This window comes from Oncorhynchus mykiss, chromosome 1 (assembly GCF_013265735.2).
Source record: "Oncorhynchus mykiss isolate Arlee chromosome 1, USDA_OmykA_1.1, whole genome shotgun sequence".
Classification (NCBI taxonomy): domain Eukaryota; kingdom Metazoa; phylum Chordata; class Actinopteri; order Salmoniformes; family Salmonidae; genus Oncorhynchus; species Oncorhynchus mykiss.
In genome coordinates, this window is record NC_048565.1 from 46,241,717 (window position 1) to 46,313,805 (window position 72,089).

The 72,089-nt window shown below is 41.4% G+C and overlaps 1 protein-coding gene across 22 annotated transcripts; it reads left to right on the top strand.

Moving 5' to 3' along the window:
- Positions 1-8,002: 8,002 nt before the first annotated feature.
- Positions 8,003-25,539, top strand: LOC110523948 (paired box protein Pax-6). Of its 22 annotated transcripts, none has more exons than XM_036978621.1 (15): positions 9,356-9,730; positions 11,845-11,993; positions 14,640-14,717; positions 14,975-15,028; positions 15,756-15,785; positions 18,232-18,362; positions 18,672-18,713; positions 18,803-19,033; positions 19,345-19,510; positions 22,918-23,076; positions 23,389-23,471; positions 23,588-23,744; positions 24,002-24,114; positions 24,434-24,581; positions 24,709-24,924. In XM_036978621.1, exons 4-15 carry the CDS (start codon positions 15,016-15,018, stop codon positions 24,792-24,794), a joined length of 1,359 nt encoding a protein of 452 aa, XP_036834516.1. In that variant the 5' UTR covers positions 9,356-9,730; positions 11,845-11,993; positions 14,640-14,717; positions 14,975-15,015; the 3' UTR covers positions 24,795-24,924. The 22 variants fall into 22 exon arrangements, with proteins under 22 accessions (XP_036834465.1, XP_036834516.1, XP_021458883.1 ...); XM_021603208.2 differs by having other exon boundaries at positions 15,762-15,785; XM_036978570.1 differs by lacking the exons at positions 9,356-9,730; positions 14,640-14,717 and adding an exon at positions 8,003-8,191.
- Positions 25,540-72,089: the final 46,550 nt, after the last annotated feature.

Consider the following 72,089-nt stretch of genomic DNA (forward strand, 5'->3'; position numbering starts at 1 on the left):
CTATGCTTGTTTTTGCTTAATACTTCGGCATACTGGTGCACAAGTATTCAGAAAGGCACATTTTGTCGTGTAGGCAACAGTTGGCCTACATAATTTTCTTCATAACACATTTCATATTTCTTGGAGCCTACATCACACAATTTTCTTCATCATGCATTTAACACAAGGCTCCACTTTTTTCGTGTACATTACACCATTTCTTTCATAATGCATTTTATACAAGGCTATGTCGAATTTTACGGGGATGGCCAGATTGGTTGTGGGTTAATGATGAAAGAGTGTATTATGTATTCTCTTTAACTGGTTAAACGTTTGTAGTTTGCATGTTTCAATAATGATTAACATGGTTAAAAAGTTGTACATCTCTGCTTGATTTAGCTTTTGGTATATTTAACATTTTAATACATATTCTGTATTTCCATTGAATAAAGCAGTAATTAATCAACACACTACTGTAAATAAATGGACACTACCTGTTATGAAATGGAAATAGCTCTCTGTAAATGAAATGGTGAGAAATGCTCATTCTGAAGCCATTTGGCTACGGGTTTCACAGCCCTATAATGATGATATAAGATATAGCATCTTAAAAGGGGTTTATTTACAACCTATGGGGTATACATGTTGGGAATAGCAGTATAGGAGTGTCTGAAATTAATTAAGTACTCTAACTGTAAGATATGTTCAGTGTCAGAATACATTTCCAGTGAGAAATGCCCAGTCTGAAGCCATTCGGCTATAGGTTTCACAGCCCTATACTAATGATACAAGTTATATCACCTTTAAAATGTTTATTTACAACCTTTGGGGTATTACATGTTGGGCAAAGTGGTATAGGAGAGTCTGACATTTAACCCCTAACTTCATTTCAGTCTATGCCAATGAGAACCAAGGGGGGCCTAGCTTCATCCTTCATGACTGGAAAAGGCCTCAATTCTAGGCCGTAGAAAATCCTACATCCATCTCATTAGATCAGAACGGGATGGATCAACAGTGATTCATATTACTGGTTTGTTTGCATCCTAAAAAAAAAGGAGTTGTGTTTTGCTGCATGACACACACTTACATTATTTGTCTACCCATATGATGTGAATTGTTGTCAGGTTTAGACTAAAAAAAATTATACTGTGTTATTGACTTGTTTATTGTTTACTCCATGTGTAACTCTGTGTTGCTGTCTGTACACACTGCTATGCTTTATCTTGGCCAGGTCGCAGTTGTAAATGAGAACTTGTTCTCAACTAGCCTACCTGGTTAAATAAAGGTGAAATAAAAAAATAAAAAGTAGACGTTTCATTAACAAAAGAACACCATGGTTGTAATAACACTTTAACCTTTTCACACACGAACCCAACAAACGGGGTGTGACCATTCTACAGCGGTTCCTGAAGTGTATGCTCAAACCGGTGTGATTAGAACGCTTATTTAGAACGTCCAGTTTCGAATGACGCAACAGTCAGCGTTTGAGCTGGCAACACTGTTTCTTCACGGAAATATTATGCACAAACGCAGTCCTTACAAAATTATGTCCTGAATGTGACGTTTACTGTTGGATGCAATGTTCAGACAATCACAGTAGTAGCTACAGCATAACACAATTATCCAAACCGGAAAATGTAGGCTACATTTGTCCTAGCGCTAACTGAGGAAAGATTGACGTAACACAAGCGGTCATATTTAGATAACTCTCGGTTGACAGGAACCACAATATGAATGAGCTAATAGCCATTACTATTTACAATGCATCACGTCACGGGTGAGCAAAACATTGATCGAAATAGTAGAGTAAAACACTTTCTAGAAATTGAAAGTAATCTGACGATGTGCGCCACCTTGTTTTTTTCTCTCAACCAAAGGCAATAAGAGGAGAGAAGATGAGTTTGATCTGGTTGCAGTATGCATGTTGAAGGGGGTGTGTCGTCGACGATCATTCACTTCCCTTCATTCACCTCCAGAAGTTTACTCGAAAGATAAGTGAACCATTCCATCACCAAATTATAACATCTTTGGTCTGACAGATGTTTACGTGACACCCAGAATGCATTGTATAATGTCAACATACATGGCGCCACACATAGCTGGCAAATAGCTTTGCATTAGCTCATTACTATCAGCACAACCTTCAACAAAAGTATTTTACACTCATCATAGGTGTCCACTACAATCTATGCAATAATCAGAATGCATTATTTGTCACCAGCACTTAAAAATATGTGAATAAAACTGTAAATACATTATGCTCTAAACATTTAGTATGTCAAAAGTTTGGACACACCTACTCATTCCAGGGTTTGTCTTTATTTTTACTATTTTCTACATTGCAGAATACTAGTGAAGACATCAAAACTATGAAATAACATATATAGAATCATGTAGTAACCAACAAAGTGTTAAACAAATATTTTATATTTGAGATTCTTCAAAGTTGCCACCCTTTGCCTTGATGACAGCTTTGCACACTCTTGGCATTCTCAACCAGCTTCATGAGGTAGTCACCTGGAATGCATTTCAATTAACAGGTGTGCTTTGTTAAATGTACATTTGTGGAATTTCTTTCCTTCTTAATGCGTTTGAGCCAATCAGTTGTGTTGTGACAAGGTAGGGGTGGTAATACAGAAGATATCCCTATTTGGTAAAATACCAAGTCCATATAATAGCAAGAACAGCTCAAATAAGCAAAGAGAAACGACAGTCCATCATTACTTTAAGATATGAAGGTCAGTCAATATGGAACATTTCAAGAACTTTGAAAGTTTTTTCAAGTGCAGTCGCAAAAACCTTCAAGCACTATGATGAAACTGGCTCTCATGAGGACTGCCACAGGAAAGGAAGACCCAGAGTTACCTCTGCTGCAGAGGATACGTTCATTAGAATATCTGCACCTCAGATTGCAGCCCAAATAAATATTTCACAGAGTTCAAGTAACAGACACATCTCAACATCAACTGTTCAGAGGAGACTGTGTGAATCAGGCCTTCATCGTCGAATTGCTGCAAAGGAAGGCCCTAGAAATTGTCGAGGACTCCAGCCACCCTAGTCATGGACTGTTCTCTCTGCTGCCACGGAGCGCCAAGTCTAGGTCCAATAGGCTTCTAAACAGCTTCTACCCCCAAGCCATAAGACTCCTGAACATCTAGTCAAATGGCTACTCAGACTATTCGCATTGCCCCCCACCCCCCTCCCCTCTCCATACCACTGCCACTCTCTGTTGTCATCTATGCACAGTCACTTTAATTAACTCTACCTACATGTACATTCTACCTCAACTAACCGGTGCCCCCACACATTGGTTCTGTACCGGCATCCCCCTGTATATATTATTATTTAATTTTTTACTGCTGCTCTTTAATTACTTATTACTTTTATCTCTTATTCCTATCCATATTTTTTTAAACTGCACTGTTGGTTAGGGGCTCGTAAGTAAACATTTCACTGTAAGGTCTACTACACCTGTTGTATTCGGCGCATGTGACTAATAAAATTTGATTTGATTTTGATTTGATTTGACTACTAAAGGACACCAATAAGAAGAAGAGACATGCTTGGGCCAAGAAGCACGAGCAATGGACATTAGACCGGTAGAAATCTGTCCTTTGGTAAGATGAGTCCAAATTTGAGATTTGTGGTTCCAAACGCTGGGTCTTTGTGTCTTTGTGGTTCCAACCGCTGTGTCTTTGTGAACCGCTGTGTCTTTGTGAACGGATGATCTCCCCATATGTGGTTCCCACCGTGAAGCATGGAGGAGGTGTGATGGTGTGGAGGTGCTTTGCTGGTGAACCTGGCAGTGATTTATTTAGAATTCAAGGCACACTTAACCAGCATGGCTACCACAGCATTCGGCAGCGATACACCATCCCATTTGGTTTGAGTTTAGCAGGACTATCATTTGTTTTTCAACAGGACAATAACACAACACACCTCCAGGCTGTGTAAGGGCTATTTGAAAGAAGGAGAGTGATGGAATCCTGCATCAGATGACCTGGCATCCACAATCAGCCGACCTCAACCCAATTGAGATGGCTTGGAATGAGTCGAACTGCAGAGTGAAGGAAAAGCAGCCAACAAGTGCTCAGCAAATGCGGGGACTCCTTCAAGACTGTTGGAAAAGCATTCCAGGTGAAGCTAGTTGAGAGAATGCCAAGAGTGTGCAAAACTGTCATCAAGGCAAAGGGTGGGTATTTTGAAGAATCTCAAATATAAAATATGTTTTGATTTAACACTTTTTTGGTTACTACATGATCTATGTGTTCTTTCATAGTTTTGATGTCTTCACTATTATTCTACAAATAAAGTAAAACCCTTGAATGATTTGGTGTATCCAAACTTTTGACTGGTACTTTACGGTACTGTATATACATACATACATACATACATACATACATACATACTGTATGCTACAGTATGAATGACAACATGATATACTGAAAATAAGGCACTTACTTTGATAGGAACGCACACATGTCCAAAACTATTATTTGTAAGGAAAACAACAATGAAGGCAATGCGAGCGCCAGCCAGAAAATGTGCCAGGTAGTGCAAGACTGCGCAAATGTCAGCAAACTTGATCTGCGGAAACAGTGTGGAAGTGCTTGGGCTCTCCTTGAAGAATGACGTTTGTCCGGCTCAGTAAACCCTCAAACATAAATTGTCCACAATACTGAAATGGGTTAGGGTTAGGGTTATGTAAATGAACTTCTATGTGAATTAATGAGGAGACAGAACACACCTCAATTCAATCTGTTGTTATATAATGAAAACTTGTTCGAAAATAATTTGAAACTGACAAGTTGAAACATAGCCTATAGATAATTAGCAGGCAGCGCAAATTAACTGTCCTGTTGCATAACAATCACATTGAGGAACAGTGAGTGCATTCTGACATCACGTGAAACTAAAAACTCACACTGGGGTGACCGTTAGAGATATTTGGAACTCACTTGTGAAAAGGTTAAATGGGTAGTTTGTAAATGTGTAGAATGTGTTTGTTTTGGGTCCACACTGCTAAGTTAACTGATGTAAATTAGACTGTCACAGAGGATTTTCTTCTGAATAACTGGTCAGGGCACTTTCCATTCAGCTTCAGGTAACTTTGATTTAAGGTTTTATCACACCTGTAGTGACTACTTCTATCCGTCACGCCCATTGTTGCTTATCCATAGTTCACTAGATATATCAATGGAATTACACCCACCACAATGTAGAAAAACAGAATGCTTGGACGTGATCCCAACGCTGCCACCAATGTAGCGGAAGAAAGTGTTGGCTGCAACAGGGTCTCTAACCAGGGCTCATACGTGACAAAGTCAGCTCTAACGGCTGTTTCCCCACATTTATTGACAAATTATGAAAATGTATCCCCATTCTCCAATCAAAGACCTTCATCAATTCCACAAAAAACAGACAAATACGTTTTTTTTACTCCAATCTGGCAACCCTCATAAAATCGGACATAGCACCAATATCCCAATGTATTAAGTGAAAACAAGCATAGAAAACAGCATTGGCATTAATTTTTAAAAAAAAGTAAAAACATAACGCCACTATTAAATATAAATAAATGTGGGATACAAAAAATACGGTGTAGAACACCATTGTCCAAAATGCATTGCTCCAATAACTTTCAAAAGATTGTTCCTGAAGTTTGCCCCATAAAAATATATTTTCCTATGAATGGTCACACGAAAATGTGTATTTTCCTACAAATCAAGTCGCACACGAATGTGTGTATTTTCACACGAATTAAAAACGCACGAAATCTGCTGAAATACTTTTTGTACATATTTGCACGAATTGAGTGTGAGATTGTGTTGGTCCTATAGCCTATGCCTTCACTAACTCCCCACTTTCGTGTCATGGAAATGACAAATATGTAACTTTTTTCCCATAGAATTTGGTTCAATATTGTAGCTAGCCTATTGCATCAAAATCAATGTGAATGAAGAGTAGTTGGCAGCTGTCAATCTCAGTATTTCGCTTCACCCACGTCTATTACAAGGGTCACGGAGTAAGACCAAATCCTTCTGTTATCCTTCTTCATGTTCTCTAGTGTAGAAAGCAGCAACATGGACGCTGGCGGGATGAACAACAAAAACATGTCCATGAATGTTATTAAGGGTTTTGTTGTAGGAATACCAACAACTGCATGTTCTGATAATGTTTTTGTGCGCATAAAGAATCGTGTTGTCCTGTGAGAGAAGAGGGACAGTTTAATGATGGAGGGTCTTTCTGCCGGGTGCGTTTTCAAACAGGCTACATTGTAGATCGAACTGAGCCTTGTCACGTCGAGACAAAACCATTTCTAACCTACAGGACGTGCCTGTCGACTTTGAACAAATTGGGTCCAGTCACCCCGAGGCCCGAGGGAATGCAGTTAATGTTTCAGTCAAGGCTGGACGACGCGCAGAACAACAAATGAAACACTACATTTATTAGAATATTTCACAGAGAAGAGAAACATAGAAAAGGAACAAATACACAAATTGCCTACAATTGGCCTTAAAATAACTATGAAATACTTTCTTTAGATTGTTATTTTTCCCAGACCAGTATTTCCTCAAATAAATTGCTTGCTATTTTATGATAAATGTCATAACTGAATGGTGGCATGTGCTATGTATGATCAACTCATGCAGACTGCACATTTCCAGTGTAGACTATTAGCTCAGGAGAGTTGATTGCCAGTGGACTCCCATGCTATATTGTATGCTACTTAGCCTACAGCAATCTGATCAAAAAACAAGTTTTGCAAGTGCATAGGCCTATAAATTAGCCCTCCCAAACCACATGGGCAGACTTCTTGATGCACATCTAACCTAGGTCTATAAAGAAGAAAATCCAAATTGAACACAATCATTTTCAAGTATACCTCATTCCATCAAAACATCCGACAGTTATTCCAGTTTTGTCATGAGGTAATCCTTTATCGACTCACAGCTGTAATGTGGTAACATGGTCAGTCCCTGGACTTTTACCACCAGCTTCGCTGCAAACAAATGCTTGGGGATGTAGGCCCCTAGTTATTGCCACCACCGATCTGCATGGCTAGAATCAAGGCTAATAGTAAATGTTGGCCTTTGTTTTTAATTTTCTCAGTTTGAGTGAGCACCAGACTGGATCCCTGTAAATTTATGGTGCACTGCATGAGCAAATGTTTTCCCAAACTTTTTAATTATATTTTTGACGGAAATATTTGGATTTTTTATTTTATTTTTTAAAACATTATTGTTATTATGTTAACATAATAATAGTAATAACAATACAAAAAAGCATTATAATTATTATGATGATGATTAGTAGTAATAGTAGTAGGCCTAATAGTAGTATTAATAATATTAATATTATTATTCATATTATTATTATTAAAGTGGGTCGTTCGTGAATGAACGGCTCTTTTTGAACGGCTCTTTTTGGTGAATGTCAGGAACCGAATCACATCTGTGAAAGAGACGTTCATTTGCTCCCTGATTTGCATACTGTTAGTACTGCCTTTTGAGCTCCAGACTACGATTAGGTCTATCTGTAGATAAATTATAAAAACGTTCTCTGAAGATTGTAATTCCTCACTGCAGGAAGAATAGATAGTGATGAAAGAGTAATTTTCTCGTCCACACACATTTTTGCAATGTGTTCATTTTCTCTCTCTTTTTTTGCAGACGTCGAATAATTTGGTAACGTAAAAACGTATTTCAACTGACATGTCACGATCTGACATAATGGCAGGCATATTGTAAGCTTTACATTAGATATTTGATATTGTTCCATGGTTTTAAGTACAGCCTACATTTTTAAGCGAAACTGAACGAAGAGCCGTTTGGAGCCAAATTAACGGCTCTTTTAGCTGTACCGAGACAAATGAGCCGCCTCACTGAAGAGACTCGGAATGCCCATCACTAATAAGTAGGTTTGGATATCTCCCGCTGCGATTTCCTAGTTAGCGGAGTGATAAGTGGTGTCCAAGGTGACGTGTAGCGGCACTACTGCCAATAACTGCCAAGTTGTGGATGATATTAGTCGAAAGTTTGTGGTAGAAGGGACATGGTCATTTCATATTCTCATCGACGTGGAAATAAATTGCAATTCACTAGGTTACAATGAAAACCATGGAGTCTAAACATCACAATCTATACATTATTATTTCTGTTTTATGATCAACACGGACTGGAAACGCAAGTGGATCTTTATTTTCTATCAGGTATGACTTTATACATCTTTATACGTCAACCAATACTCTTTATAGGCCTACGGCTTTCCAGGTGTGGTGGCTTGGATATATTTATCCTTGCTATTAAATAAAGCCGTTTACAAACACATTTCCCTATGCTTAATTGTTCCTACTGAGCTCCGAGGAAGCATGTTTATTGAACCCGAGGTAAGTCTTCACGTGATGCTAGAGTACGGAAAGTTGTCCAAAAAGATTGCTTAATTAAACAGGCTATAGGACATAAAGGACGTAAACGTAACCTTTTATGGATTTAATGCAACTACCGTTTTTTATGCAAACATGATTAAGTGTTAATAATATAAATAATAACAATTAATACAAATCATTTGTGTGTGTTATTAGGTTATATAGTTGATATAATCGCAGTATTTGCCTAGATAGGCTCTTGTAAATTAGTAAAATAATGTGAGTATAACAACACGGCAGTGAGTGCACACTGAAGCTTACCTCATGACTAAATTGAGAGCCACTTTCCACACCTCCCTAATTAGTGGCATTTATCGAGGAATATGTTAGTCCTGCTGTCAGGATTAACAAGTGTTTGAAGTAAAGAATCTGGCAATGAACCATGTCCTGAAAAATGACAAAATCTTTGGTTATACTTCAAATTCTGAATATGGGTCAGCATCACAATTAATAAACACATATTGCCTGACCAGGTATAGCCATGGCAAACATTGTGTTACCCCCCTCCTTCCACAAATTAGTTATTCATGGTTTTATTCCACAACTTTTATTCATTCGGTAGTAGATCATTTCTGTCAAGTATAGCTTAGATACAATTTATAATTTGTCACCGGTAATACTCCAAGATCAATTGCCATACTACTAGTTAGCTGTTGAATATAATATTCATGTTCATAATCTTACGTTTCCCAGAACCGATCCTCTCATTAACCTCTGGTAAATCAATGGGTATATCAACACACATTCGCTTTGGTTGATATTTTAAAGTCTCTTGCTCTCTCTCTCTCTCTCGCTCTCTCTCTCTCTCTCTCTCTCTCTCTCTCTCTCTCTCTCTCTCTCTCTCCTTTCCTCCCTCCCCACTCTGTCACTGTGTTCCCAAGGATGACGTCAGCCGTATTCAGTGCGACCTCCCCTTATGATTTTTTTTTGTTCAAAACTTTTTAGGCGGTCGTCAAAGACCACTTTGCCCGAGGGAAAAGGAGCGACAAGATTACAGTCTTCTCCCATGGCTTGAGAGAGTACTTTCTGCTTATCCGAAAGGCATTAGGCTAATTGATAGTCTTCAACATAGCAATTGCAACTCGTGAATGTCGGCTGAGTTGTTCCAATGAATGGATTTACATTGAGATTTTTTTATTTTTTTTTACACTTGTTGATTTCAACCAATTCAATCCGCAGTCAAGTAACAAGATAACTCAACCACAAGACAAGAACAAGGCGGATTACGTCTTTCCAAATAATTCAATTATCCATTGGTGCTATTGTTACAACAGGTTGATCTGGGATCTTCTCATTGAATTGAGTGAAGAGGAAGTAATTGGGGTTTGTACATTACAATATAGCAAACGTTGGTTCTTCAGTGGGTCTATGGACATGAAAGACGGCTTTTGTTGCAGCCAACTGCAGTTTCAGGGTAAACTTGTAACGATGCCTTTTCGTCCATAGATGTGCATCAAAGCAATTATAACTGTATTTTCAACATTCTTTGACATAGTCATGTTTTACTTATTTGCATACATAACATGTTTGACCTATGCGGTGCATGCTCGGAACGCTTCATGAAATATTCAAATAAAATACCCTATTCAAACGCCCACCTTTAACTACTAACACATATTTTACTACACACAAACCTTCAAATCAATGCAACATTGAACGAGTAGCCTATAATTCATGAAACCTACTGAAAGTAGCATCTTGCTCTGCTATCTATACAAACCTGTTTTGATGGGCCAACTTCTGAAAACAAACATTTCACTCAAATAATTGACTATTTTTTCACAGTGTGTGCCAAAGTGTTTAGGCAACAATAAGAATTCACAGCAAGGATTTTAGAGGAGTGGAATGGAAGTTATGTGAAAGTATTAAACGAAGTTTCAGAACTTCACCACAGGGCTAGAGATGACAGTGCATGACGGTCGCGGCAGCTCATTATCCCGCTCCCATTCATCCGCCCTTTCATTGCGATGCAAACTCTTTGGCAGAGTCGTTTGTCTCCGCATTGTACTTTAGTTGGGAATGCAATGGTTGTCAGGACTCTTATTCAGTTTCAAGATAGTTTATTGATGAGCTCTGACTTTTAGCACTTTTCACATTTCAAAGGAAGTCAAGTGTACGCATCCACGACCACGACTTAATTTTATGGTCTGCGCGTTGCGACACTTTCACCCCTCTTTTAGGTTACCCCACCACGCCACAACCCCCCTCGTTTCTTATTCCACGACACGGAATCTGTTCCATTTGAACAAATGATTGGAACACCCCTAGCCGAGACTGGTTCTCCAATTGTAACCTAAAATGCAGGCAAGGAGGGGTTGCTTTGGAGTGCCAGGCATTCTACAAATGTAGTTCGGGTGTGTGGTCATGACTGCAAAGACATTTGGTTATATTTACGTCCTGTGTTATCTATAATCTAGAAGCCTCGACGCTGCGTCCTGCCTATCATTTGATCCATAGAAAATTAAGAAAGATCATCAGCCTCGGTATTATATTTATTTAGTCGGTAGATATTGTTTGTCATTTAGGGGTAAACAACCAAATCTACAAGATGTGATGTCAGTCAACAGCAACACGTGCAGGTTTGCGCTTGCTTCAGTGACTGCACTCTGCCCTTTAGGCTGCTGCGTAAAGATTGTAGGCTATGCAAAGCTTTCAAAAGCTACCGCCTAATAAATCCCTTACTGGAATAATTCAGTAAGCGGAATCTTTCAATTCAGCCTTTAGATGTTTAAAATAAATAAACGTTAACGTATCACACTATGCAAATGGTTAAAGCGGTGTTCTATTGGTTTTTATCAGTGAATTATCAGTCGTAAACTATCAAAAAATGAAGATGGACTGCAAATGGTTCATGTTGATCCGTTTGAGGTCGGCACGCAGCATGTGTTCACTGCCCTTACGTCCATTTGCAACTTCAGGTTCATGGTTAGTGTAGGAAATATTGTATGCGTTCCACGATCGTGGAGCCCTGTGAGTTGCACTTGCCCTCCCTTGCCCTCATCCAATAGCATTTTTAAAGGATATATTCCGTGTATGTGTGTGCGTGTGTGTGTACGCGCGCGCGCGTGTGTGTGTGTGTTAGAGAAGGAGAAATTAATGTGCATGTGCAGAGTGATTAGTGGGTTTGAAAAGCAAGCTCTGGCTTTGCCCGGTTTCCCGCTCTGGCACCACGAAGTAGGAGGAAGTGTTTCGCTAGAAGATGATGACAGAGGTCAGGCACTGCTAATGGGCCACTGAAGAGGAGTGGAGGCGAGGCACAGACCAGGAACACATACATTAATACACTAGTACCATCACCAATCAGCATAGGTGCGCTACCCTCTCCCTCTCTCTCTCTCCCTCTCTCTCTCTTTCTCTCTCTCTCTCACGAGCGCACATTTTCAGTCTCGCGCAGTCCTGACATCCCATTTTATTGTCAATATCTGCTTCCTTCACAGGGATTTCCATCTCTATTCAAGATCACTTGGAAAATATATACAAGGACAATTATTCGACGGGGCTATCCAGCACTGTGGCTCCGTCTCTTTTGCGCTCAGACTTATCAACAAGGGCTTTGGCTGCAGTGTACACAGGATGCCTCAAAAAGGTAAACTCCGATTTCTTGGCACTTAGTACCTACATTTCAGACAGCACACATTATTCACCCAACCATGCGTACCCCAACCAAGCTCACACATTACACGATTTTAGAGTGAAACATAAAATAAGGCTACGTGTTGAAAAGGCAAATTACAATTAAGTTAATAACTTGCAAGTTCTTGTTGTAATTTAGAAAGAGAATCCGATTGGCTCAAGTTTTCAGTGATGGTTATGTCGGCTTTGATGAAGGAACTTCGGCACACAGACTAGTGGCAGCCTAATTGGAACATTTCAGTCCGCCTCTTTCTTACTCTGGTATTGCTTGTATGCCGTCGTTGGTTGCGGATAGCTTAATGCTTATTTATAACAGGAAAGAGTAAAACGTCACGTTATGCCAGTAATCAGTCCAGAGAATGGGGACGCAATGATCCGATGAGCAAGGGTGTCAAGTTGAATCATACAGTCAGACTCACCCGGGCACCATCACAAAAAAAATGCTCTGTGAACTTTAGGAAAAAGTTAACCCTAACCCTTTTTCATGTATTAAATTACAATTGAAATAGTCCTACTTACTCAACACAAATAGTAAAGTGGTTTTCACATTTGCAGGATATATAGGCCTATGTGAAAACAGTTCAGAAATCCACTCATAATAAATAATACATGATTAAGCTTAGCCTGTAGCTATTTTTCCATCCAAAATAATGATGATGATGATAATGATTAGAATGAGTGCGTATTAGGCTACTTTTTACATGCTCTAGATAAAACAAGTAGAAGAAAATACAGACAAAACTCAACATCAAAACTTTGTTTATATTAGAGGTTCATTTTGATTGGGCTATTTATAACATTGGGATATGCATTACGCTTTTGACTCTTCCAGTACAATAGGCCAATTGCTTTATTCTAATTGCAAAAAAATATGGTAGCTATTGGTCTAATGGTAGCTATGTTATTGTTGCTATATGGAGTTGTTCTGCATATAAATGAAGGGAATAATATAGGCCTTTACAAGTCTGAAGAAGCATGTTCAATTGAAATTCCAGTAGTTGTGGGTTAAAACGGGCAAAATACAGATGAGGCCCTTGTATTTTGCGGACTGCATCAAATAAATGATATAATTGTAGCTAGACCTGAACAAAAAGCAAATGATTGGGTTTTCATCATCTCATCTTAGTGTGAAGTAAGAAAAAATCAAATCAAATCCAAATCAAATGTATTTATACAGCCCTTCTTACATCAGCTGAAATCTCAAAGTGCTGTACAGAAATCCAGTCTAAAACCCCAAACAGCAAGCAATGCAGGTGTAGAGCACTAATAATTATATTTACAAGTAGGCTGCTTTCGGGTTAAGTTCATGCTTAAAACATTTTATTATTTTAGACATCAATATCAATATAAACTCAGAACCCTTTACTTTGCTTTTCCAACACTTTCCATTGCATCATTACATTTGAAAGCAATTAGCATGAGAAAAATGCAAAGAAATCTTTGTAGCTACACCTATCTACGTATAAACATCTACAATGACTGAACCAATAGCGCATGTAATTATTATTATTATTTTTTTAAATGATTATTAATTGTGAATTGTAATGATGTCTTAGTTGAATTTACACAGTTTCTTTCGAGTATTCTCCATTCATAGGAATAACACGTGCTGCACATCTTGGATGTATAGGCTATTTATTTGTGGATGTCCACTGTAAATACACATACAGTCCATCTCCTGTTTAAAAAGGAGGTGACAAAAAGGGAGAAAATCAAAGCTTGGACTATTTCCTTAGTGGCCTCCTTTTCGGCAAATGTTTTGAATGGGCTCTTTATGGCAATTGTCTTTTTCCAATTGAGCACCCGACTGAGCTGTTGAATATTATTATTTGTTTAAACCTTAACCAAACACCAGTAACACAATTATCTCCAGATATGTATAACAATAAATTGCGTTTCTAATTTATAAAAATTAAAAAACTAAAAAAAGCAGAGGGATACGGGCACCGGGTCACGGCAAGCAGCAGTGGAACTGTGGCGGTGTGAGGGGTTTGTTGTTGTGCTGGGCATGGCCACAGTGGGAGGGGGTTGCTCCCTTCAGCTCTTTGTATTCCTGAGTTATTGGTACGGTTAGTACGAGGCTGGGTATATAGTTAGGGAGCCTCAGTTATACTCTCTGGATTCTGGTGTAGAAGCAGAAAGGACGCCATTGTTGAAATTCTGCAGGCTTTGTTGGAGAGCCTTCACCCCCTTCCCGATTTCACTTTCCAGAGCAGCCAACCGAGGTAGACGGCGTATGTCACTAGTCGACTACATCTAAAGACATCTAAACGTATATTACTGAAGTTTTTAATTGTATGGAAAGGGGATGGACTGAAATGTTCATGGCCAATATAATAACAGTAATATTAACACGAAGAGCCCTGAACAATGTTGCACCTCTTAATATGCACATTTATTCAGAAATCCTTAATTGTATTTCTTTATTAAAGGTAGCCTACTCTCAATACACCTAAAATACAGTTAAAGCAGATAATATTGAACATTTTCTCAAATTACTGCAATGCTATTCATCTCATGAAATGAGTTGGAAAATACGTCTGACTTTATAAAAACGAAACTTAAGGTGTACTAATAAAATGTTTTGCTTTGTCCTTAGGGAGAATATATTAACTAGTGAGAAGCAGATGAGAGAGTCTTTAAATTGTTTTAAGCGGACAGTCCACACTGTTTCCAGGCAAGTTTAAACACTGAATATATATATTCCAAAACATATAGAACAACAGACGATATTGTGCTCTCGTATTATAAAATATGAATGGATAATAGCCTAATGCATCCTGAGTCATTCATGAGTAATAATAGTGCCCGCCGTAATTTTCTAATTGCACCAAATCAATGTCTGCGATGTGTATGTCTCCTTTGTATTGTATTAGTCTATTATTATCAGCATGCCAATACTGATCATTGTCATTCCTTTCCCATGACTAATAGAATACTATAACCGGGCCACGTGGGAATCTGGCGTTGCGTCCATGATGCAAAACAGTAAGTTGTGTTTTTTTCTGAGTAACTTATACTTTGAGCTGGAAAGAGGCAGGTGGCACATGACATTTATGCTGAAAGATGTTGGTTTGCATGTTTGTGTAGAATAAGGCCACTGCTTTTGGGCTTGTTTACATTTTATGAATTATAAATTATTTTCATATTTTGTTCCACACAGTGGTCATTCTGTCATTGGAATTTGACTAGTATGCTTCCACTAACCTGTACGTGTAAGAACTGAAATAGAGCCCAACATCTGCAACTGTACTGTCATATCAGAGAAGGGGCTAGCAGGAAGTAAAGGCCTAGATTATTTTATTTATTGGCCAATTGCACAACTTCCAATGCAGTTGTTTTGACACACACACACACACACACACACACACAGGAAGAAAGAAAGGTTATTCTTGATATGATAAAATAGCATTTCAGAAACGCCTGTTGGGGTATGCCAATTCACGTTGTTCATTATATGCTCTAACGGACATTGCATTCATCTCATGGAGAATGTGTAATGTTTATGAAGAGGTTATCCCTTCTATATTACCACAGTGTGGGCTACAATTGTATGCTTTGATGAGACGTTGAGTTTTTTTAACGAATGCATTGGACCTATAAACGTTAGAGCAGATTTGACATATTTGAGATGTTATTCAGTAATTCATAATGAATCATGTTGTGTGGTGGGCAGAGTGACAATAAAAAACATATATTTTCTTTCTTAATGCTGGACAAGAGGTGTATGACATCTGTAACGAAGGTGTGTGGAATAGCTTACCTCTCATTCTCTTAACTGAACGACACGTTTGTGCTGCAGTGTGCTTTCATATCTATGCCAATACATGATATTGCCTTGGCTTAGCCTTGAACCTCATGTATATTTCCATGTCAGGCCTAAAATGTATTACGTTATAGACGTAGGATCAGATGGAAGATGTGACGCTCTACACTTGAAAGACCTCCAACCAAACAAAGCATTTGAATCTAGGTCAGTTTAAGTAGGGCATATGAAATAATTGAGCAGTGAGATGAAGTCCCATATTCCCTCTCACATTTGAAAAAGAAATCTGAGGCCTTCAAATAAACGCAATAAACTGCACGAGTTTTTTCTTTGCTCATTAATTTTATTCGAGATTTTTTTCTAAAGACCAGACATATCGTGTCTGTTCCTCACCTTTTAAATGAGCCTACTGGCTACCAAAATATTAGGCCTAGGCTATATATTATAGCCTGTAATCAAGATTGTATAGGCGTATGCCATTATTCATGTCTTGTTACATATTTTAATGTGATGGTGATGTTATATGGGGTGGTCTTTTGAGCGAAATGCTGAGCAGATATGATTCCGGTGAGGCCTTTAGTTTGTCTGAAGGTCGCGGCTGGCTCTGCAGGCTTTGTGCTAATAACTCCTGGGTGTATATGAAACTGAGCGTCCAAATTGACGCCATATGTTTTCCTATTAATTGACTTGCAATAGAATACAAGGCGCATAATCATTGCCACCCGGCGAGATCGACAGCACTTACCGTTGGGAATTATATAATGATAAAGAATTAGGCCTAACCTTTCTAGTGAAACTTTTATATTATTATCTCTGTGTGGCAGTGATCAAGTGGATTTATTTGAGCACTATACGGGAGGCGTGTTCAAATCCAATAAATCTTCAATATGCTTTTCCCTGCTGACCTATCAAATGCACAAACACAATTGATTTAATCTAATCCTGGAATTAACCTAAAAAAATGACATAGCGATGGATTTTCTCTTACAGCAGTCTACCCCTAAGCAAATAGCCTATATTTCCACCCTGATTTTGGCTAGAATTTGTGACTTTAGCCCTATGGCAGTAGACAACAAATTCACAAACACATGTAGCCTAATGTTCTATTTGTAAGGCCTAATATAATATTATAATTGATGTAGGGCCTACCTATTTTTTAATTCGTATTTGAAAACAGTAACAAAACAGAAATAAAACAAGGGAGTCTAAAGTCTCCAGCAGACTCATAAAAACAGTGTAAATATAGGCTGTGTTGTTTTTTGTTGCTTGAAAAAAAAAGAATGTCACTTTTTATATATTAAGAGCGACGCGCGCTCCCATCCTCGTGCCCGCGCACAGCCCCCTGGCTACCATAAAATGAAGCTTCCCTTGAAGGGTAAATGAGTAGGGTCCAATTTAGTCTGAGTGATATCCAAATGCAGACAGCTAGGGTCGTTTTATCATGCTACTATTTGTCGTGATGATGCGATTTTCAAAAGCAGAGCAGTGTCATAAAGTGACATGCCTGCCACAAGTGCTCCAACTGATCTTTTCAATTAGCCTTCCATGCATGATCCAGGGCGACTTCCGCCTATTTCTAGAAATTAAGCTCAAACTTGACGTGCAGCTAGCTTTATTTTAAAGACAAATGTCAGCCAGGCTCATCATATTTTCCCACTCTTCTATATTTGGAGCTTATTTATTGCTAAGGAGCTTGTGCTCTTAGAGTCAATTTAACGTGAGGCTTCGAAGGGAAGGGAGCGGAGAACTAGAGCAGACGTAGGCGACTACAGGGAGGCTCCTTTTCCGTTTGACTTCAGGTTTGGTCTGGTTTTCTGGGCTATCCTAAGCTGGATATTGTTAATTGACTCGCATGAAAGTACTTGTTTACACGAGCGTTTGTGATGTTTTGGCTAGTGTAACAAACATCAAGTTGATATACATAGGATTAGGTGATGATTTGTTTGAAGTGTTGACATTATACTGTAATTACTACTTTATAATGCTGTGCAGCAAATAGCATTACGCTATTTGAGCTAAAGCTTTGCAAAGATGCTCAAATCTCGGCTCAGTGGGCTAGATATGTTTTGGTCCAGCTCATACAACACCGCTGAGGCTAATCAATGTTCTGCATGTGTGATTAGAACAATATTGTAGAAAATAATGATATTGCGTGCATATCCGGAAAGCATTTCAAACATCTGACAAATGAACAATGGCAATAATTACACACTATGCAAAGTCCAGGGTGATTTATTCTATGTTTGGTGCTGAACGTTCCGTTTAGTTTAGTCTCTTGTTTCTGCTTGATAACTTTTATTTGTGCATAGTTAACCACTAAACCGCTAGCATCGGAGACATCTGTAGTGAAGTGCCTAGCAGTTTGTAATCACAGCTCTTGATTCGTGGCTTAACTAAAGAGAGTGCAACCCCTGTCTCTGCCCAGGTCACAGCGGAGTGAATCAGCTTGGCGGAGTGTTCGTCAACGGCAGACCCCTGCCGGACTCAACCAGACAGAAAATAGTCGAGCTTGCTCACAGTGGCGCGCGGCCGTGCGATATATCCAGGATTCTGCAGGTGATAACACTGCATTCTTCTCTCTGTCTGCATAGTAAAACGCTTTAGAATAACATTTGCCTTGTGTAATTTGTATTTGGAACATACAACTAAATGCACAACCAACTATTGTTATTTCAAACCGTTTTAAGTTGCAGTTTTGATTTTGGATGGTGAATTACGAATTGTGGTTTGTGGTGATGCCAGGATATGTTAGGACACAACCTGCAAACATATCCATCCAAAGTAGAGATCCACTATCAGATGCATTTCAACAAAGTGCAAGTAAAATTACCGTATACCATTCAAGGTATATTTCTTGTGTTATAGACCCATGGTGATGCAAAAGTCCAAGTGCTGGACAATGAAAACGTAAGCGTAACAATGTTTGTAGTATACACATATATTACACATTAGTCTTGAATAATGTATGTGATTTGTGTCTATTGTTTTCTATTTAGGTGTCAAACGGCTGTGTGAGTAAGATTCTGGGCAGATACTATGAAACTGGCTCCATCAGACCAAGGGCGATCGGGGGTAGCAAACCAAGAGTAGCAACTCCCGAGGTGGTCGGAAAAATTGCCATATACAAGAGGGAGTGCCCGTCAATCTTCGCGTGGGAAATTCGTGACAGACTGCTTTCAGAGGGGGTCTGCACAAACGATAATATACCCAGTGTAAGTTCATTGAGTGTAAGTTACTACTCATACCATTTTATACTAATTAAAAATGAACTGAGTTAAATTACAATGAACAACTGACCTTAATATTGGTTATGATTATGCACCTGTTTCAGAACAATTACGCATTGCGATTGACGACATACATTTAGTTGATATTTTGTTTATTCCCCATTTTGATACCGAGTACATACCCAAATACATATTGTGAATGTGAGGGTATGCATGCAATTATGTGACAGATCACTTTACAAGCCAATGTGCCGTCACAACCAAGGGAAACGCTTTTAATTAATGTGAAGCATTTTGGGTTTGTCTTTCAGGTGTCATCGATAAACAGAGTACTGCGCAACCTGGCTAGCGAAAAGCAACAGATGGGCGCAGATGGCATGTATGAGAAGTTGAGAATGCTGAACGGTCAGACTGGGACGTGGGGAACCCGGCCGGGCTGGTACCCCGGAACCTCAGTGCCAGGACAGCCCAACACAGGTAGGAAAATCACTGGATTTGGCGTGAGGAGTGAGAATGTCTTTATTAGGTCATTTTATAACGAAAAGGTGTAATTATTAGCAATTTTGTATTATCATTATTATTATTGTTGTTGTTGTTGTCGTATATCATCATATCAGGCCTAATATTACCATCATTATTATTATTACAAAAAAATAAACAAAATAATATTTCCTTTTTATTTTATTGTTACAACCTTATTAGGCTACATTATTGAAAGTAGCAGGGAATATACTTTTTTTGTGGAAAATCTTAGAGGATATCAAAGTTCAGCTGATGTTGTTTGTCACTAATGCATCGGCTTTATTAGTCTTATTTGACCTATGCATGGAACTGTTAAATAGGCCTGTGCCATGCCCCGAAAATGATTCAAAGATTAGGCTACTTGCTATGATTCGACTAATTATTAACTTGCAAATTCTCGACATGTTTTTCGACAAAGTTTTTTTTTTACAATAAGGTTGTCATTTCACAATTTAGTCTGTACGATTTAGTCTGCACGATTGATGCATTTCTAGGCCCATACTCTAAGCCTATTTCTGGAGCAGTTTGTCAATGAGTCCATATTTTCCCCATCCAAACTGCTTTAAGATGAACAAATGTGAAGCAGTGTGCGGTAGGCCTATCTGTACAAAGGATGTTTCTGTCACACTCAAGAATTTGTTATGGGAACAGTTCTGTCGCTATGTAATTGCTCATTAGAGAACGTTTTGTTTCTCATTAAGGCGACATGAATAAGCGTCTAGTTTGAGGAGACAGCTGTAGAAATGTTCCACGGGAGACCCATGGACACGATATGGCACCACTTGCCAATTAGACACGTCAGTTTTAAGAGAACTAAACAATAAAGGATGGACACTATTGAAATACAAATAACCGTTTTTTTGTCCTTCATAATATCTGCGTTTTTTTGTTGTTGTTAACTACACCTGTCTCGAATGAGGAATCCCCAACAAATAAATAAATTAAGGTGAAAGGTGACCAAGTGCCAATAGTAACACATATATATTTTTATAGCAATTATTATTATTATTATTAAGTATTATTATTATTGATTTGGGGTGGTTAGAGCGTTAGGTCTGTAACCGAAAGGTTGCTGGATCGAATCCCAGAGCTGACCAGGTAAAAAGCCGTCGTTCTGCCCCTGAGCAAGGCAAATTAACCCACTGTTCCCCGTTAGGCCGTCATTGTAAATAAGAATTTGTTCTTAACTGAATTACCTAGTTAAATAAAGGTGAAATAAAAAAATAAGTATAATAGTATCATACTTATCTAATTATAGACTATCAAGGCTGTTATATAATAATAACGATGATAAGAAGTGCTTCTGCTGTTGTTGTTTGTACTTTGAATGTATCTCTGTTATCCTGTCTATTCAAAATATGCCCAAAATGTTTGTGTGAACACCTCAGCCAGCTATACCAACATCGTATGTTCACTTATGTTCTGCCATAAGTGTCTATACTTCCATGGAGTGCGATTTCAGGGAAATTAAGAATCCATTACTCCGGAAGCATACGGCAGGGTGAGGTCTCAGAGGGGGAGAAATATGGTCTCAATCTGATAAACGCCACGCAACAGTGAATAAAATAGTGGATTCATCAGAGTGACAGGGCCCAAAGAGAGACAACTCTTTCATAAGGAGAGGGTGAAAGCTCTCGTTTGCGATTTCGTGTTTTTAGAGATCAACGTGACAGTTTTTCTTATCTTTTTTTCTTTATAGAGGGCTAAAGCTGTCTATGGGTTTTAGACACTTTCTCTTTCAGGGGGTCCCAGAATGTTTTTGGTTTCTATTGCTGAAAGATGCCGCAGTTGGTTCTCTATCTTTTGGCTTGTTTTACGCCTGACTGATTGCGACACGTGATACTAAGGAATGGTTTTATTTCCCAGCGCCTTTTATTAATGAAAACAAATCCCAAAATCTAGCGACAGTTGGTCTGACTGAGGGATAATAGAACGCACATTCACTCCTTTTTTTTTGACGGATTAGCTCCAAAACCATAGCGCACCGGTCACTGATAATCTTTCTTTTTGGACACAACAGGGACATTTAAAAGGGATAACTTTAATCTTCGCGTATGTTTATAATAATGTAATAAAACACCTTGTTCTGAATAATGCATTTGGTTTTGAAACAACACATCTGTCAGACAAGCATCGGCATAACTTCAGAGCAGAGTGAACAAAGCTACCCACATATGATGATGGGTCTCTGCTGATATATAGTCGTTCAAACATATCCGCACCTATATTATTGAGCATACCAATACGGCTTAAGAATACGTATACTGAGCAACCTGCCCGTGCATGTAGAAAAAAAAACACGAACTGTGAAATGGTAATCAGTCACACAATAAACTGCCAAAGCAGATGTATCTAGGCCTACATAAATAGGTATAACGTTTGCTACGTAGGCATAATGTAATGGATAACAAGTATGCTGAATAAAGTGTCTAACAACGCCACTGACTGAGGCCCCTCAACTCACAGTTGGTTTCTCTGTCGCCTTTATGTAACAAACACTGTCTGAGCATAGAGATGTCTCATTCAATGTGTGCATTTTTTTTTCTTTTTTTTCTTCCATGGCCTAAAGAAGCCATAAATCTGAACTGGCGTTGAACAGGGCATCTTAGGAGACAGTGATTAATGATAGTAGTGCATAAAGGTTAACATACTGAGCTGAAAAGTCTGTTGACTGGAATCCTCCATACAATGAGGGGCACTGCGAGCCTGGAGAGAATCCTTTTGTGGCCTCCAATTGTGTCCTCAAAATTCTACCCATGAAAGTTTGCCAACACCCTTCACAGACCATGAATTTAATAGTTCCCCTTACTCTCCTGGTATCGCCTGGTCGTGAAAAACGGGTTTAATTCAAGTGTTGTGGTTTATTTCAACGGGTGTACAAACGCCCATGTGGACATTTTAAAAAGGAAAGTTTGGATTTTAAAGCATTTCCTGGAATCTAAATAGGTTCTACCATGTTGTCTTATATTTCATCACCAGAAGTATTGCTACATGGTCATTAAAGAACTAAGCCAAAAATAAGAATTTCCCACAACATTGTATCGCCATTTTATATAGCCTGATGTAACTAATAATATCTGGTCAAAATAACACAATGAATTGTCAAACCCAGTCAATATCAGTTGGAAGAAGCAGAGAACGCAACAAGTCTCAACATTTCATATATTATAAGATCATGTTTTAGGCACAGGCGGGGTTTGGGCATATCCTCACAGGCCTCATTAAACTCTATGCAACGCAAAATAAACTCCAATGCAAGAAAATGAAATAATTGCGCTAACAATAGGTGCACCTCTTGCTATGCATGAAAGCTGAACAAAGAGTGATAGTTTGAATTGATTGATTTATTATTTATTTTTCAGATGGTTGCCCACCGTCAGACGGCGGAGGTGAGAACACTAATTCAATAAGTTCGAATGGAGAAGACTCGGATGAGACCCAAATGAGACTTCAGCTGAAAAGAAAATTGCAAAGGAACCGCACTTCGTTCACACAAGAACAGATAGAAGCGCTTGAGAAAGGTAAATTATACCGCCACTGTCACATGTTCTCGTCCAACTGTCGGACAAAGTAATCTCATTAATGAGCTGGTGATACTAAATTAGTATATTTTAAGCATAATTAAGGCATCAAGACTGACTCATAACTAGGCCTATTCATTTGGACCATTACCACAGATTGCTGTTTTCATTGGCGTACTTTGAACGGTTTCACTGCAAATGAGATTTTTCCCCCCACAACTGTAATAGTCTGAATGCTTTTGGAGGCATATTTGATGTATATCACATTTAATTACTTCCATTCTAGTTCTAAATAATGTATTTCTTTTTCAGAGTTTGAAAGAACTCACTATCCAGATGTTTTCGCAAGGGAAAGACTTGCTGCAAAAATTGACCTCCCAGAGGCCAGAATACAAGTACAGTGACCTCTCCTTCTGCCTATTAATATCGCCTTGAATTTAGGGACATTGTAATCACATTCAAAGAAGTGACCCATCCAACACTAATCATGGAAACATGAATGTGGTTTCAGGTGTGGTTTTCAAATAGAAGGGCAAAGTGGAGGAGAGAGGAGAAACTCCGGAATCAAAGGCGGCAAGCCAGTAACTCCTCCAGTCACATCCCTATCAGCAGCAGTTTCAGCACCAGTGTCTACCAGCCCATCCCACAGCCCACGACACCAGGTTGGAGTCAGTGATCTTTATCTTTAACAAAACGTCTTATTACATCATGTGCATTCCACCTTAATCTATTGTTGTAGGATCCATTTATGGGATTTTTTTTAGAACTGTAGCCTAATCAGTATGTAAAACAAAAATGTGTACAAATGTGGGTGATAGTCAGGAGTGCCACACAATCCATTCTATGTTCCTGCAAATGAATGTTGCAAATGGCAATCAGGTGCTGACTGGTCTCTAAAATAAATGTATATATCCTACCCCTGCAGTATCGTTCTCGTCAGGATCCATGTTGGGAAGACCAGACACAGCCCTTACAAACACATACAGTGCCCTGCCACCTATGCCAAGCTTCACCATGGCCAACAACCTGCCTATGCAAGTAAGTACATCACCGTCAGATACAATAATAAATGTAGCATTTTGGTGTTTTTTTTCTAATGACTTTGCATAGCATCCAAGTTATTTACCACAATAAATGTAAACCTATACAAAGTATACATACACGTCACAAGTGAATGCTAAGAACTGGCAATGCTGTAGTAAATACTATGTTGAATTTGTAAACTAAATATGATAGTGCATTATTTACGTTCCCATGGCTTAGTGTGGCCCATCCCTTAGTTGTTGGGACTATAGATATGAGATGCTGCTAGGTGACAGGTGAATCTGACTGTCATGTGTGCTGTTTACCCCCCCAGGCTCCTGTGCCCAGCCAGACCTCCTACTCCTGCATGCTGCCCACCAGTCCCTCAGTCAACGGGCGGAGCTACGACACGTACACCCCTCCTCATATGCAGGCACATATGAACAGCCAGTCAATGGCAGGCTCAGGAGGCAACTCAACAGGTAAGCAGAGAAACGGGGTCATGACAAAATAAACAAAAATCCAAGACATTATGAATCACCATTTGCAAACATGAGTAGGCATACATGGTGCCTGAACTGATCCACCGCTCTGTGTTTGTTGTGTCAGGTCTCATCTCTCCTGGAGTATCTGTTCCTGTCCAAGTGCCAGGCAGTGAAGCAGACATGTCCCAGTACTGGCCCAGGCTACAGTAGAGACACGACTACCGTCAAGGTGTGACTCCTCGGATATTGTCTTGAACGAAGAGGCTGTCCAGCAGTATTTAATTACAGACAAGAGAAAATAGACTCTAAAAGACACTATTTTGTACTGGGATTGTGCCATTCTCTATCATTCTTTGGAGGCAAAGACTTGAAAAAGAAAAAAAGAGAAAGGACTTCTGTAAAGTGCCCGGTGTAACATCCTTAATGGGTGGAAAAAATATCTCTGTTCTCCGTTTCCAACTTATGTCATTTTTGGTGTATTTGTATATGGCCATTTGTATGTCATAATGAAAAAACAACAACGTGGATGGACTGTGAAACTGAGTTGTTCCTTGCTTCTGCTGAAAAGAAGATCATTTGTGAAGAATTTTCTGCCATTAATAGTTTTTGTCAACGTATATCAAGAAGCTCTCCCAGTCTGTGTACAGAATGTGGACTCTGGTGAAACAAGTTTGTATCATTCAAAGGCAGAGCTGGACCAGCAGGTACCAGCTGGGTACGAGAAGCCCATTTCTCTGTTCTTTTCTTTTCCAAAGCTTTCTGGCAGAATCATTGTAAATGGAAAGCATTAACCGCTAAAAAAAGAGGTGAAAAAAACAATTGGTAGCTAAAAACTGTAGATTGTGTCTTCGATATAATTCAGTTTGTTATGTCGAAATGTAAGTATTGGTCTTCCCTAGCAGTCTCCCGGACACAATTTCTATAATAAAGTTAATTTCATTTATATTTCTCTGAATATTCTATGTGTGTTTTATACACATCTTCAAGTAATTTCATTCAATTGGGTACAAGTTCTTTGTTATAGTTGTAGTTAAGAGTTTTACTTTATTCTGTCCCACTAAAACCTTTCACTGCAACAATGCATAGTAGCGCAAGGCCTCTATACATGTCTGAATTAACCATTCTTGATTGTACAAACAGACCAAAGCCTTTGTATATAATTTATGACACAACCTCCATTTCCTTTTGTAGTCTTCTGTTGCCAATTTTGTAAATATTTTGTTGACTTTTACGTAGAAGCAGAGTTTTAAATGTTAGTTTATCAGCTAGTCTTTAACTTATGAGCCAAAACCAGACATGTCCTTATAGCGGGTTGACCAGACCTTTGCTTGTCAGCGCTTTAATTTGTTTGACATGAGAGGATCCTGAAAAGTTACTTTTCACGAAAAGTTTTGCTCTATGACCCCCACAAGCTTCATGAGAGTCGCCTGAGGTCGGTGAGTTAGAATCTATTAGGACCCCACTACCGAAAGCTGAGATTCACACGAACACGGAAATGTTGTGCTCCATGACCCACACAAGCCCATTAATGGGTGGTGAAAATGAACAAAAGTGAATGAGGGGTAGAATGTGGCAAAAACAAAGGGGTAAATATGGGTCTAAAAATAGCTAAATGATCCATGGTATGACCATCTGAAAACAATTCCACATGTTAGCTTAGTAGAACATCCCCCCAAGGCACAGGCTCAAGAGGGTTAGCTAGTAATAAAACATTTATTAAAAAGATAGGTGTCCAAATTATTGGCACCCCTGTTTTGAATACTCCGGCACCCTCCCCTTGCGAAGATAATGGCACTGAGCCTTTTAAAATAAATATTTTATGAGATTGGAGAACACATTGGGAGGGATCTTAGACCATTCCTCCATACAGAATCTTTCCAGATCCTTGATATCCTTCTTTCTGTGCTTATGGAGTGCCCTCTTCAATTCAAACCACAGGTTTTCAATGGGGTTCAAGTCCGGAGACTGAGATGGCCATTGCAAAATATTGATTTTGTGTTCAATTAAGCATTTCTTTGTGGATTTTGATGTGTGCTTGCTTGGCGTTATTGTCTTGCTGGGTGATCGATCCACTTGCGGCCAAGTTTCAAACTCCTGGCAAAGCCAACCAGGTTTCTGGCTAAAATGTTTTGGTACTTGGTAAAGTTCATGATGCCGTTGACCTAATAAAGGCCCCAGGACCAGTGGAAGCAATACAGCGCCATAACAACAATGATCCACCACCATATTTTACAGTAGGTATGAGGTTCTTTTCCGCATATGCATCCTTCTTTCAATGCCAAACCCACCACTGGTGTGCGTGGCCAAAGAGCTCTATGTCATCTGACCATTGCACTGGTTCCAATCCAAGTGCCATTTAGCAAACTAAAGGCGTTTACACTTGTTGGTTTCACTCAATCAAACCTTTTTTCTGAGTCTCATTGTAGATTTTGAGACTTGTTGACCCGAAGATGCGACCAAGTTCTGTATTTCTACAACTTTGGCCCATGGATTTGTCTCTGCTTCCCATACAATCTTCCTCACTGTGAGTGGAAACAAGATACATTTGCGTCCAATACCGGGCAAGTTTACCACTGTTCCAGTGGTTTTTAATCTTCTTAATTGTTGCCCTAATAGTGGTAAGTGGTGGATATATATATATATATATATTATTTTTGGGTATTTTTTGGTACCCATTGCCTGGTACTCATTTCCTGATTTATGAAGGTCAACAACCATTTGTCTCTTTTCCTTTGTGAGTTCTCTGCCATTTCCCATGGTGATGGAGGACAAAGGGATTGTACATGTGTAAAGCCATAAACTGAGCTTAATTTAAAGTAACGAACGTATTAATGCAGATTACATTTAGTTTGATTTTATTTGTGATAATCTTTAGGGGTGGCAATAAATTTGACACATCTTTTTGAGAGAAAAAAATTGTATTACTTGTTAAATAAAATATATTTCTCGGAACAATTGTATTAGTATAAAAGAAGATAATTTCCCCAATTATTTTTAGCATAGAATATGCTGAGCATTTGTATTATTTATTTATACGGTCTTGTTTTGCTCATCTTTATGTGCCAATCATTTTGGAGGTGACTGTAGCAATTTAAGAGTTTATTTCCAAAAAGCTATATTCACCAATTTTTCACATTTGTGTTTTTTCATCAAAATTGACTGCTTATAGGTACCTTCATGTGTGTAAATGTTAGTGTTCTCAGATTTTTAATTAATAGATTTTAGATGTGTATGAAAATGTTTTTTTTTGCAAAACACTATATGTACATTGTTTAGCTGGAATGGAATTTTCAAATCCTGTATATTTGACTGTGATATGTAGTTGTCTCACCTAGCTATCTTAAGATGAATGCACAAACTTTAAGTCGTTCTGGATAAGAGCATCTGCTAAATTACTAAAATGTCAAATGTAAATGTTTTACATACAGATCTCATACTACTTACTGTATTGAATTATAATTTGTATTTTTTTTATATTGATGTCACAAATGTATCATTTGTACATTTCTTTATTAAAAATGTACGTATTTGTTACATTTGACTGTGTAAAACCAAGCAGTACTACTTATTTCTCTGAGTGTAACCAGTTTTCCATCCAAACTTTTTATGCGATAAAAATTGTCACGACAGGCCTGATGGAAACAGCTAATTTGTTGGTAAACCTTCCAAATGTCGACAAAGCAAAATACGCTAGACAAGATGATATCTTTAACCATCACGCTAAAGTATACTTGCAGTCATGCAGTGATACGTTGTGTGGTCCTCCCACTACAACTCAGGAAAGCATGCAATTTATTAGGCTACAAATGAAATAAATGACGCTGAACTGAAAGTGCACATAATGAGCTTGATGCTCTTTTCCAATACCTATTGAGGGTCTTATTCTGGTGACACGACGATCAATATTTGGCTGCCGTTTGACAAATAAAAATAATCTTGCTCTCATGGTTATAACAATCTGATCCTGTAGATAGCATATCTACATAACTGTTGGCTAGAGCGCACGTGCCAAGACAAGAGCCTATTCACTATACAATGCAAAAATATATATATATAATCTGTCAAAACCAACAATAGAGTTGACAATGGATGGAAAACCATTTAACTTGTATTTTTTATTCGGTACATGGGAATTTAACAGCAAAAGTTATTTTTTTATATGCACTACATCATCACCCGCAGCCTTTTATCTGAAACAAGTCTATTTGTTGGATACATCTTTGGTGGGAAAATGCAGATTTTGGAATATTTGCATGAAGATCTGGCGCTAATTGGATGGAAACCTAGCTTGTGAGGCGGATAAGGCATTTTTCATTTATATTATTTGTGTCTCTGAAATGAAACCATCAAGTGATAGATTTGAAACAAACACATCTGTCACTGAATCATGCCATGATTAGATAGTGAAAAAACACCAATCTCTTTCATAATTTCTAATAACAATAAAAGCTCATTTACAAACGTTTCTGAAACTGGATATTTAGCATTTTAGAATGAAACTTCAATTGTTATTCTCCTGCAAGGCTTCAGGCCATGTCAGCATGCTACCTGGCCTCAAGCCTCAGTTCTGATGCTGTACAGAAGGATGGTCAGCCATTGGTGTCTAACCTATCAGAAACATTGCACTTCACCCATTTGAATGGTTGAGTTAGTTCAGTCTCTGCTGAAGAATCTCTTCTGTAGTGTTCTATGTAGAGCAAACCTGTGGACACAGAGGGGCTAATGTGTCACCGATCGTGGTGCTACTGGACACTGACACCTGACATTTGTAAAAGTGAGTCAGTTTGCGGTCATGAAGAATAGAGACTGTTCCTTTGTGCTGTCTGATATATGAGACAGGGCAGAGGGGAGAGGAGACCCCAAAGGGACACAGGTAAAGCTCGGAAGCACAATGTCAACTGATTATTTGTTATTTTTTTACCATAGCAAGTGACATTGAAACACAAAACTGGATCCAATGAGACATCAACACACATCGATAGCCATCATTATAGAAACAACAACGCTGGGAACATTCAATGTTAAATGATCATGTTCACTTTCTGAGTAACAGAAAATAAATCTACTGCGATTTCCTAAGGCAGTTGGTGGTGGCGGTCAAATGATGCTTAAATTATTAGTATTATTAGTAAATTCTGATTGACAGCACTGGCATAATAATTATAATGCAATGTATTAGTATGTCATCAACAGTGGACCCGTGGACAAGTGACAACCAGCTGGAATGAGTAAAAGGTGTGAAACAATGGGCAACGCTGATCCCCCTCCTATCAACATGATAATAGTCTCACACCCACTAGACTTACATTGGTAGACTCTACATTTGTAGAGCCCACAATGTGACATATATCACCTAGCCGTGCGTGTGATTTGGTCAGGTTTGGCTCTGTCAGGACAGGAGCAATGTTTCTGCTCAATGGAACGTGGAGCTGTAAGAATTCTCTGACGACATGCATGTTGAGCCGGGTAGCACGGCCATCACAAAATATTCAAACGAAGCACAGAGATGCGGCTCTGCTGTGTACACGTCTGCCAGAGTTTGATCTGATTCGTTCCCGTGCTTTTTGTTGTTGTTGGCGAACAAGTCACCTGAAATAAGGCCTTTTCTTAATGCCCTGAATGGGTTTGTTTTTGTGCAGGTCAAAACCTCATAGAACTAACCCAAGATTTGGACGATGTGTTATAAGTGTTTCTGTAGCTCCACTGCTGTACTCTTGCAGAGAGCCATATTGATCGTGAGAGCATGGTATGGGAGTGAGGGGGTGTAGTTGGAAAGACTGATTAGCATGGTAGCAGAAGTGGTTTAAGAGAGTAGGCTGAGGTAATACAGGTGCGTCTTGCTTTTGGCTAAATAATGCCTATGGGCCTTTGACCTGTTGGATTCTGCCAAATTGAGTTTTCTGCTCATATGACTAACTGTACATGACAAGTTTGGAGGCAATGTATCTACAGAAAAGGAGGAAGATAGTGGAAAAGGGAGAGAGAGAGAAAGTGAGAGGAAAAGAGAGAAGAAAAGAGAAAGGCAGTTTGTCATGGATTTAAATATGACAGGACATGATTATCCTCGGCGATGTCGACCACTGCAGAAGAGCTCACTGAAATACAGAGCCTTCAGAAAGTATTCACACCCCTTGAATTTTCCAAATTTTGTTGTGTTACAGCCTGAATTTAGAATTTATTAAATTGAGATGTTTTATCACTGGCGTATCCACAATACCCCATAATGTCAAAGTGGAATTAGCTATTTCAAAATGTTTACCAATTTAAAAAATAATAAAAAAGCTGAAATGCCTTGAGTCAATAAGTATTCAATCACTTTGTTATGGCAAGACTTTGGCAAGAAGAAGAACTATGGCAAGAAGTTTAGCAGAAAAAATGTGCTTAATAAGTCACATAATAAGATGCATGGACAATAGTGTTTAACATGATTTTTGAATGACTACCCCCTATCTGTACCCCACACATACAATTATCTGGTCCCACAGCCGAGCAGTGAATTTAAAACAGAGAGTCAACCACAAAGACCAGGGAGTTTTTCCAATGCCTTCCAAATAAGGGCACCTGTTGGTAGATGGGTAAAAAAAAGCAGACATCGAATATCCTTTTGAGCATGGTGAAGTTATGAGTTACACTTTGGATGTTGTATCAATACACCCAGTCACTACAACGATACAGGCGTCCTTTCTAACTCAGTTGCCGGTGAGGACGAAAACCGCTCAGGGGTTTCATCATGAGGCCAATGGCGACTTTAAAACAGTAAGAGTTTAAAGGCTGTGATAGGAGAAAAGTGAGGATGGATCAACAACATTATAGTTACTCCACATAACTAACTTAATTGACAGAGTAAAAAGAAGGAAGCCTGTATAGAATAAAAATATTCCAAAACATGCATTCTGTTTGCAACAAGGCACTAAAGTAAAACTGCAAAAAAAGAAAATAAATTAACTTTATGTCCTGAATACAAACCATTATGTTTTGGGCAAATCCCACACAACACATCAATGAGTACCACTCTTCAGATTTTCAAGCATGGTGGTGGCTGCAACATGTTATGGGTATGCTTGTCATTGGCAAGAGGAAGAGGAAAACCTGGTTCAGTCTCCTTTCCAACTGACATTGGGAGACAAATGAACCTTTCAGCAGGACAATAACCCAAAACACAAGGCCAAATATACACTGGAGTTGCTAACCAAGATGACATTGAATGTTCCTGAGTGACCTAGTTAGAGTTGGACTTAAATCGTCTTGAAAATCTGTGGCAAGAATTGAAAAGGGCTGTCTAGCAATGATCAACAACCAACTTGAAGAATGTTGTACAATCCAGGTGTGCAAAGCTCTTAGAGACTTACCCAGAAAGACTCACAGCTGTAATCGCTGCCAAAGGTGATTCTAACATATATTGACTTAGGGGCATGAATACTTTGTACATTTTATTTTTCACTTTTATTTTCAATACATTTGCAAACATTTCTAAAAACATGTTTTCACTTTGTCATTATGTTTTTTTTAAAAATCCATTTTGAATTCAGGCTGTAATACAACTAAATGTGGAATAAGTCAAGGGGTATGAATAGTTTCCGAAGGCACTGTAATTGTCACGGCCTGACCTTAGAGATCCTTTTTATTCTCTATTTTGGTTAGGTCAGGGTGCGACTAGGGTGGGTACACTAGTTTTTGCATTTCTATGTTGGCCTGGTATGGTTCCCAATCAGAGACTATCGTTGTCTCTGATTGGGGATCATATTTAGGCAGCCTTTTTCCACCCGTTTTGTGCGGGATCTTGTTTTTGTAGAGTTGCCTTGAGCACTGCAATACTGCACGTTTTGTTATATTCTTTGTTGTTTTGGTTGTAAGTCTCACTATTAAATATAATGTGGAACTCTACGCACGCTGTGCCATGGCCCACTCATTTCAACAAACGTGACAGTAATTCCACGTTGTTAGCTCATCAGAGAAGCAAACCGTTCCATCATGTTGATGCAGATGTGTATAACATGTGTATAACATTATAAACTTAATACAGAGAGCAAAAAGCCTGGTTTTACTACAAACTAACATCCGGTAAAGGCAGGTAAAGAGCGTTCCAGTGTTTCGTTACCCTACTGTGTTTCTGCTAAACAAGTAATTCCCTAACCAGGATGACAATTAAAATACCAAATGGAAAGCAACCCATTCCCTGGAATTGGCAAAAGGAGGGTAACACACAACATTGCAAAGTTTGTGTGTGTGCGTGGACGTACAGACATTAGCCAAACGTTTACATTGATAATCCCAAATTGGAACCACAGTCAGATTGACAGTCATTGGAGTGTAGAGGTGGCTAACTCCACACCAGCGGCACTAAACTTCCCCCGAGCATGCCAGTGCCAACAATCATAACAACGCGAGAGTTTAGGACAACATGCAAAAAGACGATTTTTAGATATTTGGATTTACAGTTCCAAACTCTCATTGGTTTGAATGGTGTCAGCTATTTTTCATCTTGCATTCTTTTGAACTTAATATGAATTGCGGATATTTAGAGCACTGTGTAGGTACAGAACTTTGAACGGAACAAGGCTATGTCAATAACTCAATTTTGACAAAAAATGCAGAAAGAACCTTAAAGTCCCAAACTCTCAAAAGGGCAGTTTAAGCACTGCCCTGTGTGTAAATCCACATAAGGTAATGTAGAATGTGTTAAAAGGGGTTAAGAGTAGTTGTGTCTGAGTGGGGATTGGGTTGCTGGCCTGTGGCACTTCGTGAACAATGCTGCGAAGATGAGGAGGGGATGAGGAGGGTGCTTTTTCCCCTCCTGAGGGGTTTTTGGGTACTTGTAATTTGCGGTAAGAGCCACTTCATCCGTCCCCTTCCCCACCACCACCCCACCCCTCCAGTCGTGCAGATAAAGGACCACTCCTGTCCTGTCCACACGAGCATGCTTATCTCCTGGCTAATGAAACTGCCTGATGACCCTCCTTTGTGGGTGTTCACAGGGACACAAGTGAAGAGTGGAGCTCCGAATGGAACAGCAGCCACTGGAGTGGAACTGACGTGGCTCTTCAGTTCCTGATCCCTTTCTCCAAGGCTGCTCCAAAAACTACACTGTCTGTTTGAATGGTGGGTCTGGTTCACAGGTTTTGTTTACACAAGAACAAGTGGAGATTTGACTAATTGGATGACAAACCACTTCTGTATTGCTTAACTTACTCGAATTTGAGTACTATATGTTAACCCTCATAACATCAACTGTTTTACATACATGGATTACCAACTGGGGAACAAACTATCGGAAAAGCTATAACCATAGCAACATATCAACTTAATTTGTATCAAAACATCATTAGACATGTTAATATTTTTTATATGAAAAAAAAAACAAAAAAACCTAACAGACTGATTTACCAACATTTGATTGTTGTATAATTTAGTTTTTAGAACTTTGAAGTAAATACTAATTTTGTCATATTTATGTGGTAAAAATGACTGCCATTTAAAGGGCCGGCACACCAACATTTGAAATATACTGAATTTGATTGACAAAAAAGTGATTCATCCATTGATCCTATTTCTCTACCCCACAGGCAGCATTAGCATCGCTGCTAGTGAAACAATGGAAGTGGTAGGACGTACGGCAGGATGCTTCCAAAAGCATGCCCAAATCCTCAGTTACTTCAAACCAAAGTTATAGCAACCCAAATACCATAACAAGTTGCACGTATAGACTATTTGAGGATATTATAGGAATTCTGTATTTACATAACATTTCCCATAGAATAACTATGTTTCAAAGAATACACACCAATACAGCACTATGTGTATAATTTAGAGGGTAACTGGTTTCTGTATTACAGTTCTACCAAGTATTCATATCACTGATAGACTTTTATGAGCTGTTTTGACTGCCACTTCAGTGCCTTGCGAAAGTATTCACCCTCTTGGCATTCTTCCTATTTTGTTGACTTACAACCTGGAATTAGAATATGTTTTGGGGGGGTTTGCATCATTTTATTTACACAACATGCCTACCACTTTGATGATGCAATTTAAAAAAAATTGTGAAACAAACAAGAAATAAGACAAAATAATGGAAAACTTGAGTGTGCATAACTATTCACCCCCCCCCCCCCCCCCCCCCCCCCCCCCAAAGTCAATACTTTGTAGAGCCACCTTTTGCAGCAATTACAGCTGCAAGTCTCTTGGGAAATGTCTCTATAAGCTTGGCACATCTAGCCACTGGGAATTTTGCCCATTCTTCAAAGCAAAACTGCTCCAGCTCCTTCAAGTTGGATGGGTTCCTGCTGGTGTACAGCAATCTTTAAGTCACACCACAGATTCTCAATTGGATTGAGGTCTGGGCTTTTACTAGGCCTTTCCAAGACATTTAAATGTTTCCCCTTAAACCACTCGAATGTTGCTTTAGCAGTATGCTTAGGGTCATTGGAAGGTGAACCTCCATCCCAGTCTCAAATCACTGGAAGACTGAAACAGGTTTCCCTCAAGAATTTCCCTGTATTTAGCGCCATCCATCATTCCTTTAATTCTGACCAGTTTCTAAGTCTCTGCTGATGAAAAACATCCCTTCTGCCACCACCATGCTTCACTGTGGGGATGGTGTTCTCAGGGTGATGAGAGGTGTTGGGTTTGTGCCAGACATAGCGTTTTCCTTGATGGCCAAAAAGCTACATTTTTGTCTCATCTGACCATCATACCTTCTTCCATATATTTGGGGAGTCTCCCACATGCCTTTTAGCAAACACCAAACATGTTCACTTATTTTTTTCTTGAAGCAATGGCTTTTTTTCTGGCCACTCTTCTGTAAAGCCCAGCTCTTTGGAGTGTACGGCTTAAAGTGGTCCTATGGACAGATACTCCAATCTCCGCTGTGGAGCTTTGCAGCTCCTTCTTTGTTGCCTCTCTGATTAATGCCCTGGTCTGTGAGTTTTGGTGGACTGCCCACTCTTGTCAGGTTTGTTGTGGTGCCATATTCTTTCCATTATTTTATAATGGATTTAATGTTGCTCCGAGGATGTTCAAAGTTTCTGATATTTTTTTATAAACCCAACCCTGATCTGTACATATCCACAACTTTGTCCCTGACCTGTTTGTAGAGCTCCTTGGTCTTCATGGTGCCACTTGCTTGGTGGTGCCACTTGCTTGGTGGTGCCCCCTGCTTAGTGGTGTTGCAGACTCTGGAGCCTTTCAGAACAGGTGTATATATACTGAGATCATGTGACAGATCATGTGACACTTAGATTGCACGCAGGTTGACTTTATTTAATTAATTATGTGACTTCTGAAAGTAATTGTTTGCACCAGATCTTATTTCGGGGCTTCATAGCAAATATGCCTCAAAATGCCTCAAAATGACCCCAGTCGGTAGTTTGAGGGTTAACGATTAATTTAAGCGAAATAGTGGTCTAGGCTGTGTATTAGTCCAGCTAGGTAAGTGACAGTGGTGTACCAGTGAAGTGACAGCAGAGTGATGGTGGCCGGCTGGGGAGCAGGTCAGGGCCATCATGACCAGAGCAGAGGAGGGATGGAGGGAGAGACACAGAGAACAGGCACACTTGTAGCAGATGGAGAGGTGGGGGGGGGGGATGAATATCTTGAGGTCTCCAATCTTCGCCCACTCCTGCTTTCATGGGCCCTTTGACTTGGGGCCCAGAGAGACAGACAGAGAGCGGGGCATCTCTGGAGCCTGGCAGGGCCTGGCAGAGCTTGGCAGCAGTGGACAGGGGGAACTGAGGGAAGAGTCCCACTGTCACAGCCGTCACAGCCAAGGGGCCTCTGGGAGGTGGCGGGATGGCAGTTGCTCTCCTTTGTTCTGTTCTTCCCACCTGTGGATGGAGGAGGAGGCAGCAGGAAGACTGCACAGCTGGAGCCTGCTCCAGACACAATGCTAAATAAACAAAAAACAAATAAAACTCAGTAAAACTTGATTAAATACTTAAAGCAAATACATGTAGCTTTTTTTTTTTCATTTTTCCTTTTCATCCAATTTAATATTTTTTTCTGCAATACTTTAACACGTTGGTTTACAAAGGTAGTAATAGAGCATGTGTTCTCGGTCATGCTATTAGAAAATCCCCATCCACGTACAAGTGGGAGTGTGTGTAAGTGAAGCCAGGATCAGGAGGGATCCAATCTGAAGACTTTGTAGAGGTTTAACAGTGTTTATATCACTTATGTGAGTGAATAGTTTGTGACCTAAATGCCATAATTCCCCCAAATAGAGATTAGGAAAATACCCTCAACAGCATCAAAGGAATTCCATTGGCTGGGGTTTACGGCTAATGACATAAGTATTAGGTACTAATTCAACACAGTACTTTTTCCTGGGACTTTCACCTCCAATTCTCAGACCATACTAGAAATGTTTGAGGCAAATAAGCATATAAAATGTATATAATGAACACGTAAGTAATGTTTTATATAAAAGCACAGCTGATACGAAGGAAGTTTAGACAACTAAACTCAAACGTAATCCAAGCCCTTGGTGCAAACCGAACTCCTTTTCTCCAATTAAAACTTTGACTCCAGCTATAGACTTCTACCCTAACATGAGCCTGAATCTAAACCCCTAACCACTACCTTACTGTAAGCCAGGGGTAATATTGCCCTCAAAACTTGTTTCACAGCAATTCTGAGCCCACTTTCTCCTCAAAGACCTCTGGTTCTTAAATCAGCTTAAGATGAAACTCAACTCTACTACTGTTGGTCACATATATAGAATTGCAACGTGTTCTTCTGGGGCTGTTCCAGGGATTTTGCTCTTGTCCTTCTACTTACAAAAACTAGAGCACACAAGAGAGAGGTTTGATTTTAATGGTAATGTCAAGAACCAAAAATAAATGGGTAAAACGTGATTCTCTCAGGGGAAAAAATTTTTTGGTGAAAATGTTCAGAAAAACGTTGGGGATTTACTGTGCTAATTCTTAGAATTCCATAGAAGTCCAAAGAAGTAAATCTATGTACTGTTTACTGTCTATGTTCTACTTAGCTGATAGACCGCCTAGTCCAAAGTATTGTCTGTAGCTTGGGATGTAAGGCCTGGTACAGACTTGAGGCAAGCGTGGCCCGACAGGACTGTAAATATTTGATCATAGCGAGCACCTGCCCAGAGGCTTGGGGGAGGCATGAAGAGAGCACAATGTGAAGGGGGAAAATACATGTAAGTGCTCCCTTCACATTAAATACACCGTCCTGAAAAAGCAGCAGCCCCATGCATTATGACAAGCTACTATATCTAAGGGGTGATCACTCCCCTCCTCATCCTCATCTCGCTATTCCCTTTTATTCATCTCTACTGGTCATTTATTAGATTAGAATCACTCCATGTAATAGCGCTACAAACTCTCTCTTTGTTATATAATTTGTTATTTTCCATATCTACTATTTTTTCTATAGTATTAGCAGCAGCTCTGACCATTCTATCAGGTTAGAGAAAAGTCGAGATTTTATACATTTTACATTATTTTCTTTAAACAAAAATAAAACATTGGAATGTAGTGATGTCATCTACAATTTGGAGATAGGATTTGTGATCTACTAAAAAACTACAAATATTCTCAGGCCACTACTATCATTTGTCTAGCCAGATATCGCTGATAAACATTTCTCTGTGCTAAAATGTTCATGTTCCTGTTAGTAGAGAACATGCAGAGTCTTGTGCAGAACAGACCCTCTGATTGGTTGTCCGCTCTACATGTAGATCTAGCCTGGAGACATCAGATCTGGCTTAATAAGCTGTAAAAATGAGCAAAAGCAAATACTTAGCAGGTTTAAAGAGGAGCTGGGGCGAGTTGTCTGTGGTGATGGTCTTTGCTGTACCCCAGCGGGAGAAGAGGGACTGAGCCTACCACAATGACCTTTGTCCAATTTGAGTGTAGATTGTAGGCCACCACCAAGAACCGTTGGTGGTGGGGAACACCATGGATCTCACCACAGATATCCAACTGCAGGTGCTCCCATGGCTCAGCAGGCCAGGTGAGGGGTTGCATGAGTGGAGGGGCCTGATGGCCAGTTTTGCCACTCACCAGGCAGGCTGCACAGTCCTTGACCAGAGCTTCGATTTCCAGGTCGATGCCTGGCCCCCACACCAGCTCTCAGCATCTCTGTCTGAGCTTCACTATGCCCAAGTGGCCTTTGCGCGCCATCGACAAGAAACACGCGTGAAGGGCACTCGGGACAAAAGCCTGAGCAGGAGAGCTCGTCCTTGACTCTGGAGAATGCAGAATGTTCCTCAGACACCTTACGATGCCAGCCGTTCCTGAAGAAGGTACATAGCTGGGAGAGAACTGGATCCTGTTCAGATGCCTCCTTGAGCTCATAGGGAGAGACTTTGGTCCGGAGGGGTTCGTGCAGCATTTGGATGATGTCCTGTTCTATGTGTTCTGAGCCGGTGTGAACGGCCGATCTGAAGAGCAGATCTTGCGACCACATTGGCCGGGTGAACTTGTGGCTGACGTTGTATTGGGTGAAGCAGCCAGACCAGATGTGTACCCATACAGGTACAGATGCCATCGCTCACATGCCCAGATGAAGGCCAACGCCTTACGCTCGCACACAGAATACATCTGTTCAGTGGTGTTGAGGGCCCGGGAAGCAAAGGCGATGGGTTTCTCCACCGCCTTCTGTATCTAGGATAACACCGCCCCTACAGCTACAGCGGATGCATCACAGGTGACAAGGGTGGGCTAACACTGGGGAAGATGTGAGTTGCAACTTGAGGTGGCGCACTGCCTCACTGCCTCACTGCCTCACTGCCTCACTGCAGGCTTGTGACCACACAAAGGGCTCGTCCTTCCGTAGGAGTTGGCGCAGTGGGGCTGTGGTGGCTAAGTACTGGGGCAGAAACTTTAGATAGTCCCCTGTCATGCCAAGGAAGGAGGCAACTGGAAAGTTGAGCTGGGCTCTGGAATGCTGTGGATGGCGTCAACGTAGGACTGGTAAGGGGAGACGCCGTCAGCAGTTAAGTGTGAGCTTGAGTTTGGCCAGAGCGGTAAAAACCCTGTGTAGGCGCTAGTCATGAGTGAAGGTCGTGGGCCCATGCACAACAATGTTGTCCAGGTAGATGGCCACCCTGGAGATGCCTGCCAGCACTGAGATCATACTTTTTGAAAGCAGCTGGGCGCAGAACTCAGTCCAAATGGCATCTGCTTGTAGCAAAAGATGCCATCACGAGGTTCCTGCTGCTGGGTTGGAGGGGCACCTGGAGATAGCCCTACCGCAGGTCCAGTTTTGAGAACACATTAGAGCTGTAGAACAGGGCTGTGAGTTCCTCTGAATTGGGCAGTGGATATTTGTCAGGAATGACGGTCTTATTCACTGGTTGAAGGTCCATGCAGATGCGTAAAGCGCTAGATTTTTTCCTTGCTATCACTAGGTTTGAGATCGAAGTGGAGGCCTCAACTGGCTCAATTACGTCCTGTTCCAGTAGGTTCTTTAGATGAGCATCGACCTATTCACGAATAGTCATCTGAATGTGACGCAGTGGCTGAATGACAGGATAACGATGGGGTCGATCAGTGGCTGGTGGGTGTAGGATATCGATATAGCCCAGACCATTGAACAGCGGTGGCCATCTGTGCCACAGTTAGGTGACATGCAGAATCTCTGACCCACCGGTGTCCAAGAGGGTTAGCGCCACAGTGCACTACATGGAAACAGGAGTCGGGCAACACTTTTGTACCATAGCGAACAGTGAGTTGTAGTGGGCCCACTAGGTCGATTTCTGAATCACCTTATCCACAGAGGGAAGTGGAGAGCGTAGAGAGCGGTAGGGAGCAAAAAAGGTGATTGTACGTGTCCACATTCAGCAGTGACACACTGGTACCAGAATCCGACAGCAGGGGAATATATACATCACTAAGGTTGACTGCGTGATTTGTAAGCCACTGGCCCAGAGCTCACATTGTGGATCATAGTTGGAGCCTGAGAAAGATGTTCTGTGTTTTGAGGGCTACAGGGAAAGAGTGGCAGACATTGGCAAATGGTTTGGTCTTCCACCATTGCGCCAGGTTGGGCCGCACGCAGGGCAATTCTGAGCTCTAGTAGCATGGGAACGGGATCCACTGTTTCAAGGCTGTTTCCGTGGTTGTGATCGCTGCTGTCAAGTGAGCTGCACTGATTCGGTAGAGCTGACATCAGGGCCGAGAGAGCTGTCAGTCTCCAGTCCTCGGGGGCCGGATCACACTTTCTCCATCCCTAGCAAACACAGCTGATTAATCAAATTGCATTTTAAACTGAAGATCATGATTAGGTGATTATTGGAGTCAGGTGTGTTAGCTGGGGCTAGGGAAAAACTGACACCAATCAGGCCCCGAGGGAGGACTGGAGTTGTCCACCTCTGACCTAGCAGCACACTCGGCTGCTGACTCGACTTAGGAAGCAAGATCAATTGCTCGTGTCAATGTACAATCGGCTGGGTCGAGCAACAGTCTTTCCGATACTTTAGCATCAGTTGATCCCGAACCATCTCGTCTTCAAGTGTGCTAAACTTGCACGAGCTAGCTAAGACCCTCATGTTAGCTACTGTACATAGATTTGCACAGACTCACCAGGGAGTTGTTGACTCAGTCTAAAGATGAACTGCCGGAGGAGAGCACTTTGTGGGTTGGTGACCTGGGCATTTAAGAATGCCATACACGCAGTGTAGGTGTGTGCTGTTCCCAATGTTCCGAGCACACACTGGCCTACCGCTCCCAAGGAATGGAATAGAAGTGCCTTTTTCTGTGCAGCATTGACATCATGACGCCCAAGCGCTATTGTACGCGCCAAAGCACTCTAACCAGCGACCCCATGGGATCGGGGGCCTCACCCGATAATGCGAGGAAGGGAGGAAGTGGTGGGAGAGCTAAGCCATCCTTGTCGTCAATGTTATGTTGAGAATGATAACTCATTAACAGTGATTTCGACTCAGCGGTGTTGTTCTTGATCTCAAACCCAAGTGAAGTTACAAAACAAAGCAATCGATCATGTACCACAATACATCAGACATAACCCAACAAAAGCAGCACTGTCGAACTCTGTGCTAACGTAACTCTCAATATAGCACTGTAAAAGCAGTGTGCATATCCACTGATTGTACAAAACATTAAGGACACCTTCCTAACATTGAGTTGCACACCCCCCTTTGCTCTCAGGACAGCATCAATCCGTCGGGACATGGAGTCTACAAGGTGTCCAAAGCGTTCCACAGGGTCGCTGGCCCATGATGACTCCAAGGCTTCCCACAGTTGTGTCAAGTTGGCTGCATGTCTTTTGGGAAACTGTTGAGTGTGAAAAACCCAGCAGCGTTGCAGTTCTTGACACCGGTGCGCCTGGCACCTACTACCATGCCCTGTTCAAAGACACTTAAATATTTTGCCTTGCCCATTCACTCTCTGATTTCTCAATTGTCTCAAGGTTTAAGAATCATTATTTAACCTGTCTCCTCCTCTTCGTCTATACTGATTGAAGAGGATTTAACAAGTAACATCAATAAGGGATCCTAGCTTTCACTTGGATTCACCTGGTCAGTCCGTGTCATGGAAAGAGAAGGTGCTCTTAAAGTTTAATACACTCAGTGTAATACATAAACATCTAATTGCAATCTCCTAGATCATTTGTCACTATTACGATGTAATAGCATCAAATACATCAAGAATGTAAACATTTGTATACGTGGCACATCAGTTCTCTCATCTCCTTTAAACATGTGCTTTTCCATCCATCACGATCGAATGACCACAGCCACATGCAGCATACTATATAACAACTAGTGTTGTCACATACCAATATTTTACTAACGATACCAGGCCAAGTAGCACAATACCGAGTAGTATCGCAGTACCACGGGGTGGGGGGGGGATCAGTGGCCTAGCATCCTGTTCGCCCCGAACACTTATTCTAAACATTCTGCACATGTGCCATGCAAACACCTGTCACTGAAATTGAGACTTCTGCTCAATACAACACATTGAACCTAACTTCTCACTGTGCAGCGTATACTAGAATACTGCATAAAATGGCTGATTTGCTCATATTTGAAAAGGCCTACCTGTGATTTGGCTGGAGGAATAGGGGGAAGGAATATACTGTACATGCATAATGATCTGCATGTCATTGTGTCCGTAAGGTGAAAACACTGGATGAAACCTTCTTTACTCTGCAGTTAACACAGACATACACACCCTCCCTCCCTTCGTCAGACACTCTCTCTGGCTACCTCTCTCTCATAAACACACACACACACACACACACACACACACACACACACACACACACACACAGCTCCAAACTTTTAAAACATAAGGCACCAAACAGAATTTAAGGAGCACCAAAAATAAATTGATTTTTGACATAGTTCAGGCTGACATTAGGCCTGTATGATTCCTCACTTTGAAGCACATCTCATGACGAGTAGCAGACCCTTTTCCTTTCTTCCAGTCCCAATCGAATTTGCCTAGACCTACTGTCAAGTCACCAGGTTGGTAGCTAGCTAGGCAACGACTGAACAACGTTGTTTGTTATCAAACCATTCATTAGCGCCCCGGGATTCGTTTAAAACGGCCGTGACATGGTTTGTGAAATTAGGCTTCTCCGGTAATATGGGTCATATTTTTTTTTACCGTCTAGGCTACAGACAAGCCATGTTCCTTGCTGTAAAGCTGTGGGCATGCCTCTCTGGCACTCAGAGGCTGCATGACAGTGAACTTGCAAAGTCTACTCCAACTGGCCTTCGCTCTTGGTTATAGCAGGCGATGAAATTATACAATGCATTAACATTGATCGCTCTGCCCGCTGCTCCATTGTAACAAAACTACAAATCCAACAACAGAAGACTCATCCGGACCTGCATCCCTGCTCGCCACGGCGAAAATCGATTTTAGAAACTGATGGAGGAATAGATAAACATGAAGAGTGGTCGTAGAGAAGCAAGTGAGTGAGGCAATTGTGTGCAACTGCGGTCTGCAAATCGGGGTGTTCCTGCATGTTGGAACACTCTCCCCCCCAGAGCATCCCATTCATGAACCCTCGAGCACGACATATTCATGTTAGTGTGACACTTTTGAAAGTGGGTCAAAAGGGAAATAAATGTATTGTCTGAGGTAGACAGTGTCCTTCGCTCCCACCTGTCCGTACCGGTTGCTCCGTCCTCCCGCTAGCACAGCAGGCAGGAGGCTGTGGTCACGGTTTGTGCTAACCTGCTAGCTTGCATAGAACACTATACCAGTGTATACTAGCTCTTGTACCAGTGACCCTGCCTCATGCCTACGTACTGGAGTCATAGCTGAAAAATGGACCAATAGAAGTATAAAGAGGGTTTCCTGCAGTTGCAAGAATGCCCACATGCAGGAACGCCCTGAATTGCGGCTGCAGTTGCACCCAGCTGGAGTGTGGGCTGATAGGGGATTTATTTGATTTATTTCACCTTTATTTAACCAGGTAGGCTAGTTGAGAACAAACTCTCATATACAACTGTGACCTGGCCAAGATAAAGCAAAGCAGTGCAACACAAACAACAACACAGAGTTACACATGTAATAAACAAACATGCAGTCAATAATACAATAGAAAAAGTATATATACAGTGTGTGCAAATGAGGTAGGATAACGGAGGTAAGGCAATAAATAAACCATAGTGGCGAAATAATTACAATATAGCAATTAAACACTGGATTGATAGATGTGCAGAAGATGAGTGTGCAAGTAGAGATACTGGGGTGCAAAGGAGCAAAATAAATCAAATAAATAACAGTATGGGGGATGAAGTAATTGGATGGGCTAATTACAGATGGGCTATGTGCAGGTGCAGTGATCTGTGAGCTGCTCTGACAGCTGGTGCTTAAAGCTAGAGAGGGAGATATGAGTCTCTAGCGTAGGTGATTTTTGCAGTTCGTTCCAGTCATTGGCAGCAGAGAACTGGAAGGAAAGGCGGCCAAGGGAGGAATTGGCTTTGGGGGTGACCAGTGAGATATACCTGCTGGAGCGCGTGCTACAGGTAGGTGCTACTATGGTGACCAGTGAGCTGAGATAAGGCGGTACTTTATCTAGCAAAGACTTAGATGACCTGGAGCCAGTGGATTTGGCAACTAATATGAAGCGAGGGCCAGCCAATGAGAGCATACACGTCGCAGTGGTTGGTAGCATATGGGGCTTTGGTGACAAAACGGATGTCACTGTGATAGACTGCATCAAATTTGCTGAGTAGAGTTTTGGAGGCTATTTTGTAAATGACATCGCCAAAATCAAGGATTGGTAGAATAGTCAGTTTTACAAGGGTATGTTTAGCAGCATGAGTGAAGGATTTGTTGTGAAATAGGAAGCCGATTCTAGATTTAATTTTGGATTGGAGATGCTTAATGTGAGTCTGGAAGGAGAGTTTACAGTCTAACCAGACACCTAGGTACATATTCTAAGTCAGAACCGTCCAGAGTAGTGATGCTGGATGGGCAGGCAGGTGTAGGCAGCGATCGGTTGAAGAGCATGCATTTAGTTTTGCTTGCATTTAAGAGCAGATAGAGGCCATGGAAGGAGAGTTGTATGGCATTGAAGCTCGTCTGGAGGTTAGTTAACACAGTCTCCAAAGAAGGGCCAGAAGTATACAGAATGGTGTCGTCTGCGTAGAGGTGGATCAGAGAATCACAAGCAGCAAGAGCGACATCAGTGATGTATACAGAGAAAAGAGTCAGCCCGAGGATTGAACCCTGTGGCTCCCCCATAGAGACTGCCAGAGGTCCGGACAACAGGCCCTCCGATTTGACACACTGAACTCTGTCTGAGAAGTAGTTGATGAACCAGGCGAGGCAGTCATTTGAGAAACCAAGGCTGTTGAGTCTGCCGATAAGAATGTGGTGATTGACAGAGTCGAAAGCCTTGGCCAGGTCGATGAATACAGCTGCACAGTATTGTCTCTTATCGATGGCGGTTATAATTTCGTTTAGGACCTCGAGCGAGGAGCTTACCAGCTCGAAAACCAGATTGCATAGCGGAGAAGGTAGGGTGGGATTCGAAATGGTCAGTGATCTGTTCGTTAACTTGGCTTTCGAAGACCTTAGAAAGGCAGGGTAGGATAGATATAGGTCTGTAGCAGTTTGGGTCTAGAGTGTCTCCCCCTTTTTAGAGGGGGATGACCGCGACAGCTTTCCAATCTTTGGGGATCTAAGACTATACGAAAGAGAGGTTGAACAGGCTAGTAATAGGGGTTGCAACAATTTCGGCGGATCATTTTAGAAAGATACAGCTGGCTGATTACAGCTGCCAAACGTGATATGCGCATGAAAGTGAAGTGGATATAACTGTACCTGCGCATACAGGAGACTAGTGGCTGTTGCTTCAATTCAACAGAATTTATTAACAAAATTGACTCTGTAAACATTTTGTAACAGATGCCAGCAGGTTCATTCGATCGGAAGGGCTGAAAAATGTGTTAGTATCATATGAAACAATACTACGGTATTCTAAAATGTTGGTATAATGAAGTTTTTGGTACCGTGATATTACCATGGTACCGGTATACCTTGCAACACTACATTTTTCACATAAAGGAACAGGATATCCAGCTAAGAAGCGCAACAACATCCCAGGTCTGGAATTGGTCTTCCCTATTCATTCTGTCCCTGTCACAGTAGGCCCTGTACTGTATGTGAATACATGTGGCGCATTAGAGCAATATTTAATTCATGCAGGTTTCTCAGGCAGGGCCTTATTGGACCTGGATGTGACAGTATTTACAAACAGATCTCTGCACAGTGGTGACTCTGTCTTCTGACGAGGCATTTCCAAACACACAATGTGAGGTTCAGGCACAGTTTAAATTAGCTGCATTTCACAGCTGAAAGGTCACTCAGGGGTTATTGTGTCAGGCAGATCCAAAAAGAGGGGCCCTATCTGGCCATGTATGTGTGAATGTGTGAATGTGTGTGTGTGTGAATGTGTGTGTGTGTGTGTGTGTGTGTGTGTGTGTGTGTGTGTGTGTGTGTGTGTGTGTGTGTGTGTGTGTGTGTATGTGTGTGTGTGTGTATGTGTGTGTGTGTGTGTGTGTGTGTGTGTGTGTGTGTGTGTGTGTGTGTGTGTGTGTGTGTGTGTGTGTGTGTGTGTGTATATGTGTGTGTGTGTGTGTGTGTGTGTGTGTGTGTGTGTGTCGAGAAGAGGAGAGGATCTTTTTTATAAGACCCTCCAACATAAAGGAGCTGTAATGTTAACTAGGCCTTTTGGTGAGCACCAGTGAGGTGGAAGGACCCATGAATCAAGCTTAGAGAGGGCAGGTCGCGATGGAGGGAGTCGGGTCCGGGTGAGAGGGCCACTAGGATAGGGAATAATCCATCACAAGCTACTGGTGACCCTTCAAAAGAAAGCTTGTGCCAAGAGGACAGCACTCCTGAGAGCAAACCCCACCACACTAGGGGCCTTTGCAGGCCTGCGCTGAAAAGGTGTTGCCTATAGTAACCTCCCATACCCTAGCAGGCATGCTGGACACTGGTGCCTATTGTCCCCCTCACTCTAACCAGCCTGGGCTGGGCCTCACAATAGCACACAGCATCTTCATGGTTCAACTATCCCACCCATCTATCCTGTCTTATTCCTATCTTGACATTTAGCAGTGTTTACCGTGTTCTTGTTTCGTCTCTTAGAATACTTTACACTTTCCAGTACTGAAATTCATTGAGTATGTTGCAATCTATTACTTTCCCATCGCTATAAGCAGACTGAACTGACGTCACTCCATGGTGGGAGGCATTTGGCTTTTGCCTTAGCCTGAGTTAGTCCTTCCTGTGTTGCTGTCCCTGTGGTCTAGCTCTTCTATCTGTTAAGCCACCAGTAGGTGAATCCCGGGTGGACTCACTCAGCCACATTTAGGGTTTACAGGGTGTCGCAGCAAACGAGACATCACCACAACCAGCTTGTCAGAAATTCACAGCCTGCACTTTTTGCACATTCCTAAAGTCTACCCATTCCCATGGCTCTACCCTGTTGCATTGTCTTTTGTCATGCTGTTGTGGTTTGGAATCCATTGTGTTTGATGCATTTTACCGTGTGTGTTGTAGCCTTAGGTTGACTTTCTATATCCCAATACAATTACACTCAGACTTGATTGCCCCTAATGCTAAACTGAATCCTCAATAAAAGGTCCAAATCTGTCGTTCTGCCCCTGAGCAAGGCAGTTAACCCACTGTTCCTTGGGCACCGAAGACATGAATGTCGATTATGGCAGCCCCCTGCACCTCTCTGATTCAGAGGGGTTGGGTTAAATGCAGAAGACACATTTCAGTTGAATGCATTCAGTTGTACAACTGACTAGGTATCCCTCTTTCCCTTTCCCAATAAAGATATGGAGCACTGGGGGTTAATGGTGTGAAGGAGAACTGCTGCCCTGCATTAGTCCTGGGAGTATTACAAGGGAGATCGCTCTAGTTTGATGTGGAAGTTAGACGTCCATCCAAGTCCCAAGAAGGTCTACAATTGCCTTCAAAACCAGTGGTGTAAAGCACTTAAGTCAAAATACTTTAAAGTACTACTTAAGTCGTTTTTTTGTGGTTTCTGTACTTTACTTTAGTATTTATATTTTTGACTACTTTTACTTTTACTTCACTAGATTCCGAAAGAAAATTATGAAAATGGTGCCATCTGGTTTGCTTAATATAAGGAATTTGAAATGATGTATACTACTTTTGATGCTTAAGTATATTTTAAACCAAATACTTTTAGACTTTTACTCAAGTAGTATTTTACTGGGTGACTTTCACTTTTACTTCAGTCATTTTCTATTATGGTGCTGTATCTGTGCTTTTACTCAGGTATGAGTTAAGGTACTTTTTCCACCACTGTTCAAAACCGGCCACTAGTAGCAACGGTGAGCACTATTACCTTGAAATAGGCCAATGGCTAGCTAGGGTTTGGACAGGGCTTGTGGTTGGCTGTAAAAGCTGCTCTTTGGCACAGACGGTTGTGTATTCAATTCCAGTGCCAACAGTCATTTTTATTTTTTTCTATTTTAAGCCCTTCCCAAACTTTAACCCTTAACCTAACCACACAGGCTTAATTCCTAAATACCCAGCCCAATGCAAGCAAGTGTTTTTGGTTTCACTATTGCAGAGTTATGTAACAGTGTCTCAACTTAAATATCAAAAACCTGCGTTTACCTTGACTTCACCCATTGACGTTTGGAAAAACGTGACAATGGTCAAATTTCGAAGTCAAAATGTGACACCTTGTTGAGTATTACAGTATGTGCTATCCACACCAGGACTAGCCCTGAGACACCAAGCCAGGCCCCTGACAGACTGTAGGTACATTAGACATGCATGGAGTGTGACACAATATGCCTTAGTTATCAGTGGAGAGGTCCCTGGTGTTGGTGTGGTGGTGCTGGAGAGAGGGGCAGTGTTCAGGTGCTCTGTGCCTGTCAGAGGTGATCTCTCTCTGGATAAGGACTGCCAGAGCCGGGCACTGCTGATGGGATGGACAATGGCCAGTTTATTTTTAGAAATGACAGAATCATGGTCATCACACTGGACAGAAAACACTGCTCTGTATGTGTGTGTGTGTGTGTGCGTGTGTGTGTGTGTGTGTGTGTGTGTGTGTGTGTGTGTGGGGGGGGGGGGGGGGGGGGGGGGGGGGGGGGGGTACGCTTCTCTCCTCTGTCTGCTCTGTCTACCCCTAATTAAAACTCTGTTTATAACATAACCACTCTGGCCTCACCCAGGTCTCCAACTGAAACCTTTTTTAAAAAAGAGTACAGACTAGATCGACAAATTAATAGAAGATAAGAAAATAAGTATTTGATATATATTAGACAATTCCCCAACATCTACTAAATGCATTTGTGCTGCATATAACTGAATATGTCTGAACTTGATATTCTACATTCAGCAGTACAAGAAAACACGAGTCAGACTACTAAAGCATTCTCTTTTCTTTACAAAACCATCCCTGTGCTGTGGGGTCAGTTACACTAGTCCAATTCTCTCTGGAACATCGCCCTCTCTCTTCTTACTGAACTGATCTACCAACTCTGAAGCCTCTGATTCCTCATTGTCCAAGCAAGGCATATCCAGCACCATAAACACTTCTTCACAGCCCCGAATACCAACAGTTCTCTTTCTGGGAAACTGTTTCGGAATCGAATAATTATCCTCTTCATCCTCTTCATTCAGACTTTAGTGTGTTTGGCTGTGGACTGGGCTGACTGGGCTGTCTGCCAGGCTTGGGCAGAGTTGGCGTTGTCAGGAGGATTACAGTCATACGCAGCGCTCAGCAGGAGGCCGAGTAGCCCGCAATTACCCAGCCCTGCACGGCGCCTTTGATTTAGAGGAAACTTTCGGAAAATGGCTAAAACATTGAAGTCCAGTACAGAAAAGAGCCCCCCTTCCCCTCTCGGTATACACACCAAACTGCTTGTTGCAGACTGCCCTACAATTACCGGCTGTCAACAACAAGACAAACTAACAATGTACAAATGTATCCACCTACTAGGCTAAACACCTGGGAGTAGAGCAAACACTTTAATTTCTCTTTCCAAATCAGTGGAAGTTATTAAAAAAAAACTCCTTGGAAGTTGTTAAGTGTTAATCACTTTCCCCCACCCCAAAAAATATATCACTATATTCTATTGTGACAAAGCTCTGAATGAAATCTTTTCAAACGTAATCTTTTATATGATGGCCTGGATTTTTAAATGAAAATGGGGGTCAACTTCTCTCATTTTCCTCACAAAGGAGTGAAAAGGGGGACTGAGCGGACTTGATGGCTGCAGCAGAAGGTGATGTGATAAAAAGGAGACTGCGAGCGCCGCTCAGCTCACATCAATGCCGCATTGTGAGCTCTGCCTGAGACAAACGAGCACTGGCCACAATCTGAACGCTGTAATGAAATTTCACACAATATGAGGCAGCAAATGACATGTAAATTATGAATGGCGGATTCCTTGCTTTCCATGACAGTGTTAAATAAGGGAGGTGTAAGTGAAATCATTAGATTATGCCAGTTGGGGTGGAGGGATGCTTTTCAAAGGTTGTCTTCGAGGGCCCACAGCCAGCGCAGCTATAAACGATGTAGTCGGAGACCATTTCAAACAGCACTGGGAGAATGAGGAACCAGACCTTGATTGTGTTTGTCCACCAAGGTATAAAATAGACATTATGGGCATATTGTCCTGCCCACCAAGATGCTCCAGCTTGCTCTAAAGGGAAGTGAGATAAGTGGATGCACTTCACTAGCTCCTTGTTTCTCTCACCAATTAACCCTAAATAAATAGACACAGCCCACTGGCACCAACAATGAAATATGTCTTGAAAGGGAAGAAAAGGACATTTTAAAACCATAGGCATGCATATAAAAGTACTGTTGGGTAATTGCAGGGAGAGAGGGACACAGCAGAGGAGATGGAGCTTTTCATTCACTGTTTCCTTCAGAAGGAAAGAGAAGGCCAAACAAGAAAAGAACTGACCTCAGTTCAGAAAAGTTGCTGCTTCATCCACACTCAGTTCCAAAGAGTGACCGTTTTATCCATGCTACATAGAATATCAGACTGACAAAACGCGGCATGATACTGGACAATATCTTCACGTAAACTCTTCAAACCAAATCTTGCTCACTAACAAAATAAATGTAAAGAAAGATATAGAACGATCTTGTGACTACACAAGAAAATTAACTTTGAAACGTAGAAGTGCCAGTAATGTTACATAGGTCATCGAGATCACACGTTTGATCTTACAAAGTAAAACTCCCAAAAAGCGATTAAAAAGTAATGTGTGAGTGGCACTGTGGGCTATCATATACAGCCCTAGCCTATTTAATTAGGACAAGTCTCTTTTGAGCCTGCTCCGAGGAGAGAAGAGAGAATAGGCTAGCCCACAGTGTCTGTAAGGAAGCTCATTAAAAATGTGGAATGCTGCAGAGAGAGAGGTGAAGGGAGGGGGGAGAGAGAAAGAGCAAGAAAGAGAGAGAGAGAGACCCTCTCCCAGCACAGCATCTTTCTGCTTGAGTAGCTACAAGAGGCCTGCAGGATAAATGTCCCTCTCTCGTCTCAAGTAGTTGTCTTGCACCCACCGCCGAAGGAGAAAAGAGCCACAACTTGTTAGTCAACAGCAGCTCTGAGGGGATGGGGAGGGATGTAGAGGGAGAGGAAAAAGCCACTGTGGGTCCACATACTGCACACGGTATTCCAGAGTGAAAGAGGCCTACTCCTCCCCCCTCTCCTCTCTATATCATAACCATCAGTGAGAAAACATCCCAGGAGATTTGGTAAATTTATGGGAAAATCACGATTGAGATGGAGATTTACAGCAAAAGTTTTGAAATCATCATTCATTTAGCAGAAATAGCAATAAACCATATAAAACGGAGTCAGCAAATATATACTGAACAAAAATATAAATGCAACATATAACAATTTCAAAGATTTTACTGCGTTCATACAAGGAAAACAGTCAATTGAAATAAATTAATTTGACCCTAGTTTATGGATTTCAAATGACTGGGAATACAGATATGCATCTGTTGGTCACATATACATTAAAAATAAGGTAGGGGCGTGGATCAGAAAACCAGTCAGCGTCTGGTGTGACCACAATTTGCCTCATACAGTGCAAAACATCTCCTCCGCATAGAGTTGATCAGGCTGTTGATTGTGGCCTGTGGGATTTTGTCCAAGTCCTCGTCAACGGCTGTGCGAAGTTGCAGAATTTTGGTGGGAACTGGACCACGCTGTCGTACACGTTGATCCAGAGCAACCCAAACATGCTCAACGGGTGACATGTCTGGTGAGTATGCAGGCTATGGAAGAACTGGGACATTTTCAGCTTCCAGGAATTGTGTACAGATCCTTCTGACATGGCACCATGTATTATCATGCTGAATCATGAGGTGATTGCAGCGAATTAATGGCACAAAATGGGCCTCAGGATCTCATCAATGTATCTCTGTGCATTCAAATTGCCATCAACAAAATGCAAGTGCGTTCGTTGTAACTGGGATTTATCCATGAAGAGTACACTTCTCCGGTGTGCCAGTGGCCATCAAAAGTGAGCATTTGCCCACTGAAGTCAGTTATGACGCCGAACTACAGTCAGGTCAAGACCCCTGGTGAGGACGATGAGCATGCAGATTAGCTTCCCTGAAAAATCGGACCAACTTTTATTTCTGCTCATGAAACATCCGACCAACACTTTACATGTTGCATTTATATTTTTGTTCAGTGCATTCGGTTAGTATTCAGTTGAAACCGGGATTTATTGGTTACCTACACATATTTAGAAGATGTTAATGCGAGTGTAGTGAAATGCATTGTGTTCCTAGCTCCAACAGTGTAGTAATATCTAACAATTCACAACAATATACACAAATCTAAAAGTAATATAATGGAATTTATTGTAGCTGGGGATTTTATCAAAGCACATTTGAGGAAAATGCTACTGAAGTTCTATCAACACTTTGACTGCAGTACTCGCGCTGGGAAAACACTCGACCTGTCACGACTTCCGCCGAAGTTGGCTCCCCTGCCTGTTCGGGCGGTGCTCGGCGCTCGTCGTCACCGTCCTACTAGCCGCTACCGATCCCTTTTTCGTTTGTCTGTTGGTTTTGTCTGATTAGTTTCACCTGTGTGTATTTTAGATTAATTAGCTTCCCTATATGTAGTAGTTTGACCCGCCCTTGTTTTGTGCGGGATTGTTTTTTGTTACTCTGTTGGTTGTGGTTTTCATGTGTGTATTCTCCGGACTGTTTGGTCCTGGTTTTGGGCTGGTCTGTTTTATGCGCCCTGTATGTTGGCGTGACCGTTTTTTGACCGTTTTTTGGCCGGAGAATAAATCCAGATTTACTGACCCTGCTCTCTGCGCCTGATTCCAACCCACCACTCCTAGTATCCCGTGACACGACCACTGCTATTCTCTTTTCTGGGATGCCTACAAGTCCCCCCCCCCTTTGGGAAATCAGATCATGAGGTACCCGTGCTAAGGTCTATTCAACGCTGGTCTGACCAATCGGAATCCATGCTTCAAGATTATTTTGATCACCCGGACTTGGATATGTTCCCAGTCCGTGTGTCACCGCGTCCATGATGTACACACGGACACGGTGACTGAGTTTATCAGGGAGTGTATAGCGGATGTTGTTCCCACTATGACTATTAAAACCTACCCAAACCAGAAACCGTGGAAAGATGGCAACATTCACGTTAAACTGAAAATGCGAACCACAGCATTTAACCATGGCAAGGTGACTGGGAATATGGTTGAACACAAACAGTGTAGTTATTCCCTCCGTAAGACAATCAAGCAGACAAAACGTCAGTACAGAGACAAAGTGGAGTCGCAATTCAACGGCTCAGACACGAGACGTATGTGGCAGGGTCTACAGACAATCATGGACTACAAAGAGAAAACCAGCCACGATGAGGACACATAAGTCTTGCTCCCAGACAGGCTAAACACCTTCTTCGCCTGCTTTGAGGATAACACAGTGCCATCGACGCGACCCGCTCCCTAGGACTGTGGGCAATTGTTCTCCGTCTTACGTGAATAAGACATTTAACTTATTGGATATAGGGGGCGCTATTTTAATTTTTGGATGAAAAACGTTCCCATTTTAAACAAGATATTTTGTCACGAAAAGATGCTCGACTATGCATATAATTGACAGCTTTGGAAAGAAAACACTCTGACGTTTCCAAAACTGCAAAGATATTGATACTTCGGCGGAAATCGTGACAGGTCGTGTGTTTTCCCAGCTCGAGTACTGCAGTCAAAGTGTTGATAGAACTTCAGTAGCATTTTCCTCAAATGTGCTTTGATAAAATCCCCAGCTACAATAAATGCAGCCTCAGAATATGTGGTTTCCAGTTTGCATAAAGTCCGGTGTAGTTCCTTGAGGGTCGTCATGGCATCGGCTAGAGGGGAAATATACACGGCTGTGACTATAACCCAAAGGAAATTTTCTTGGGTGGTAATGCGTTCTGCATTTGATTGTGGGGTATTCTAGGTCGGGTGAACAAAAGGAAATGAGTTTCTGTACGTTGTCACAATCACACCATGTGTCGATTGATGAGAGTAAAAAAACAATTTAATACATTTTAGAAGGCTGTAACGTAATTAAATGTGGAAAAAGTCAAGGGGTCTGAATAACTTCCGAATGCACTGTAGGTATTACTTTCTAAAAACAGAAAACTAAGGACACATAAACTATAATCCAGACTGTTGAACATACACAACACTAATAAAACACTGTAAAATCTACAACAATGTATCAACATGACTGTATGAAAAGAACAACGGGGAAACTTCTACTGCACTTCAGATAAACCAATGTGACTTTCCATTTAACCCTCAGTATCCCCACTTCTCCTCTCATCTCTGTGTGTGTGAGGAGAGTTGAGGGCTGAGACTCTGGCCCCGGCACTGTCAGCTCGTACTGCTCTAGGGTTGGCGTGTACATGGATTAACTCTGATAGAGCCCTGGTCCCCAGGCCACATGGCTGGCCTGAAGCAACTTCAGCTAAAGTTCACCCTTATAGACTCAACACTAACTCTCCTCTCCTCACCGGGCAGGCCCACAACCATTCATATACACTCTTAGACTTGCACCAATGAGGCTTGCTGTGTGGCTAATGGCTACGTCTCCACAGAGGTGGGTTCCCTCTCCCTTTGAATAGAAAACAGAGACAGCCGTATATGATTCAAAGGCAATATTAAAGAAATGCCTGATTATCTTTCCCCCAGTAGAGTTTGAAAACATTAAAAAACAATGTCAACCGCTCATTCGCCGGCTTTCAAGAGAGGAAAATTAATTATTTTGAATACATGCGCTCCTTTTATAAACGCTGACTTATTTGCATTGAGGAAAATTCAGCAGAAGTAATTGATGCACACTGAATTAACAACATTTTCATTCCACATTTCCTACAAATCCCCAGGCACAAGTGTGTTGGCTGCAAGCGGCCAAATAAACAGAGGTAATATGAAAAGGGAACACGAGGAGGGAATACTGCAACAATCGGTGGACAAAAGGAGCGCAAAACCGTTTGAACACCGTAAATGAACGATGAAGCCTTCATTCAGCCAGTGGATTAAAAAAACAGATATCATATGGCAAGTTGACAGTTGACGTCTTCATATAAATGTAAGAATTTACATTCTAATTAAAAGGATCTTCTTAATCACTGGCGGTACTCATTGTTCGTTGTTTTCCAACAGTAATGAGCAACAACACTGTTCGGCTTTTTCAGACAGAAATTTAGCAGGCTATTCACTTCTGGGAATTGTTCGAATATTGTTTGGCCATATTTAAATGTATGCAGATGAATTTCAAGATGGAAAAAATATCTTACACAGTTTGGACAGAGATATTGAGACCCGTTATAAAACATAGGCTGCGTATAAAATGCAATGAGTTGGTAAATGATTGAATGATGTATTTTGTGATGGCAATGTGCTGGAAATTCAAAAGGTAAAGTCATGAAAACAGTATACTTTCCCTAAACAGTTTACCCTACAAACAAACGAGCAGGACATGTTCTGTTATGTTACTTATGTGACCCCGTGCCCTGAAGATACTGTCACACCTCAACTCTGACTATTGGGATTCAAAGGCCAAAACAGAGCATTGCAGCGCTGCGTCTCATGGCCTTTCTGCCCTGGCCTGGAGAGAGAGGCCCCTCATGCAACCACAAAAGCAATGATGGAATACACATGGACCGTAAAGCGGAGATGGGGTACACTACAGACAAGCTGTACTGTGTGGCCTGGTGTGCAGGCCTGTGTCGTTGATGAACTACAGCGAGACAGGAGAGAAAAGAGGGCCACTCCCAGCCTTATCTCCTCTAATAAGAACCCGGAGATAAAGAGCCGCAGCAGACTCCTTTAGTACGGCTGAAATAATGTAACCATCAGTCCCAAAACGCTAAATCAATTTAATACACTTTAACACCATTTCCGCTTGACTTTAAAAGTCATCCTCCAAACATTAAGCCCACACAAAGACCAGCGGGTAAATGAGGCATGATTCATGAATCAGATACCTTTTATCATCCCTTCGAGCCAAAAAGGTTATTTAGTATATTATATCTAAGTGAGCAGCTTATCCCTGCTTCATTACTGATAATTAAGACACGTCGTATCTTCTCCACAACGTGTCTATGGTGAGCCATGGCATCTGGCATAAAATAAGCATCAATTTCCTCGGCGGAACGAGGTAATTAAAGCCAGGAGAGAGACCACAGTGTCATAGAGTGGTGAGGGGAGCCAGACAAAGTCTCGCACATGTAGAGTAGAAGGCCTGAGTTTTATTGGCCAGCGTTACAGAGGAATCTGGATTCAGGCAAGACATGAGTTGACACAAACAAACGTGACTTAAAGAGTCACTGCCTATGTGGCATCGATATGAGTTTGAAAAATGTATTCCAGGGTCAAAACTGACTCCAAAAGTGTAAATAGGATCATTTTCTCTTGTCTAAAACCGAATTTGGAACCTCAGTGTGTCAGAACAAGTAAATGGAGGTTGGGTTTGGATTATAATTAGGTCAACAAATCATGCCCCCTTTTGCCAATCTCCATGTGCATATCGCTCCTCCGCCCACTTCGCTTCCCTTCATTGAATGGGGCTCCGTTGTTTCATCGCCCCCCCCCCCAACGCATTCAAATCATCTTTGAAAAGCCTTATATACATTAACATTGCAATGCATGCTTCTAGGAGAGGACGCACAGCCAACAACAATGGTTTGCATGTCCTGCACGAAGGACCCTATCATGCGGAATATGCTGATGGAGTTCGTTGGTCCCCAGTGGTGGTGAGCATACCGGTGGCTAAACCATAGACTGCTGGTTATGTCACTGGTTATGTATATTTTGATAATCATTATTAGGAAAAACCTTTTGCCATAATTGTGATGTTGCCAGGTTGACTTTAGATACAGTGTAACTTTAGCCATCTAACTAAGATTGAGGGGACCACTATATTTTAGCTAGCTAACATTAGCATTGCTAGACATTTTTGACAAACGTTGCTAGTAACAGTAATGGCAACATTGCCTTCTCTCTAAAGTAAAATTGACGACATCATAATATGGCAAAGTTGCTTCCTGCAAATATTTTCCTACTTTAGCAATGCCATTTAGCAATGACATGGGTGCAACCCATGTCTAGGGCACAAATTAATATTGGCTGCGGCTATGTTGGTACTAGCTAACTCATGTCTGACTACAACTCAGGGCAATAGCAAAACATGCCACAGTTGGTTGTGTTGTAACAGTGTCACCGGCCTGAATATAATCCAATCTGGAGCCAGCGAGTCTACCTCTGTAAATTATAGAATTAGCTTCCAAACGAGATTACTTTACTTCTTGAGCTATGTTTCCAATTCAGGGATGATGACAAAGTGCACAGTTGGGTGCCAGACAGATTCCCTGGTTATGAATGGATGCCTGCACCTATCAGAAAGAGCAAAGGTGGCTATCATAGCATGCCCAGCAATGTGATTGCAATGGTTTAGCGACCTCCAAAAATCATTTCATTCACTGTTCACTTGCTATTTTCACAGCTTGTCAGGCAAGACCTCAGAATAAAAGTGTGTCATGCGAGACAATGACCCTTGTGACACCTCTGTTGTTGCCAGAGTCTCCCTCGGCTCCTATGAAAAGGACACGCCATCACGAGGCCTCTGATAGTGACCCGAGATACTGCCCTGATGACACAGGCAGTTTGCAGCCGAACATGCAGCATACAGATGACCAGCAAGGGGGCCCTCATCAGCATCATGCAGACATGTCCTCGCTGTGATCATTCCTATGAATGCAACAGTCAGCCGCATGTTGGCAAGTGTCCGGCAGCAACCTTCACCTGTCAGCGGCAACGGCTTCCAACAGGCCCATCATTTTTTACAAACACAGAAGATAACCCACTTCGTTACTTCGATACATTTGATAACCCAATTGTGAAACATCATTTATGTAAACGGACATTATTTGTTGCTTATATTCTACTTCTTAGAAGCATATAATGTGCAGGGAATAACCGAGCCTGGTGGAACCTGCCTGATCGCTGTGTTCACCATTCTGTTTCATTTGATGATATCTGGAGTGAAATAGAAAGGTGAACGCAGCGATCAGGTTGGTTCCACCAGGCTAACCATAACCACCACTGATAATGTAATCAGTGCTCTGTGTGTGTGTCTGACCAATATCTTTGATGAGGGGCCAGGAGCTGATCTACCCTTTTATGCCCATCAATGAGAGTCGAGCAAAGACCTTACCTCCAGCCTCACCTCTTGCCTGGTCACCAACGGTCGTCGATGGGGAGAACAGAATTAGGTAGGTTCAGTCTGACTTTTTCAACCTTCAACATAGCACCTGTTTGTGTGTCAAACATCACCTATCCCTAACTGCTGTTGGTGATAGAACAGTGGCTGTGTGTATGCGTACACAGATGCATGAGACGCAGAGAGACCTGGCACTCAACACAACCACAAAGAGGTGATTCCTAACCATACAGCACAGCAGTAATATCAACACCCTTTTCATTCCATGTGTCTGATCAATTCTGCCTCAACTCTGCCTATTACTAGAGATGGACTGGAGATGCTTTTGCCAGACGGCAGCCTCGGTTGTTTGATGAGGAGACCATAATTGGGTAGGTTTTTAGCTTAGCTGTTCAAACTTCAACATAGTACCTGTTTGTGTGTCAGATGTGACCTATCCTAACTGCCATTGGCAATAGAACAGTCGCTATGTGTGTATGTGTGCACAGACATGTATGGAGCCAGCACATGGAGACTTGCAAGATGATGTGATGAAGTCCAGACTGACATACGGGCTTGATACGGATGTCTCTGAATGGAGAGAGACCTTGCACTTCTACTTTGACTTTAAAAAAATATATATATTGAATTGAATGGTATCAGTCAATATGGGGAGGGACAAACCCTCCTGTTTTCTGCAACAGAATCAGGGAACTCGTGTTGTATACGGGACACCACACAAAAGTATGACCACTCTGACATGTTTGCCAAGGCAGCCCCATTACCACCAGACAAAATACTGATAGGAACAGTATCTGTATCGGCTGGGAAGGACAATGAAAGATGAACGGTGCACATTGTTATATTAGCAGAACACCACTCTATGGTATTCAGTAAAGGGTTGTTTATTTCACATGGACCTGTTACTACATCTGAAAGTTATCGAAACACTTAGTTAAGAATATCTACATAAATTCAGCAATTGCATTCTTACCCCTAGGCCAACTCACATTTGGCTTCTGTCAGCATTTCTTGGGGAGTAAGCCAAAAAACAAGGCCAAATCAGCAGGTGCAGTTCCCTTTTAACAACATTATCAATAATATCGTAAACATTGTTGATACAGTGCATTCGGGAAAGTATTCAGACCCCTTTACTTTCTCCACATTTGGTTACATTACAGCCTTATTTTAAAATGGATTCATATACTTTTTTCCTCATCAGTCTACACATAGTACCCCATAATGACGAAGTGAAAACAGGTTTTTAGGCATTTTTGCAAATGTATAAAACATTTTTAAAAAAACAGTAATACCTTATTTACATAAGTATTCAGTCCCTTTGCTATGAGACTTGAAATTGAGCTCAGGTGCATCCTGCTTCCATTGATCATCCTTGAGATGTTTCTACAACTTCATTGGACTCCATCTGCGGTAAATTACAATTGATTGGATATGGCACACATCTGTTTATGCAAGGTCTTACAGTCGTCAGAGTAAAAACCAAGCCATGAGGTTGAAGGAATTATCCTTAGTGCTCCGAGACATGATTATGTCGAGGCACAGATCTGGGGAAAGATACCAAAACAATTATGCAGCATTGAAGGTCCCCAAGAACACAGTGGCCTCCATCACTCTTAAATTGAAGAAGTTTGGAACCACCAAGACACTTCCTAGAGTTGACCACCCGGCCAAACTGAGCAATCGGGGAAGAAGGGCCTTGGTCAGAGAGGTTACCAAGAACCCTACAGCCACTCTGAAAGAGCTCCATCTCTGCATCACTCCACCAATCAGGCCTTTATGGTAGAGTGGCCAGACGGAAGCCACTTCTCAGTAAAAGGCACATCACAGCCCGCTTGGAGTTTGCCAAAAGGCACCTAAAGGTCTCTCAGACCATGAGAAACAAGATTCTCTGATCTGATGAAACCAAGATTGAACTCTTTGGCTTGAATGCCAAGCGTCATGTCTGGAAGAAACCTGGCACCATCCCTACGGTGAAGCATGGTGGTGGCAACATAATGCTGTGGGTATGTTTTTCAGTGGCAGGGATTTGGAAAGATGAACGGAGGAAAGTACTGAGAGATCCTTGAAGAAAACCAGCCCCAGAGTGCTCAGACTGGGGCAATGGTTCACCTTCCATCAACCCTAAGCACACAGACAAGACAACACTGTAGTGGCTTCGAAACAAGTCTCTGAATGTCCTTGAGTGGCCCAGTCATAGCCCGGACTTGAACCGGATCAATTAACTCTGGAGACAACTGAAAATAGCTGTGCAGCGACTCTCCCCATCCAATCTGACAGAGCTTGAGAGGATCTGCAGAGAACAATGAGAGAAACTCCCCAAATACAGGTGTCCCAAGCTTGTAGCGTCATACCCAAGAAGAATCCAGGATGTAATTGCTGCCAAACGAGATTCAACAAAGTACTGAGTAAAGGGTCTGAATACTTATGTAAATGTGATATTTCAGTTTTTTTTAAATACTTAAAACAAATAATTTCTAAAATCCTGTCTTTGCTTTGTCAATATGGGGCATGGTGTGTAGATTGCTGAGGGTAAAAAACGATTTAATCCATTTTAGAACAAGGCTGTAACACTAACAAAATGTGGGAATATGTAGGGGTCTGAACAATTTTCGAATGCACTGCAAACCAGCATGATATTACACCACAGCCTATGACCAATGCTTCACCAACACACAAAGTCGCACAAACGGCAACGACAATTGTCATTTAAAAATGAGTCGGTTTATTCTGCGGAGAGCTAGGGGGGAGTGTGGAGAGTGTGTTGGACGAGACAGAGGCAGACTCGGAGGGACACAGTGGCCTGTAAATTAGCATCTGTTTAGGTTCAACATTCACTTAGGCTCAACTGTGGAGCTGTGGCAGAGGCGTCACCAGGAGCATTGTGCCTGTAGCAGGGTGGGGACGAAAAGAAGAAGTGGGTTAAGAACATGGGGGATGATAGAAAGCGACAGACAAGCAGGATGGAGAAGAAAAAAACAAGTGTGGGTGAGACTGCTTGGCCAAAATATATATTTTTTTAAGTAAAGAGGGAGAACGAGGGGACATGAGCTTCGGAATGTGAATTCAAGATTAGAGGAGTGTGTGTGAGTGTGAGTGTGTGTGTGTGTGTGTGTGCGTGTGCGTGTGCGTGTGCGTGTGGATACAGTATGTGTGCTTGAAGGATGTCTTAGTAGGGCAGTTCCATTAAAAGCTGTAGAGAGTGAGTTGGGTTCTCACGTCTGAGGAGGCTTTCTTATTCACTGCTACACATGCTCAGTGCAGTGCGTTTCAGGGGCTCCAGCACGCAATCTTTGCTATTCCCTGAATATGCAAACGCACCAGCCAAATGTATTCAAGGGCTACATCCGGCCACAGTGCATGAACAAATGTGCCACTGAGGAGTCTCTCCCATAGACGTTGACACGAGAATTGACAAGAGCTTCCTTGCTGTGGGCTGAGCCGAGATGGTATTGCCCCAGAAAGGAGTCACGTTAAAAATAACACGGATGATTCGTTGAGCTAAATGTGAGCACTTGATATCATGTGATACGTGGTATGCGGCGTCATTTATGTGGGTTCCGTATGTTTCTGTGTTGCATGAGATGACACTTCACTATTCAGTCCCGTAATTAAAATTTGATGACAGCTGCAGGGACCTAAAGAGGGGTTGTCAAGTCATCACCTGCAGGCACGCCATCATTACATTTGTCCATTATAGATCATAACAGAGGTAATTATCAGGCTGGAGATGGTTAAGACAATGACTTCTCTCAACGGGCCTAGTAATAGTAATTTAAATGAAGGAATATGGTTTTTCATTTCAGTCGGGAATTGATGTAAAATACATCATTTCTATAGCTTTGATGCTTACGTACATTTAGATACAGGCCCTATTAGATCCCTATTATACAGTCATGTCCAAAATTATTGATACCCTTGATAAAGATGAGGAAAAATGACTGTATAAAATAAATCATTCAAATACTGAGCTATACTGTATGTTAAAAAAAGGGAAATTCTATTATTTTATACAATTGATCAGAGTAAGAGAATTTGTTGAACAAGTAATACTTGTTACAAACTATTGACACCCTTGTTTCCAATACCTTTGAAAACCTCACCTTGAGAGGATAACAACTTTTTCTAAAATGTTTTAGAACACATTGGGTGGGATGTTAGACCATTCCTCCATACAGAATCCTTCCAGATCCTTGATATCCTTCGTCTGCGCTTATGGACTTGCCCTCTTCAATTCAAACCACAGCTTTTCAGACTGAGAGGGCCATTGCCAAATGTTGATTTTGTGGCCAATTAACAATTTCTTTGTGGATTTTGATGTGTGATTGGGGTTATTGTCTTGTTGGTTGAACCACTTGTGTCCAAGTTTCAGCCTCTTGGCAGAGACAACCAGTTTTTTGGCTAAAAATGTCCTGGTCCTGGATAAGGTTTACAATGCCGTGGTTTAAACTCTAGAAGTGTCATATGAAGTGTGCATTTGACATTTTAATTAGCCCACTCTGCCATTTTCCAAGTCATGCCCCCCCCCCCCCCCCAGTCCTTCACTTTTCCTAAATAAGTCTATTCGACACACTGTTGTTTTAGAATTTCGATATCACAAACCGAGTTTGTGCTATAAGCAGTTTTAGAAGGACATCACCCCCCCCCCCCCCCTATTTAAAAAATATCACCGTTTCGTAGAATATTACAGCCACCATTCCATTCTACATGTGAGCACGTGCGATAGGATAGCTATAGGCTACCAAGCAAAGACTAGTAACACAATACAACTTAAAATACTCTATTCTGTTCTTTAAAATAAAGAATACTCTATTCTGTTCTGTTCTTAACTAAATAATCATGATTTGATTTGTGATGGTGTATAACACTTCAATGGTGGTGTTTTGTGTGTTTTTTTGTTTATTTAGCATACAGCCGACAGTAACATAAACTGCGGAACATATTTTTCCTGATATTTTCAGAAAATTTTTCAAAGAACTTGCTTGCTCTGATTGAGGTATAGCCATTTATTAAAAGAAGAGTGAATACTTTTATCTTAATTAAATACTCTTGTTATACTTTGTCTAGTATATAAATTATATAAATCTTGTAATTTTGCCGAAATGTTAAATTTGAACAATAGAATCAAATGAAATGACTAAAACAAACTATATCAAAAAGCAATACATACCAGAGAGAATGTGGTGCTAGTTTGCCTCGATTTGATTGAAGTGCTCAGTAAAACATATGGACGACAAAAAACAAAAACAGGTAAAAAAGAAAGGAGATAAAATGTTCCCACATTCTCGCCCACTTTCTGCTTTTAAAAAGATTTTGGGCTACGGTCTCAATAATATCAAAATACACCTTAAAGGCCTTAAGTTTGCTAGGCTGAGATGATCTTCTGAGACAAATTGAACAGCTCTTTTTTTCCCTTCCCTAATGCACTTGTCACTCAGTATTAGCATGTCCTCATTAATGACAATGGGAAAGTTTATCTAAGGCACACATTTAAAATCATCCTCTGCTTACAATGGAGCTCAAAAATTTCCTACAAAATAGAAGGCGGATCTACTTACACAACCTTTTTTTTGAAGTAGTGTTACTCTTTATGCCAGTCCGTGAATAATCTATTCACCACAATAAAGTACATTCTTCGGTGATCAATACACATTATCTGTGCTCAGATAGATCTCTATACAGCTCCATTGAATAGCTAGCTACCTGTGAGGTTTGGGTCTGATGGGGGCTTTCTGTGTACAACAACGAGGGATATTCCAAATCTTATGCATAGTGGCTAAATGAAGTGTGTTGCTGCTTCATTTCCGATGAAATGTTGAATAAGCAAATATAATTGTTGTTAACGTTCTCTGTATCAATATTTACCCTTACTAAACAGTTTATGTCACTGACTTAAACACGTGCTATTTTCACATTATTAACGACTTTCTTGGTACTTACTGTTTCATAACATGTCTCTCACACAATAGACTCTAAAATATCCATTGTTGCTTGTCCATATACATTTTTAAAATAAAAAAAATGGTTTATTATTCCCTTTTTAGAGGAATGCCATTCTCGGGGGGCAGGTTTACATTAGAATCCATCAGTCCCCTGCATTTCCCTGAGCAAAACTCAGTTTGGCATTTAACACGTTGAACAGCGCCTTAACGGAATTTAATTACTTCCAAGCAATTCACTCTAAGTTTAACATGCATTCAGCATGTACGGTGAGTCTAGTGTGCCCACCACCTAAGTAGGGTAGTATAGCTCAAGCAGCAGCACTCTATCATGGACACTATATTCATACCAGCAGACAGTTCAACTACAACACAACATATACTGTACTAATACTCTACAAGCACAAAATAAAGACTTTCTGGGTTCTAAACAGGACCTGTATCCCAAAAATAAGATCCTTAATATCACCCAACAGAACACAGATTTGTTCATATTTGACACTCTGTGATGCTTCAGAAGGACATTGCAAATACAAAAGACTATTTCCTGTTCCTGAATTTCCGGATGACATTTTAATCACGTGGATTCAAAGCAGAAAATAGACATAGTAGTTCATGGTAAATAAATGTGTATGTAATTATGAGCTGTTTAGTTCACTCCAAACTGACCACCATATTGTGCAGGGTTAGATGCAACACATTGCAGTCACTGACCCCATCCTTTACACCGCACACATTCCAACTTCAGAGGTCCTGATGGAGCAGAGCAGCATCAATCCAAACAAACAGGGAACATGATGGGCCCATCAGCCTGGCCTCTTTGGCCCCTGGCCCTCTGCTACCCCAACAGACTGTCACTCTGCTGTCTGTGGGAAAGTTATTTTTAGCTCAGATGCCAGTGGAGACAAAGCAGGAACAGCTCCTGGCTATGGCACGTTTTGTGCGGGATCAAAATTCCACCTTTGGACAACCACTCCTGGATAAAGACTGGACAGTCGGCAGTTCCAGTGACAAGGGCTGCCTCCCCCTTTTACGTGTTCCTGAGTGCAGTCGCAAATAAGGAGCCATTTCATAAACAGCCACCATTTGACAGACATTTCATGACTATGAATCAACAATACAACATGAATTGGTTCTGGACTAGCCACTATGGTATAAAGGACAGAGGAATGAACTGGTGCTAGTTCTGCCTGCATAGCCAGAACAACAGACAGGGAAGGTGGGACCCAACAATATTCCAACATGTTAGAGGATTATAAACAACATGAACATTCCTGAAATGCCTCGAGACATACCTTGATACACACTAATCCTCAACCTCAACCCTCAAGTGTTATTACTGAAACCTCAATGGGCCATCGTGGTGGAGTCCAAGCAGAAGGCTAATAGTCCACTACCGGGAAATGTTGTCTTGTTTCATTTCAGTTCGAATTCAAATTCAATTTACAGTATATTCGGATGGTTTAATAGCCTGTTAATACCCTATCATCGAAGTAACTAAATACACATAATCTCTCTCTAAAAGGCAAAATAAGAAGAAGCTAACGATACTCTGCGAGATACAGGTAACCGCCAAAATGATGAAAACACTTGACTAAATGAGGGATGCAAAGTATATTGAAAGTAGGTGCTTCCACACGTGGCTCCTGAGTTAATTAAGCAATTAACATCCCATCATGCTTAGGGTCATGTATAAAAATGCTGTGCAGGACATTGTTTTGGCCATTATTTTGGCTACCATGTCTATGCCCCCATAAGATGACAATGCCCCCATCCACCGGGCACAAGTGGTAACTGAATGGTTTGAGGAGCATGAAAACTATGTAAATGATATGTCATGGCTGTCACCAGTCACCAGATCTCAACCCAATTGAACACTTATGGGAGATTCTGGGGCGGTGCATGGTTTTCCACCACCATCAACAAAACATCAAATGATGGAATTTCTTGTTGAAGAATGGTGTTTGCATCCCCCCAATAGAGTTCCAGGCACGTGTACAATCGATGCCAAGGTGCATTGAAGTTGTTCTGGTGGCTCGTGGTGGCCCAACGCCCTATCAAGACACTTTAGGTCGCCGTTTCCTCGATTTTGGCAGTGACCTGTATCCAGTGTATGACCTCCGTGACCATCTTTTCTATAGCGTTTACAACATAACTCTACTTACGCCAATTCAGTTTAGTTACACGTTATGAATGTTTTGAAAAGGATGGAGAGAAGTCAGTTAAAAAAATGTAAAAAAAAATTTCCTTCCAATGCGTTTCTCTTGCAACAACCCTGAAATAAAGAAGTGAAAACAGATAGATTTTAAGTGGGGAGAAATGTTTTGGTTCAGCTCGAAAGTTGTCCACTTAGCAGGGAAGTCAAATGCAATAAAGCCATTCCACCCCCTCCACCCCAGCCCCATCACCGTCCTCGCTACCTCCACTTTGTTGATCAGTCACACTTGAAATAAAACTGCTGAATAATAGATGGCTATTTGATGTACGTTCTAAATGATTTGCTGTGCTGAATGTGCACAGCGAATGTCCGTTCGCGTGAGATGTCCCGGGCCCACACTGAGAACCAGCATTCCACTGAAACACAACAGACTTCAGAAAGGTGGGCCATCTATAATTCACGTTCAATATTATTTAAAGAATCACTGCAAAATGTGATCATGTGGGAGTTGTGTGTGTGGGGGGGAGGGGGGGGGGGGGGGGGGAGATTCAGCACTTAACAGATGTTCTGGATTTAACAATAGATCTTTAAAACTAAGGTTCTGTGGTGTGAAGAGAGGATTGGGGTTTTTAGTGAACACTCAACTGAACCGGTGGTTAGATCTCATTGTCTCATCGGGTGTCTCACAGATGACGTAGCCGGTGGTTCAGATGACGTAGCCAGACGACGGTGGTTCAGGTAAGGCTCTAGAGATGATGGGCTCTCTGCTTGGCACGCCACACCTCGCGCGCACAGCCACCTGTTCTCAACCGTACAGTAGCCATTTGACCAGTGAGGGTCAGAACACGCTGGTGACTTGCCACTCTTTCATTTCTGCTTCTAGACGGAAGCTAAAAGCTTAAGCGGGGAGGAGATGGCCTCTGTAAAGCGGAGGGCTCTCTCCTATCCTATTCACGCCTTCCCGGATGTGCTGTGGCACTAATTAGATATGACCTGGAAATCACTTAACCAGTCACCTGACTCTAAGCACCACTCAAAATAGCAGCCTGCCACACCTTGCGTAATAAACTGTGCAAAAGGCCCATCAACATTCATCCACTCAGTGCTGAAATTGTTAAATGGGACAAATGTATGAGGTACAGGTCACTGCCAAAATAAAGGAAACACCAACATAAGTGTCTTAATAGGGTGTTGGGCCACCACGAGCTGCCAGAACAGCTTCAATGCACCTTGGCATCGATTCTACAAATGTCTGGAACTCTATTAGAGGGATGAGACACTATTCTTCCATGAGAAATTCCATAATTTGGTGTTTTGTTGATGGTGGTGGAAAATGGTGTCTCAGGCACCGCTCCAGAATCTCCCATAAGTGTTAAATTGGGTTGAGATTTGGTGACAGACGGCCATGGCATGGGGTTTAGATGTTTTCATGCTCATCAAACCATTCAGTGACCACTTGTGTCCTGTGGATGGGGGCATTGTCATCCTATGGAGGCATAGACATGGTAGCCAAAATAATGTCCAAAATAATGGCCTGTTTTTTATACATGACGCTAAGCATGGTAGGATGTTAATTGCTTAATTAACTCAGGAACCACACCTGTGTGGAAACACCTGCTTTCAATATACTTTATATCTCTCATTTTTTAAATTAAGTGTTTCCATTATTTTCCATTATTCAACATTTAGAGACAGACACGTAATCTAAAACTCTTTCCTAGTCCTCTGAAACAATACATGGCCAAAAGTATGTGGACACCTGCTCATTGAACATCTCATTCCAAAATCATGGGCATTAATATGGAGTTGACCCCCCTTTGCTGCTATAACAGTCTCCAGTCTTCTGGGAAGGCTTTCCACTAGATGCTGTAACATTGCTGCGGGGACTTGCTTCCATTCAACCACAAGAACATCCACAAAGTTGGAAGCACAGAATCGTCTAGAATGTCTTTGGATGCTGTAGTGTTAAGATTTCCTTTCACTGGAACTAAGGGGCCTAGCCCGAATCATGAAAAACAGCCCAGACCATTATACCTCATCCACCAAACTTTACAGCTGGCACTATGTATTCAGGCAGGTAGACTGTTCGGACATGGAAACCCATTGAATTAAGCTCCAAACAAACTGATACTGTGCTGACGTTGCTTCCAGAGGCAGCGTGGAAGTCGGTAGTGAGTGTTGCAACCGAGGACAGACGAGTTATATTCGCTACGTGATTCAACACTCCCGTTCTGTGGGCTAGCGTGACCTACCACTTTGCGGCTAAGCTGTTGGTATCTGGTATTTTATTAGGATCCCAAATTAGCTGTTGCAAAAGCAGCAGCTACTCTTCCTGGGGTCCACACAAAACATGAAATATAATACAGAATGACATAATACAGAACATCATTGGACAAGAACAGCTCAAGGACAGAACTACATACATTTTTAAAAAGGCACACGTAGCCTACATATTAATGCATACACACAAACAATCTAGGTCAAATTGTTGCTCCTAGACGTTTCCACTTCACAATAACAGCACTTACAGTTGAAATCTGACGAACCGACTTGTTGGAAAGGTGGCATTATATTACGGTGCCAGGTTGAAAGTCACTGAGCTCTTCAGTACGGGCCATTCTACTGCCAATGCTTGTCTATGGAGATTGCATGGCTGTCTGTTCGATTTGATAAACCTGTCAGCAATGGGTGTGGCTGAAATAGCCAAATCCACTAATTTGAAGGGGTGTCCAAATACTTTTGACCATGTAGCGTATTCTCTGTACTCTCTCCGCTCCTATTTTACCTAGCAGGCTGATGCTAACATGTTAGATTAGATTCCAACCAATAGGAGTAGGGGTGGCGTGACAGCACCTGACAAACAGCTCAGAGAAGAGCAGTATTCCAGGTGACAAGAACCTTAACTGGCGACCCAAACTTATGCAGCTTGGGTTGGCAGTTATTGGGATGACTCGTGTACTGGAGGCAGCTCTGCAGGGTAGTCACTAGCTGGCACAGCCACAAAGTCATACAATCTGATTTTGAACCTAACCTCAACCACACTGCTAACCTTATGCCTAAACCCAAAGCTTAAATTAAGACTAAAAAGCTTATTTTTGTTTTTATGATTTTGTACAAAACATAACAAATTTGGACTTTATTCGTAATATGTTCCAAAGCGCGGGGGGGGAAAACAAATAGTTAAGTGCAGAGCTCTAGAAACACTTCAAATGCAATCTAGGCACAAAAGGTGTAAAAGCATTAAGCTTTTTAAGCTCCATCAAATTCAGCCTTCATTCTGAAATGAGAGAGCTTCAAAGTTATGGGCTGCTACATTAGCAAACACTACATTTCCTTTGGTACTGTTGCTATGATAAGGCCCAGGAGTTTTGTCTGACCACGTAGCCTGACCAGGTAAAACTCTGAGCACTTGTTATAACCTGATCTGGTCCCATGGCCAGAAAAAACTCCTTGCCCTACTAATAATGTACCTTAGTCTCCAATCAGATGCTAGCCCCTCGAGCACAGGTAAGAAAATAATCTACATTCCTAAACAAAGCTATGTTAATTTGACACAGATCCTAAAGCTCAACCTTAACCCCTGACCCCGTCGTCATGTTCAGTCTTAGTGTTGGGACTTAGAGACACTTAAGTTCTCTTTAATTGCCTGTCTGTTGCATTCTTACCCTTATCGACCCAGGTGAGCAGCTTGCATTGTGAAACTAATGACGGACAAGGAAGAAGCTTTAATCTTCAGTCTCGCTACACCTCATACCTCACCTGCCCTGACTGACACAGCCACAGCTCCAGGCCTAATGCTGACTACAGGGAATCCTGGGAAATGAGTCCTCGTCAACCTGTATCTGAACTCTACTGTACCTGCAGGTCCACCCTAAACATGTGGGGCAGTCTGGACGCCATCATTTGAAGTTTTGGTTTCTTGCCCATAACGATGATATGAATTGCAAATGCAGTATTGCACAATTATCATATTGAACTCCCTAAATTATACTTTCATATTGCTTCATTGTTTAGCTATCAGTGAGAGACGAAGTACAACTGCCTCCCACCTGCAGCAGCCATTAGCTCTCAACCCATACACTCCTAGAAAAAAAGGTGCTATCTAGAACTTTAAAGGGTTCTTCGGCTGTCCGAACCCTTTGAAGATGCCTATTTGGTTGAAGGTAGAACCCTTTTGGTTCCAGGTAGAACCCTCTTGGGCTCCATGCATACATCCATGTATGTATACATGGAACCCAAGAGGGTTCTACCTGGAACCAAAAGGGTTCTAGCTGGAACCAAAAAGGGTTATCCTATGTGGACAGCTGAAGAACGAATTTGTACTCCTTTTTTCTAAGAGTGTAGCTACCTCCCATCGCAGTCAACTGCAGCCTGTCAATCATGTGTCAGACTGAACATCCAACCCTGCAGAGGCTCTAAACTCACTGTCACACGAGAGACCTAAAGCAGATGCTCTTGATATGCCCTCCCACCTGAATATTTGTATTATTAGCCTGTCTATCTGTCTGTCTGTCTGTTTGTGTGGCCTTCACAAATCTAGTTCAGAATCTGATCTTTATCTCCCTCGTCAAACTCAGCCAGCCTGGCATTAGTCCAAGCCTAACCCAACAGGACCTGAAATAAACCAGCTAGATCAATTCAAAACCAGACAGGCCCCATCAAAGAGAGTGGTAGATACAGAGAGAGAGAGAGAGAGACAATGCGGCCATTCTGACTGGATATTCATACATCAACAGACTGCATTAGCTAATCACAGATCTGATAACACTGAGTTACAGTGTTACACACATAGACATAGACCTACATTTTATGATGGGTACTTTCATTACAAAATGAATCCCAGTTTACAGGAAGTGTGAGATGGCGACCCCCACCCCCAAAAAAACATCACAGATATTTTTGAATTATTCACCAGCTTACACTTTATCATTGATGTTTTTTTTCCAGCATACATCTGGCCATCTAGCCATCCTTTTAGTCAACAATCAGAAAATCAAAGAGAATTGGCATGACTCAACCCAAACCTTAATACCACATGATTGTATGGCGGTAAGCTGGTTTTGTGTGAGGAACGCTGTGGTTTTAGCCGAGAGATTAGCAGCCGGGCCAAAGTTGGCCTCCAATCCTTGCTCTGCTGATGCCTCTGGGCCTTTGAAGTGGGCCCATCATACCTGGCATTGCAGCAGTGGGAACTAG

Excerpts from the sequence above, each read along its gene's own strand:
- LOC110523948 (XM_036978570.1), top strand. Across the intron at positions 19,034-19,344 it reads CCAGTGTAAGTTCATTGAGT|GTGTCATCGATAAACAGAGT; the intron begins GTAAGTTACTAC and ends TTTGTCTTTCAG. Across the intron at positions 23,472-23,587 it reads TCCCAGAGGCCAGAATACAA|GTGTGGTTTTCAAATAGAAG; the intron begins GTACAGTGACCT and ends ATGTGGTTTCAG.